The sequence below is a fragment of the Engystomops pustulosus genome, chromosome 4, assembly GCF_040894005.1.
Source record: "Engystomops pustulosus chromosome 4, aEngPut4.maternal, whole genome shotgun sequence".
In the NCBI taxonomy this organism is placed as follows: domain Eukaryota; kingdom Metazoa; phylum Chordata; class Amphibia; order Anura; family Leptodactylidae; genus Engystomops; species Engystomops pustulosus.
The window spans coordinates 58,427,431-58,499,519 of NC_092414.1; the positions used below are offsets into that span (position 1 = coordinate 58,427,431).

At 42.4% G+C, this 72,089-nt stretch overlaps 1 long non-coding RNA gene across 1 annotated transcript; it reads left to right on the forward strand.

Moving 5' to 3' along the window:
- The first annotated feature begins 34,227 nt into the window (after positions 1 to 34,227).
- Positions 34,228 to 51,662, forward strand: LOC140126480 (uncharacterized). Its single transcript, XR_011854846.1, has 3 exons — positions 34,228 to 34,365; positions 42,720 to 42,860; positions 43,570 to 51,662. It is a non-coding gene; the product is annotated as an uncharacterized lncRNA (long non-coding RNA).
- Positions 51,663 to 72,089: the final 20,427 nt, after the last annotated feature.

Consider the following 72,089-nt stretch of genomic DNA (forward strand, 5'->3'; position numbering starts at 1 on the left):
CAGTTCAAACTGAGCATCAGTATGGGGAAAAAAAGGTGATTTGAGAGCCTTTGAACGTGGCATGGTTGTTGGTGCCAGAAGGGCTGGTCTGAGTATTTCAGAAACTGCTGATCTACTGGGATTTTTACGCACAACCATCTCTAGGGTTTACAGAGATTGGTCCGAAAAAGAAAAAACATCCAGTGAGCGGCAGTTCTGTGGGCGAAAATGCCTTGTTGATGCCAGAGGTCAGAGGAGAATGGGCAGACTGGTTCGAGCTGATAGAAAGGCAACAGTGACTCAAATCGCCACCCGTTACAACCAAGGTAGGCAGAAGAGCATCTCTGAATGCACAGTACATCGAACTTTGAGGCAGATGGGCTACAGCAGCAGAAGACCACACCGGGTGCCACTCCTTTCAGCTAAGAACAGGAAACTGAGGCTACAATTTTCACAAGCTCATCGAAATTGGACAGTAGAAGATTGGAAAAACGTTGCCTGGTCTGATGAGTCTCGATTTCTGCTGCGACATTCGGATGGTAGGGTCAGAATTTGGCGTCAACAACATGAAAGCATGGATCCATCCTGCCTTGTATCAACGGTTCGGGCTGGTGGTGGTGGTGTCATGGTGTGGGGAATATTTTCTTGGCACTCTTTGGGCTCCTTGGTACCAATTGAGCATCATTGCAACGCCACAGCCTACCTGAGTATTGTTGCTGACCATGTCCATCCCTTTATGACCACAATGTACCCAACATCTGATGGCTACTTTCAGCAGGATAATGCGCCATGTCATAAAGCTGGAATCATCTCAGACTGGTTTCTTGAACATGACAATGAGTTCACTGTACTCAAATGGCCTCCACAGTCACCAGATCTCAATCCAATAGAGCATCTTTGGGATGTGGTGGAATGGGAGATTCGCATCATGGATGTGCGATTATTGCGATTATTAATTCTTTATAAAAATTACATTGTAAAATTCATATTTAAAAAATTGGAGAAATAAAAACCCCTGTAGTGCATAGACTGCATTTAGGCACAACTGGGAAGGGACAATAGCAATAGCTTGTAGTTAATCATTCTCAATGATAGATACATACATACATGCATACATGCTCATCAAAAAAGGAAATAAACATCCTAAACAAACATGACAAGCATAAGCAAAGTGCTAGAGATGGGTGCATAGGAGTGGAGATCCACGGATGTGCACCAATTCTTGCCACAGTGAGAGAGGGAGACAAAAAGCGAGAGATTCAAGCGTATTTTTTTTGGGAGAAGAGCTGTATAAGGAAGAATGGTTCTCACCTTTTCCAGAAGGAAATCAAGCAGATAATGGGTAAGTGCAGAAGAGAGAAGCTGCTGCCGGAGGGGTTCCTGGTCCGGACATCTAGCAAAATGATGGACTTGGCAATCGATGCGAAGATCCACGAGGTACTCAAAGTACTGTCCCGCTCTTGGAGGCGCTGCTTCTTGCAATGAGTGAATATGTACACTCGGGTGGATGTAAAGCTATTTTATTTAGAAACACTACGCGTTTCGGCTCCGGGCCGGAGCCTTCATCAGGTGAGATATTTACATGAAATATCTCACCTGATGAAGACTCCGGCCCGGAGCCGAAACGCGTAGTGTTTCTAAATAAAATAGCTTTACATCCACTTCCTGACGGAAGCCTCTCCTCAGTGCAAGACATAGGAGAGCTGCATACAGTGTGCAAAACACATGAAGGAATCCCAGACTATGAGAACTAAGATTCTCTGGTCTGATGAGATGAGTAATTAACTTTTTGGTGTTAATATTAAGCAGTATGTGTGGAGAAAACCAGGCACTGCTCATCACCTTTTTGCTATATATCTAATACTTTTTGTGATCTGTTTGTCTACATAGTGCTGTGCTATTATTTATCTGGTATTTATAGTTATGCTATTTATTTTTATTTGTATTGTAGGGAAAGGGGGTGATATTTTAGATTTTTCTTTTTAAATTACTGCTGTATTGCATATATTGCCATTTTTCTGCCTTTGTAGAGGCCCATAACAGATTTCTCCTCAAAGCATTAACACTTCTGTGCCTTGATATTACATTAATTATCAAAGGGATAAATATAATGCTAGTTATCCTAAAATGTTCTGTGATTGTCTGCTAAATCAACATGCCTCTTAATCATCTATAATAACCACATCCTTGTCTCCAGTGATGTACAGTTTATGCGTCAAGGCTCATGTAGTGGTAACATCAATTCCAGATAGTGGTATTTGAGCCTTTTTGTTATCAATGTCTGGTGTACATTTTTCGTAGTCTAATGATAATATGATATGTAAGGCAGCTATGTGACATCAGAGACGGGACAAATTTTGAAGGTTAGTTGATGCCTACTGAAGATAGAATGTACAAACTATATTTTCTTTGTCTACTGTACTACAGCCACTAACCACTAAGAGTCTTGTAAAATATCATCTACAATCTATGTGTACTAGAAGCAACATTTAAAACTTGCAACTATAGGAGCAGTGTAGCATCTAACTAATTTTGTAAAAGGTTTCTTAGATGCAGAAAATTGGAAGCAAAAATGTTAAATGCATCTAAATACATTTCCATCTATGGAATAGACATTGACTTGTTACCTAATGTATATAGGTGTACTTCCAAAAAGGCAGAGAATTGCTATATTCAGAAGTTAAAGGGGTAGTCTCATCTGGGCATTCACATTCAGTTTCACTAATCTTCCATTTATAAACATTTCTTCAATTGGATGTTATTAAAAAAAATGTTCCTGTGTGAAGATAATTTCTCATAAATGTATTATGCTGTCCCTTAGAAACGAGATAGCTTCTTCGGTTACGACCACGTCACACTCTGGCAGCGGTGGCCAGACATGAACTATTGACTCCTGCCGGACCTCCTGGATTCAGCAACCATTACCACAGGACGGCTGTGGGTCATACAGTAAATCCCAGACATTTCAAATACAAACACCCTTTGTGTCTTTGTGCAATCTCTCCAGCAGAGGTGGCCGTATCCGAGGAAGCCATCTTGTTTCTAAGGGACCACATAACTACATTTATGAAAAATTATCTTCACACAGGAACATTTTTTTTAATAACATCTAATTGAAGAAATGTTTATACATGGAAGATTTATCAAACTGAATGTAAATGCCCAGACGAGAATACCCCTTTAAGTTACATTTAGTGAGCAGCTTCTGTGCCCAACATGATCATACAATGGCGGATTATCATATGGCCATTATGGGCCATCAGACTAGATGACAGAGATGCAAACACTTAATAAAAGTTATCCAATGTGCTTTATCTACCACATATATGACACCATTCATAAAATGCAACTCTTTCTGCAAAAACAATCCCTAAAAACAGTGACAGTTGATTCCACAGCTCTCCAATGCTGCTACCTAATATTGTATGCAGCTCTGTAAGGTCAAAATTGATGGTATACCCCATTTTAATTGGAAAAGTTCCTCTACACAACTCCCACCAGTGAATATTACCTATTAAGGCAACCTGGCAGTAAAATCATGGTAACCTAACTATGAATCGCATTTAGAGACACGTTCTTCATTACAGTTAAAGGATCAATGAAAAAGGCCGTAACAATTTAAAAACTTAAAGTGGTTTGGGGTTTGGGTTGTGGGCTTGCTTTTATTGCGTTTCTTTTAGTGTAGTTTCTTAAGCTTTGTCAGCCATGTTGTATTATTTTAGAAAATTATTAAAATATTTTTTATTCCATTCTATTCCAGGCTTTGCCATCCCCGGATGATTTTAATCCCCTTGTCACGTACAGCAAATGGCTGTATTAAACTAATAAGCCAACTTGGCACGTCACCGCTTGATTGCTGTGTCAAGGAAAGGACTGGGAAATGGAGAGCAGAGATGAATGAGGAGTTATAACTCATCATTATACTCATCTCATTACCACAGAATCAGGAACACAATAAAGCTGGGTGTCAATAGGTGCCCCATGTAGTGCCCAACTGCAGAGTACAGTAGCCATTCAATACACGTAGGTCAGTAATGCAATCTATGCACGCACTTCAGTAATCTAGTTTCCATTGACTATATTCATCTGTGATGTAATGTTTGGACACACAACCATTCTGTCAGAAAATGCCCAGACCGATCTTCCAAATCTTCTAGTCAACGACATGCCTGGCAAATATTATAGGTCTTCTGTGGGTTTTGTGCCCTTCTTTACAAAATGACATAAGACTGCCTCCCAATAACGAAGACTACTCTCCAACCACTGGTGTTCTGTTCATGTCTATTGTCCTGTTTGGACATATTTCTGGAGTAACAATAATACAGTAAGTTCTTATGAAAAAACAATAAGTTGTTCCATGGAAAATTGTTTCTAGGGAAAGTTAAACTTTAGTAAACTAGTGTTGTAGACTTCACACCTTATCAGATGCTCTGTATACTTTTGATATAATCTGATGAGATAGTCCTGACTAACAAATGGTAGCAGGATATACGTATAGCATATTTTCAGAATTGACTATTTTGGGGATAAATCCCATTTTGAATGAAATTTTACATATTTAGCATCAAAAACCCCCTATGTATCAACCCATTTTCAAATCTGCACCCCTCAAGCTATCAGAAACAGCTTTTAGGAAGATTGTTAACCCCTTGAAATGGAAAAAATGGAGGTGAAATTTAGAATGGTCAAATTGTGTCGGTTATACCTTCATTTAGCCCTAAAATGTATACATTTCCAAAAGATAAAAAGATAAAACCCACCATATAATTTGTTTTGCAATTTCTCCAGAGTGCAGGGACTCCCCACATGTGGCCGTTACTTGTTTTAAGATCGAACAGCGAGGCGCAGAAGGGAAGGAGCGCCCTGCAGCTGCCAGGATATTATTATTCTCATTGGCCCCTTTTTTTTTGCGTGATGAGATGCTTTTTCCAGTGTTACCATTTTGGGGTTGGTATCCCCTACTTTTTTTTGAGGGCAGGAGTAAAAAATAATCAATTATGTACTGGATTTTTTACTTTTTTTTTTTTCGTGTTCACTGTTTAGCCCAATAATCATGTTATCTTTATTCTATGGGTCCATACGATTACGGGGATACCATACGTGAATATTTTTTCTTACGTTTTACTAAATTTGCCAAATAAAACCCTAATGTGGGAAAAATCTATCATTTTTATTTTTATTTTTATTTTTTTGGCTATGGAGCTGGTTGATGGCTTGTTTTTTGCAGGACATGTTGTACTTTGCACCAGTATCATTCAGTACATAAGTTTTTTGAACACTTTTTATTGCATTTTTGTGGGATTTAATAGTTTACAATAGTTAGCAATCATAATTTTTGGCGGGTTTTTAACAGTATTTTTTTCGGCGTTCATCTGCGGGTTCAATAATTATTTAGTTTTATTCTACAGATTGTTACAGACGCGGTGATACTATATATGTGGGGTTTGTGTTATGATTTAGACTTTTTTAGCGTTATATGTCTCTTTATATGTTATGGGCCTTACGGCCATTTTTAGTGATTTATTACTTAATTTTTTTATTGAAAAACTTTTTTTTTTAACTTTTTTACTACTTCCACCATGGGACATGAACAAGCAATCATTTGATTGCTTGTTCATGGTAATACTCTGCAATACTTATGTATTGCAGGGTATTCGCAGTGTCAGCCTATGCACTTGTATAGTCTGGCACTGTGCCTGAAAGATGACGTCACATTCGCCATCTTTCAGGCACTGCCTTCAGGCATCTGTGGGGTCCCGATCGGACCCCAGTGATGCCACAGCAACGATCGGTGCCCCCCGAAGACGGTTCAGAGAGAGTGATCGTGGGGGAAAGACCCCCGGAAGGCATGTTAGATGCTGCGGTCGTGCTGACCGCGGCACTTAACGGGTTAAACACCCGCGATCGGAGCCCACTCAGAATGTCTTCTGGATTTATGTCACATCATCGCTACTCTTTACTGTATTTAACTTGTTCTCTGATATGGAACAATTAACAATTATCTAAGAGGGAATTCTATATAATTCACACAATCAAATCCATTTTCATCCTTTACTTTCCAAATATATTACTCACCGTAAGGGCTTATTCACACAACCATTGGGGCAACGTATATTAGGCCACAAATTTGTGGCCTGATATATGTCCTCTATAGATGGCTATGGTGCCCGCACTCGGTAAACTGAGCACGAGCGTTCCAAACCGTGGCCGCAAAAAAGATAGAGCATTCTCTATCTTCAGTCATGCGTGCGGCTGTGCGGAATTATTTTCTAACATTAGGGGAGGAGTCAGCCCTCCTCCTCTCCAGTTTGCCAGCCGGCGTCCGTACGTCCGTGTGAATCTAAGCTTCTTATGTGTCCTTATCTAAAAGCAAGATCATTATAATGTAAGTGACAGGTTTTTTTTTTAGGGGCGCCATGTGTAGTTTTGCTGCATAGCGCTGAAGACATTTGGGTGTGAATTTAGCACAAATAAACCATGGCCAGAAGAAATCGTAAAGATGTCTTTTTCCAGATCGTCATTGACTGACTACTAGTGTGTGAGGTAGCATCATCGAGCGCGGGGTAGCATTTCAAATTTTCGTCTCAGGCTGCAAAAAAGCTAGAAACGTCCCTCTCTGTACAGATCTGACCAGTAGCTGCAGACCACATGGGGGAAGTAGACGGCAGGAAGTAGAGATTCTTAGTCTTAACGTCTTCTCCCACCCCCAACATTTCTTATCCTGAACTGCCAACTTAGCTGTGTACCATGAAGGATGTACACTGTACAGTGTGCAGCATAATGGAGCACATGTACTTACCCGTCCGGAGGAGTTCACAGAAAGTGCATTGTTCCGATGATAATGCACTGTGCCGTAATTCACTAAGATTGTGTGCCCAATATCCTGCATGTGTCGCTTCCCCGCTCAGGTCCGACTGAGTTCTCCATCTTCTTCCTGGTGCATATAAGTGCTTGGGCTTGTGACACAATTTGAAAGTTAAATCCCATGCTCAGTCTAAATCAGTCGGATCGTCCGACGGCCCGTCCCCAATTTCTGTCGCATGAAAGCCGGTGCAGCCCTGTTAAGTATCAGCCGCCAAAAACCTGAAAACATCGGGAAATCTGACGAAAGTGTGTCCGGGGATCCTTAGTAAATGAACCCCAATATGTATACAATAGTACACCTCTTACATTCTTTATTGTGGCAGGTTGGTTGCGGTGCCTTTTAACATTGCGGCTACTCCTGTGGTTACGCCCCCTGACCTTATATTTATTTCTTTTTGGGGGGATATGGGGGATGGGTTTCTGATTGTTTTAGCTCATTTAATGAGAATATTAACAAATTAAATGCATTTAATAAAAACATTTAATAAAATATGTTAAAAAAAGTTTGCCTCTGGTACTGTGTACTAAGCTTGGTTCTTTTCTTTCTCTCTCTGTGTCTGACTGCTGGGAAACCCACTATAATGGAGATATATTACACAATTCACATTCTGTTTTGAAATTCATTTTTAATCTTTGTCAAAATGTGGAACAATATACAGATAAATAACAAAACATACAAATAAATAAATAACCATTCACATGAAATGATGTAATATGTCACAGCATGTAGATAAAACACTATTCACATTTATTAATCATACTCAGAGTTAAAATTACTGTTGTATTCAAAGCCTACCAAACTTAAAGTGTACCTCTTGTAATGTATTGGTCTTTACTTACTCAGACCTCATGCACGCAACCGCCATGCTGCAAAGGCCATGAACTAGAGCCAAACCTCCCAGGAGTGGGTGCAGCTGGAAACTTAACAGGTCATTGATTTACATTGCCCATTACCTGCTAAACCATTCATGGCTTTGGCTTAAGAAAAGCAATAAACTTCTATCTGGTGGATTTATTAAGATCAGTGTTTTTAAGAAGTTATGATAAAATAATTCATTACACTAGGAATCTTACATACTCTGGCTTTACACTTCCAAAACAAGGAACATTTTTTAATAATGTTATAATAAATAATAATTAAATGGTTCCCTTTTCATAAAATTAACAAATAAATATTTAGAAATAAATAAAAAAAATGACAAATTAAAAGGTGGGTCACTGTTTTTTCAGTGTTCTAAAAAATCCATTTCCAGGGCACATCGACATTGTAAAAGAAATGTCTTTGTTGTCTGTAGCAACCAGTCCTTGCATTTTTTTATATAGTTGAGTGCTCTTGATTAAAAGAAGGAATGTGATTGGTAGTTTTTAATTCTTTTAGTTTTTATAAATCTGCCCCCCTTTCTTGCACTGACTCAATTTAAAGATTAGTGTGAACAGAGATTGTGCCTCCAATTTTACCCACAAAAAATTGGCTTGCTTCATGATTTACTGTGTAGCTAATCTCTATACATAGGACATTTTGAGGACAGTGCGGTGTTGTAGCTCCATAGTAATACACTGCATGGGTCTCCATGTGATACTCTGCAGCATTCAAAATGTTACTATTAGGTATCTCAAAGGCAACATTCTAGAGAAGATTATTATTGTCAGTGGTCCATGAGCCAGCTTAGCCTTGTCCATTTTTATTGCTGTTTCTGTGGGGTAAAAAAACCCACATTTTTTAGGAAGAAACAAGTAACGATTGCATTCTTAGAACAGCATGGAGAAAAGATTCCAATTTACGTCTGAAGGATTCTCCCTGCGGGTTTGGAGGGTAAATGCAAGGTGTGTTGGGAATCTGTGAAACAAAAGAGAAAACATTTGTTTTAATTTGTTTTTACATTTATTTTTATAGCTGCTCAAATAAAAGGAATACTTAGAGGGGTATTCTCATTTGAGTGTTTAAATTTAATTGAATTCATCTGCCATATGTAAACAGTTCAATTGGATGTTATTAAAAAAAATGTTCCTGTGTGAAGATAATTTCTCATAAATGTAGTCATATGGTCCCTTAGAAACGAGATTGCTTCCTTGGTTGCGACCACCTCACATTTTGGCATCAATGGCCAGATATGTGCTACTGGGTCCTGCCTGACCACCTGGTTTCAGCAATCATTGCCACAGGACGGCTGTGAGACATTCAGTAACTCCTGGACATTTCATATACAAAGGCTTTTTGTTTCTTTGTGCAATTCCTCCAGCAGAGGTGGCCATATCCGAGGACACAGTCTTGTTTCTAAGGGACTATATGACTACATTTATGAGAAAGGTACATTTTTTTTTAATAACATCCAATTGAAGAAATGTATATGTATGACAGATTAGTTTAACTGATTGTTAATGTCCAGACGAGACTACCCCTTTACACTATGTAACAAGTCAATCGCACTTCTGTAAAATCAACCTATCCGGTTATGAATCAACACTGATTGTGAATCAAATAATGGAGCAGACAGCAGGCAGAAAAGATAGGCTGATAGCAAGACATCACTAAAAACACCATTGTACATGTGTTTACTCAAACTGTCAGGAAAAGACTGAGAACAGGTTCACACTGAGCACATGTGAGAGAGTCTGGAAACACAGTGGAGAACCTTCTGCTGCCTGCAACATCCTCCAACATGACCGGTTTGGCAGTGGTCATTGGAGGGCCACACAATCTGATCAACCTACCAGTAATTCTTTGGAATGTGGGAGGAAACCGGAGGACCCGGAGGAAACCCACACAAACACAGAGAGAACATACAAACTTTTTGCAGATGTTAACCAGCGCTGCAAGGCTGTAGTGCTAACCACTGCGGCACCATGCTGCCCATAAATCTCCCTATCATCCATCTCCTACAAAATTCTCCCATACTTTCCCATATTACAGATTGTTTTACCATACTAAATGGAGTCTCTTGCTGAGTGTGAATGGCCATAAAATAGTTTTATTTTGGGGCCCCACTTTTAGTTTTGCCCGGGGCCCCACTTTTAGTTTTGCCCAGGGCCCCACTTTGTCTAGAACCGGCCCTGCCAGTAGGTACCAGAATGAGACACTCAGACCCATTTGCAATTGCACATGCAATTGTAGTGGCCCATGGTTTCATTCTATTGCATGACAGTTCTAGGCCTCATTTAGCCTTTCCTGCATGATTAAGAGAATGGTGCTATAGAGTATCCCTGCTCCTTCCTCAGACCTGAATTTTGGCGCAATTCTGCACCTGGTCCAGGGCAGATGCAAAGGAATTTTTTTTTCATCGACCCGATTTTAACATGTAAATTGGAATTATTTCACATGCTTTAACTGTTTAACATTTTGTCACAATTTTTTTTTTATTGGTTACTTTTAAGGGTGAGGTCACACGTAGCAGTTTAACTGTGTTTTTAATGCATTTTGAAACCTATTACAACAGCTGAGGGGAGGTGTTTTGCCTTATTTCATTACTGTTAACATTTGCATTAACAAACGCAATATAAACGCCACGTTTAACGCATGTGTTAACATTGTATTTACTATGCGTTTTGTAAATTCAAATGTTAACAGTAATGTAATTAGGAAAATCCACTCTCCTCAGCTGCTGTAATAGGTTTCAAAATGCATTAAAAAGTTTAATTCATTGAGATGTTGGATGTGGTATTTTAGTGTTTTAATTTGCGTACAGTGCTAGCTTAGGGTCTTTCTTAATCTTTAAACTAATTTTGCATAACTCATTAAACCAGTTTTTGGTTTTGAGGAATATTACTGTTTCTGGTCATTATGTGACTTATTCTCTATATGTATTAATTATATTCTGAAGTTTGTGGTTCTCTCTCAGCTGGTGGATTGAGATCTAGCTGCTGGGAATTCCTACACTCCCTCCGAGAAGTATAAAGTTCTATGTAATCTCACATCACACTGAAAGGCTGATTGCGAGGGAGGATTACAAGAGCCGATGTCAGTGGACAATGCAGCACTTTTATGATCTCCTGGCATATCCGTTTTAGTATAGAATTGTATTCTTTAATGGGGACCTGTCACCCTACTAAAGTAAGCAGCTCCTAGCTCTAGTTCATATGTAGCAGTGTTACACTGCTAGCTTTACTGGAATCCTCCAATAAAGCTAGCAAACACTGCACTACCTTACCCACAGAACTCCGGACCAAGCTCACAGTGGTCCGGCGTATACATGAGGGGGTGGTCCGAGGCGCTGCTTCCTCCCCAAACAGCTCCTCCCCTTTATAGGCCGGCGGTGACTACCTGGCTTCATGCTGCAGTCACCACCTCCTAATCCCGCCCCCTCATGAATATGCCAGACTGCTGTGAGCTCGGTCCGCCATTCCTATTGTAAGCCGCTGCAGTGTCTGCTAGCTTTATCAGAGGGTTTCTGCTACATCTTAGGTAGCGTTAGGAGTTGCTCACTTAAGTGCATTTTTTACAGTTTTAATAAAAGAACCTCCAGAATTGTTATTACTGGTATTGTAAGTTGTCCACCTAACCCATGTTAATACTAGATGATAAAATTTAGTGACCACTTGATTGTAGGTGGAGGAAAGTAAACAGAGTTCTATTTTTTTTGCATATCTCTCATCAACCCACACAAAGGAAGTTCAAATGACATCAGTATAATGTATCCAGCCATAGAATGCTAACCACAATGCTGGAGCCTGTCTTTCATATAGGGGAACAGATAACACAAGGCAGAAACATGTTCCACTGTCATTTAAACAATTACTGTAAAAGACTTCATCTTCTGCCCACATCTCTCTTTCCATAGTCATTGGCGTTTTGGCCTCTGTTGATGTATATCTTTTTTAACAACCTTTTATTTTCACTGTAATGCTCAATAACACAGCAGAACAACTAGCAACAAAATCCAGTGTGTTATATATCACAATAACTTTATCCACTGCATTACAATATTACTGTATTACCTGGCAGTTATGCGGTAAACATACCAGTCCTTTATAAAGCCAACATTCATGTCTGTTCATGTTTGCCTGTAGATAAAAATATAGAATGAAGATTCAGCATTTGGCAGCTCATACAGCACATCTGCTATGATAAGAAGATTACAGAATGCTGCTCTGAGACCCCTCAGCGGAAACCAAACCTACATCTTCTATAATGATATATAGTTAGAATATGAACATACTGGAGATTGGTGAATAAAAATGTTATACTATGCGGCCAAAAGTACTGTAGATTATCACCATCATCTGCCTATTAAATGTACTGAATATATCTGATTCTGAAAATATGCATGTTTATAATGAGTTTTCCCTGTCATAGGCTATAATAACCTTCACTCCATTATAGTGTATCTTTGGGAATTCGTGCCCCTTCTAGCAGAGTATTTAGAAGTTTTGGAACTGATTTTCCTCCACCAAATTTTACAGTACTATAGATCCTAGAAAATTGCTTCTGGCGACCAAGGTTCAACTATCAGTCAACTATCAGAATTTTGAGTGATGCAACAGAGGAGATTGCATACTCATTCTTTAAGACCTCATTCACTGAAACATGTGCAAAAATGGGCAGCAGACCCGTTTTTGAGCCAGACAGAGAAGGGTGTGGTTAATGCTGCTCCTCCCTCCCCTCTCTATAGGGGACTGAGCGGACATGCCACATAAACAGGTAATGTTTTGAAATTTTGTTCTTAATTGAATGGTGCACTCAAAGGTTGAAGAAAACTAGATTTTTTATAGTAGGTTAGGTTTTGAAACATTACTAACGTATCCTTTACAGTTTTGACACGTCAGGATATCTTTATATGAAGACAGCATTAAAAAAAAACCTGTCTGATGTTCAAAATAGCGTTATGCCTATCTCTAGCACAACCATAGACGGTGAGCACACTTTTAGCGCTTCCTCCCTGTCCTCTATCTTGCCACTGTTTACAACATAAACAGGTAGGAATAGGATCAGCATGGCCGCATGGCTTGGTATAGTTATACTATGTGACCACATTGTAATGAATGGGTTAACCCGAAGTAGCTTCGGGTCTCTGTGAGACGCGAAGCTACCATGGCGACGGATCGCCGCTCCCCGATGAAGTCACGGGGAGCGATGATCCTCAGAAAGATGGCAGCACCCAAGCGCCGTCATCTTTTTGAAGCCGTTGGCACCTTTGACGGCACCGATCGCGGGTGTTACCGGTAAGCCTTACCGGCTATGGAGAGGGCTCGGCCCGCGAGCCCTCTCCATGCACTGGGACCCGACATGTGACGTACTATTACGTCACATGTCGGTAAGGGGTTAAGGAATTAACCCCTTAAGGACGCAGCCATTAAATAGCTTAAGGCTCAGCCCCATTTTTTGTATTCTGACTTGCTTCCCTTTTTATGGTTATAACTTTTGAACACTGTTACTTATCAAAGCGATTCTGAGACTGTTTTTTTCCCCACATGTTGTACTTCATTTTGTTGGTAAATTTTGGCTGATAAGTTTTGTGTTTATTTACAAAAAAAAAGAAAAAATGATGAATTTTTTGAAATTCGAAGTCATTGCATTTTCAGGCAGATAGATTTACCACCTAAATAAGTTGTAGAATTACATTTCCCATATGTCTACTTTACATTTTGATTTTGATTTTCAGAATTAACTATTTTGGGAATAAATACAGTTTTGAATTAAATTGGACATATTTAGCATCAACCCCCCCTCCCCCTATGTATCAACTCATTTTCAAATCTGCACCCCTCAAACTATCAGAAACAGTTTTTAGGAAGATTGTTAACCCCTTTAGATCTTCATATTAATTGAATCAAAATGGAGGTGAAATTTAGAATAGTCAAATCTTGTCGGTTATACGTTCATTTAGATAAAAAGAGAAAACCCACCATACAATTCTTCTACAATTTCTCCTGAGTGCAGTGACCCCCCACATGTGGCCGTTGCTTGTTTTATGGGGGCACAGTGAGGCGCAGAATGGAAGGAGTGCCTTGCAGGATTTTAGTTTCCTCATTGGCCCCTTTTGTAGGCTATAAAATTTTCGTTTTTTTGTTATTGGGGCCATGTGACGGCTTTTTTTTGCGAGATGAGATGCTTTTTCCAGTGTTACATTTTGGGGTTAGCATCCCCCATTGTTGAAAATTTAGGAACTTTTTTTTGAGGGCAGGAGTAGAAAAGAATCAATTGTGTACTAGATTTTTTTCTTTCCCCATGTTCACCGTTTAGCCTAATAATCATGTTATCTTTATTCTATGGCTCGATACGATTATGGGGATACCATACATGAATATTTTTTCTTACGTTTTACTAAATTTGTCAAATAAAACCCTAATGTGGGGGGAAATCTATAATTTTTGCATCACCGTCTTCCAAGTGGCATAACATTTTTACTTTTTTGGCTACGGAGCTGGTTGATGGCTTGTTTTTTGCAGGAGATGTTGTACTTTGCACCAGTATCATTCTGGAGTACATATGTTTTTTTGATGACTTTTTATTGCAATTTTAGTGGGATTGAATAGGTAAAAATCATAATTTTTGGAGGGTTTATAACAGTTTTTTTTAACGGCGTTCATCATGCGGGTTCAATAATGACTTACTTTTATTCTACGGGTTGTTACGGATGTGGTGATACTATATATGTGGGGTTTGTGTTATGATTTAGACTTTTTTTTGCGTTATATGTCTCTTTATATGTTTTGGGGCTTATGGGCATTTTTATTGATTTCCAATAAATTTTTTTTGAATAACATTTTTTCTTCATGATAATATCCTGCAATACTAATCTAGTGGCATCAGCCATCTTCTTTGGTGTAGTATGTTGGGGAAGCAGCATCTCAGCTAGGGAGAGAAGCAGACTGGACAAACTGATTAGGAAAGCCAGCTCTGTCCTGGGGGGTCCTCTTGACACAGTGCAGGTGGTAGCTGAGAGGAGGACACTGTGTAAGTTGAAGTCTATTCTGGAGAATAGCTCCCATCCCTTGCATGAGACTGTGGTGGCATTGGGGAGCACATTAAGTGACCGACTGCTTCACCCCAAATGTGAGAGGGAGCGTTATCGTAAGTCATTCCTCCCCGCTGCCATCAGACTGTTCAACAAACAAGGCCCAAACAGAAGTAACCTGCGACCCCCACCTAACCAGTCCCTGCAGGTCCCATCCAGAGACTGAACATCAAACTGCCGATCATTGCTTGTCTCTTTCTTTGGCTCTTTATCCCTCTTTTTTTCTTTTTGTTCATTTATCCCTAATATTATTGTTGTCGTTGTTTGTACTTCACTCTCTGTACCCTCTGCTGCTGTAATGCTGTGAATTTCCCCACTGTGGGACTAATAAAGGATTATCTTATCTTATCTTATTGCAGGGTATTAGCAGTGTCAGCCTATACACTTGCATAGGCTGGCACTCTGCCAGTAAGATGACGTCACAGACGCCATCTTACTGGCAGTTCTTGCAGGTAACTCTGGGGTCCAGATGGGACGCCAGAATTGCTATAGCAACGATCGGCTCCCCCCGAAAGTGACTGACCGCGGCATTTAACGAGTTAAGCACCCACGAACGGAGCCCACTCCGATTGTGGGTGTTACAGCCGGCCCCCGTGTTTCCCGATGCCGGTTCGGCTCAGATCTTGAGCTGCACCAGCATTGGCTCAGTGCCCGATAAATCGGACGCTGAGCGTTAAGGGGTTAATAATGAGGTAGGCTGTTCACAATCTTTTGGCCATATCCTGTTGATGTGTCCTAAATAGCTGACAATGTATTTTGCTAAATAACCAACTCTAAGTTAGAATTTAGAGTCATTTAAGAATATTGGGTATTTAATGTGTGTTTTCCAGTTCCATATTTATAATATAGTTTTATCTCCTATTCTGGTGCTAAAATACATTTTATATATTGTAGAAAATACTTACATTTATGCTGCAATTCAATTGCTTCTCAAAATCTGCTTTGAAGATACCCAAATTGCAGTTGACCTTTAAGAAGAAAATATATAACAGCTTTACATAAAAATATATAATGTGTAAATTGTTGCAATTTGTGCAAATGTATCATGTTTCACAATGTACATCTTTAACAGTAATACTTCTTATGCTTCCAATTCTTCACTTTCTACCCTATCTGCCAACCAGAATAAAATTTGATTACCATTGGTGGAGTACCTCAGCTTGACAGAGTAATCAGCTCCACCTTCCCAATAACTTTTGAAGTAGAAAAAATGGTGCAAAAATGTAAACACTTTTGTACTACCCCATAAATAAATAGGGTATAAGTAAGGGGATGTTATATTTTTTAACCAATTTCTTCTCCACTGGAAATATTAGTTGAAAACTGTGGCTGCTTTAAGAGAAAAACTATAGCTGCGTTCAGAAATCAGAACAATTGATAACATCAAATAGAACATAAAAACTTACAGATTTGATATCGGTTTTATTTACTGCATGAGTATGCCATGTGGAAACCTAAATAACACAGACAAATTTCTATTAGAATCTGTAGAATGTTATGTGTTATGTGAAAAAAATAGACAAACTTATAAATAATATAAAAACTGCTAAAGAACCACAGAAATAGATCTATAAAAATAATACTAATTTCAATGATATTTCAAATGTAACACATGATTAAAGCATTAATGAGTACTAATAATATACAAAGTTGAAAATTTACCTTGCTTGAGTGTAGATCATGAATAAGTGTCCTAATTGCCCCTTTACACGGTAATTTTGGGCATGGACTTGAGTGATGAGGCGCAGAATTTGCTCCCATGCAATAGAAAAAGAGCAATATGATTGTAAATAAAGTCATGGTCGATGGAAGTACACTCTCCTTCTCACTTGCTTTAGTACCTAAGCTCTGCTGTCAGCTTTATATACATGGTAACTAAATGTGTGATATTTGGAAAATATGACTGCATTCTGATGGGATTACTCTCCATGCTGGATCCACCAGAGCTACAGTAAAAGGGACTTTCTAAAACTTCATGGTTTGGTGTTGGTGGAAATTTTAGGAGTTAGTCATTTGGTTAATGCATTTCTAAGATGATATTGTCACACTTACTGACCACATTCTCAGTTTAGACAAATCTGATAAAAAAAAGAGTTGGTGGGGTGTGAATTCAGAGGAAGTTAACTGCAACTTAAATTTAGAAAAATACTCTATTACTTACATCAACCATGTAATGGCATTAGCCGTGTATACAATCCTTCCAGTCTGGAAGTGAGAACTTAATAAATGTTAGATAATCGAAACTCGTAATCGTAAATGGCCATGAACCTCCATGGAACGCATTCTCTGAATATATTCAGCGTTATTCAGTGTCCATACATGAGTTTACATTGCATATTCCATACAGTAACTAAGCTAAACTGTGCTGTATATCAGTGGTCTGCACCCAAGCCCACCACTTTAAAACCCATTACAAAGCACTGGTGTAAATATGAATCTAGAGTTTTAGAAAAAGCCCATTAGGAAAACCACAATAAATATGGCACATTACTGGGCCAGCCTCATGCCAGGAAATGTAATCTATGCCAGCTAAGAGGTGGAAAACATTAATTAAAGGGAACACACCACCACGGATCTACCTATAAAGGTAGATCGGGTGGTAGCTGCATCTGTAGAACATGAGGATAGCCCTTTTAAAGGGAACCTACCACCACAAATCTACCTATAAAGGTAGATCGGGTGGTAGGTGGATCAATGGGATGTGAGGATAGCCCTTTTAAGGGCTATCCTCACGTCCCCGCACTTTTTTGTTAACTTTTATTAAACTTGTATGCAAATTTACTTATGCGGCTACTGGGGCGTGGAGTAGCCGCATCTGAGGTTACACGAGGTGGCTACTCCACGCCCCGGTAGCCTCTTTTCCCCTCCTACTCACCATCTCCGACGCGCAGCTCCGCGTAACTGCACGCCCTCGCCCGGCGATCCTGCCGACTGCGCATGCGCAGAAGAGCAGGCCCGCCCCTGTTTCGGAGCAGTGCTCTTCTGCGCATGCTACGCGGAGCTGCGCGCCGGAGATGGTGAGTAGGAGGGTAAAAGAGGCTACCGGGGCGTGGAGTAGCCGCCTTGTGTAACCTCAGATGCGGCTACTCCACGCCCCAGTAGCCGCATAAGTAAATTTGCATACAAGTTTAATAAAAGTTAACAAAAAAGAGCGGGGACGTGAGGATTAGCCCTTAAAAGGGCTATCCTCGTGTCCCATTGATCCACCTACCACCCGATCTACCTTTATAGGTAGATTTGTGGTGGTAGGTTCCTTTTAAGGGCTAATCCTCACGTCCCCTGTATCCTTTGATAACTTTTATTTCGCTAATATGTCAATTTCCTAAAGAGGCTACTGGGGTGTGGAGTAGCCGGAGCTGAGGCTACACAGTGCGGCTACCCAAATGCCCCAGTAGCCTCTTTGATCCACCTACCATATAACTTTGGTGCGCAGCTCCTCATAGCTGCGTGCTCTCGTCCACGAAACCTGCCATTTGCACATGCGCAGAACAGCAGGCCCGTGGCTGCGTGGTCACTGCTCCGAAGCCAAAGGCACTGCGCATGCACAGACAGCAGGCTTGGCGGGCGAGGGCACGCAGCTATTAGGAGCTGTGCGCCGAAATTATATGGTAGGAGGATCAAAGAGGCTACTGGGGCATGGTTTAGCCGCGCAGTGTAGCCTCAGCTCCAGCTACTCCACACCCCACGCGAAATAAAAGTTATCAAAAGATACAGCAGACGTGAGGATTAGTCATTAAAACGGCTATCTGCACTTCCTACAGATGCAGCTACCACCCGATCTACCTTTATAGGTAGATACGTGGTGGTAGGTTCCATTTAAAGACACGGTTCTTTTGAAATCTGAATAGCGTCTCTTCGTGTTGTAATAACTTTTTAACACTTTAATTTATCTAACTGATTTTCAGATTGTTTTCTTGTGACACATTGTAGTTTATAATTTTGCTGATTGGTTGGTTTTTTGGGGGGGTAAAAAATAAACAATTTAGGAAAAATTTTATTCAATTTTTTAGACAAAAAGTGATACCACAAGTTTTTTTTTGCCATTTGTCTGCTTTCTATTTCCATTTTTTTTTAAAAATGTTTGCTTATTTTTTACGAATGTTAGAAGGTTTATAGTTTTAGTAGCAAGTTCTCAAATTACGTGAATTACCACATGCACTACTTGTCATGTCCCAGGCCTTGTTTCTGTTCATTGATATGTATATGTGTTATACTGCTTTGCCTTTTGACCCTCCTGTCTTCCTGTCCTCTAGCTTCAGTATTGTAACTCCTCCCCTCTCCCTCATGTATGCAGCCATCTTTGTCAGGAAAAGTGTATATCTGAATGTCTCTGCTACCCTGGCAAATTATATCCTTTTCACACCATTGTAACCAGCATTTCTTCAAGATTTCTGCACTAAATAAAGCTGGAATCTTCCCACATGCTTCTTCGATGGAGTTGACACTGTCTGACGAGTAATTTCGGTGTAAGTACTGGTTAAAACCAAGATATAAGACTATCTACAAACACCTGCTTACAGCCAGGTTATTGAGTCAGAATAGTGAAAAGGATCATAGACTGCCAGTCCCAGCCGTGGGGACAGAGACTCAGCTACAGCTACAGTCATAGCATCCATCCCTCCTCAGAGTAATCCATCCTGTGTGTATTCCATCATTATGGCTGAGGGACACTCAGTACAGGGAGGCATGGATCCCAGTCTGCTGTCCAGTGATAAGGACAAACGCTCTGTTAAGCCTACATGGAAGGTTAGAGAGAACCTTGAAAGCCTGTAGCATGAACTTTCATCAGACATTATGAAACTGTGGAAAAATTTACAGGCACATGTCTTCACCATTTCCTTGCCTGAACATAATGTATTGCCTCTAGAGGGAGCCCTAGAGACACTGTCCACTACGCATGAGCATTACATGCTGAAATGTCAAGAATATGAAAGCATTCTGAAAAGAATCAATACACAAGATAGTCTAGAAGAACTGCAAAACTTCCAGCATCTTAATGCTGAACGAGACGGCTTAATATATGAAACTTTGTCAAAAACAAGGGCAAGAATTGTGCAACTTCAAGAGACAACATCTTGTACTTCTGAGTCCACAAGACGTTCTAAACGCACGTCTAGGTCAACGCTCAGTGAGCAGCTTATAAAGGCGCGTGCAGAAGCCGAGGCGACTAAGGTTCAGGCCGCCTTTGCACAAAAGAAAGCTGAAATGGAAGCAGAGGCAGCGCAGAGGAAAGCTGAAATGGAAGCAGAGGCCGCGCAAAGGAAAGCTGAAATGGAAGCTCTTCAGAAACAATGTGAGCATGCTGTAGCCATCGCAAAGGTGAAGGTCCTGGAAGAAGCAGCCAGTGGGAGTGAAAGAGACAGTGTTGCCTTGAGCGGAATGGATGCAGAGGATCCTCTCAAGCGTACTAGAGACTATGTGTTAAGCCAAAGCAGTGAACCCCAGATTGCTATTACCGTCCCTGACAAAGCAGATATGTCTTCACAGCGACAACACATAATTCCTCCTGCAATATCCCAAAATCAAGGTCAGTACAACACTCTGCCTGTTCATCATCCTGATTCTTCACTCTACATAAATCACCACGGCCCTACACCCCAGCACGCTCAACAAGCTAAAACGCCAAACCCTAACAATGGCCTAGCATCATACCAAGCTTCAGCTAATCCTATGGACAGTAAGCCACCTCCTGGGCTAAACGCCTATGCAGCCTCATTTACACCCGTGTTTCTTAGCCAGAACGCCGAGAACAACGTGACCAACATTACTCAGCCAGCATTTCCTTGTCCAAGCTCAGAGCGAACAGACATGTCAGAGTTTGCAAGATACATGTTACGCCGTGAACTTACTAAGACCGGACTCACAAGGTTTGATGACCAACCTGAGAACTACAGAGGCTGGAAATGTGCCTTCAAATCTGCAATTAGTGACCTCGGCATCACTGCTGCTGAAGAGCTAGATCTGTTGATCCGATGGCTAGGCCCACAGTCCACAGAACGTATTAAGAGACTCAGGTCTGTTCACATTGGTAATCCTGCAGCAGGTCTTACAGCTGCCTGGGAGAGACTAGAGCGAACCTATGGCAGTCCTGAAGCAATTGAGAGTGCTCTCTTCAAACGGTTGCAAAGTTTCCCAAGGCTATCTGGCAAGGACAACCAAAAATTTCAAGAGCTTAGTGACCTACTTTCAGAGCTCCAACTAGCCAAGACAGACCCTCACCTACCTGGTCTCAGCTACCTGGATACTTCTCGTGGGGTAAACCAAATAGTTGCCAAACTGCCACCTAACATCCAAGAAAAATGGGCTACAGTTGGGTCAAGATACAAAAGAGAGAATGAAGTCTGTTTTCCTCCATTTGACTACTTCTGTCAGTTTGTCAGCAACATTGCAGAGTCCAAGAATGACCCAAGCTTTTTCTACGGTGAGTCCAGCGGCCTCAGTTCACCACCTTCTAAATATGACAGCCCACACTCCGAGTACAGAAAACACAGAGGTCCAGTGTCAGTAAAAAAGATTGATGTTCTTCCCACTACCTCATCAGCTTCTGAGGAGCTCAGCTGTAAGATCAACCAAGGTGAAAAGATTGAGAACCCCAATCGCCTATGCCCTATTCATAAGAAGCCGCATCCTCTCAAGAAGTGTATTGGCTTCAGAAAGAAGCCACTTCAAGAGCGCAAGGAGCTGCTAAAGAAGTTTGGAATATGTTTTCGATGTTGTGCTTCCACTGAACATGTTGCTAAGGACTGTAAATCCACTATAAAGTGCATAGAATGTGACAGCAAGAACCACGTACAAGCTCTTCACCCCTCTCAGTCCAGCCCTACACCATCTACAGATCTCCCTCCTCCGGCAAAGCATGGCGGGGAGAACACAGATCAAGCAGCAAGGCCAATCACAGTATCCTCTTCATGTACAGAAGTCTGCGGAGAAGATCTTTGTGACAAGTCCTGCGCAAGGATATGCCTGGTCAAGGTGTACCCAAATGGTCAGCCAGAAAAGACTTTAAAGGTGTATGCCATCCTGGACGACCAGAGCAACCGATCACTTGCAAGGTCAGAACTTTTTGATCTGTTTAACCTAAAGGGGGATGCTTACCTTGGGCACTTGTAGTGGCATTACAGAGGTTTCAGGGAGAAGAGCCAGTGGACTTGTGGTAGCTTCTCTAATGGGAAATCTAGAGGTACCTTTGCCCACACTTGTTGAATGCAACCAGATACCATCAAACAGACAGGAGATCCCTACACCAGAAGCTGCTCTCCATCATCCTCATCTAAGGACCATAGCCAGTGAAATACCAGCTCTGGACAAAAATGCAGAGATCCTGCTTTTGCTGGGAAGGGACATTCTCAGAGTGCACAAAATACGTCAGCAAATCAATGGTCCACATGATGCACCATTTGCCCAGCGCCTTGACCTAGGCTGGGTCATTATAGGCAACGTCTGCATTGACCGAATGAAAAGGCCTACCAAGATATCCTCATTTAAGACTCATATATTGCCAAATGGTCGCAGCACTTATTTTCAGCCATTACCATGTCATTACCAGGTGAAAGAAAAGATGAGTAACTGTAAGGGGCAGCATGATCAGCAAGATGACATGAACATTTGCCTTCCATGGGATGATAGCCTTGGATCTACAGTCTTTAACACCACAAGTGATGACAATAAGTTGGCACCTGCTAGAGAAGATAAAGAATTTCTCAAAGTAATGGATAAGGAATTTACTCAAAATGATTCCAACAGCTGGGTAGCACCTTTACCCTTCCGTACTCCAAGAACAAAACTACCAAACAATCTGCAGCAAGCAGCCTCAAGATTTTCATCTTTAAAGCGTACCTTAAAGAGAAAGCCAGAGATGGAAAAACACTTTGTAGACTTTATGCAGAAGGTGTTTGATAGAGATCATGCAGAACCTGCACCGCCACTAAAGGAAGGAGAAGAATGTTGGTACCTGCCATCATTTGGTGTGTATCACCCTCGGAAACCAGACCAAATCAGAGTGGTGTTTGATTCTAGCGCACAGTTTGAGAGAGTGTCTCTCAACAATATGCTCCTCACTGGTCCTAACCTCAACAACAGTCTTCTAGGGGTCCTAATGCGCTTCAGACAAGAACCTGTTGCAATAATGGCTGACATTCAACAGATGTTCCATTGCTTCATTGTTAAAGAAGACAACAGAAACTATCTTCGGTTTCTTTGGCACAAGGACAACGACGTCAACAAGGAAGTCATAGATTATCGAATGAAGGTGCATGTCTTCGGCAACAGCCCATCTCCTGCTGTAGCCATCTATGGACTGAGAAGGACAGCTCAACAAGGTGAGAAGGAGTATGGTTCTGATGCTCGTCAGTTTGTTGAGAGGAATTTCTATGTTGATGATGGTCTTAAGTCTTTACCCACAAGTGAAGAGGCAGTTGATCTTCTTACCAGAACACAAGAGATGCTGTCTGCAGCAAATCTCAGACTTCACAAGATCATCTCCACTAACCATGAGGTAATGAAAGCCTTTCCCTCAGAAGATCATGCCATCAACTTGAAGAGTCTTGATCTTGGTTCTGACGCTCCTCCTGTGCGCAACCTAGGGTTGCTCTGGAACATTGAACAAGATACTTTTACTTTCCAAGTGTCTGCTTGTGATAAACCCTTCACCAAGCGAGGAGTTTTATCTGTTGTGAACAGTATTTACGATCCTCTTGGGTTCATTGCGCCCATCACCATCCAAGGCAAGGTACTGCTAAGACAGCTTACCACTGAAAATACGGACTGGGACTCTCCGCTACCTATTGAGAAACAACTAAGGTGGGAAAAATGGAAAAGGTCTCTGGAAGTGTTAGAGCAACTCCAAGTTCCACGTTGTTATTCAACCACCCCCTTTTCAACAGCCATCAGAAGGGAAGTCCACATCTTCTCTGATGCATCAGTGGAAGCCATAGCTGCAGTAGCCTATCTGAAGACCACAGGAGCCAGCAATGAGACACATTGCGGATTTGTCTTAGGTAAGGCAAAACTTACTCCAAAACCCGCACACTCTGTACCGAGACTTGAGCTTTGCGCAGCCGTGCTAGCAGTTGAAATTGCTGAAGTAATACGAGACGAAATAGACATTTCAATTGATTCGTTTACATTTTACACTGATAGCAAAGTCGTGCTCGGTTATATACATAACCAGACTAAACAGTTTTACATGTACGTCAGCAACCGAGTAGAACGCATCAGGAGTTTTTCTATGCCTGAACAGTGGCAGTATATCTCCACGGAACTTAACCCTGCTGATCGAGGAACAAGACCTGCACCAATTGCACGTCTTTTAGATCACATGTGGTTATCTCCTCCAAAGTTTCTGTGTGAGGAAACTTGTCTGACTCCATCCAATGATGTCTTTGAACTAATTGATCCTGAGTCTGATAAGGAAATCAGGCCCACAGTCTCCACGTTGTACACTTCTGTAACTTCAAAGGTCAAGCTGAAGTCACATCGCTTCGAGCGTTTCTCAACTTGGTCATCCATTGTGCGAGCTATTGCCAGATTGGTTCACATCTCTCGCTGCTTTGCTAAGGACACACCATCACAGTGTCATGGGTGGCATATGTGTAAGGAACACCCTACTGCTTCAGACCTTGAACATGCGGAACAAGTCATCATCTGTTGTGTTCAACAAGAAGTGTATCGTCAGGAGATAAATTTTATCTCAAAAAACATCAGTTTGTCCAAGAGTAGTGCACTCTACAAACTCAATCCAGTGCTCGATCACCACCAGCTACTGAGAGTGGGCGGCCGGATAGAGAGATCTGACCTGCTTAACAAGGAACAAAATCCTATCATAATACCAGGTGGACATTATATTGCTACATTGCTGATCAGACACCATCATGAGCTAGTACAGCACCAAGGCAGGCAGTTTACTGAAGGTGTCATCAGGTCAGCTGGTTTCTGGATTGTGGTCATGAAGAGATGTATTTCCTCTGTACTCCACAAATGTGTTAAGTGTCACAAGTTAAGAGGAAGACAGCAACAGCAGCAAATGGCAAACCTACCAGCAGACCGTCTAAGTACTGATCCACCATTTACTTATGTTGGGGTCGATGTCTTTGGTCCATGGCCAGTAGTTACTCGTAGAACCCGTGGTGGAGCTGCAAATAGCAAACGATGGGCAGTACTGCTTACTTGTCTCAGCATTCGAGCAGTACACATTGAAGTAATTGAATGCATGGATGCCTCTTGCTTCATCAATGCCCTTAGAAGATTCTTCTCCATTCGTGGACCTGTCAAACAGTTGAGGTCCGACTGCGGTTCCAACTTTGTGGGAGCTTGCAAGGAACTACAATTGGAAAGCTTCTTGATCAACAATAGATGTACTTGGGTGTTTAACCCTCCACATTCATCCCATATGGGAGGATCCTGGGAACGCATGATTGGAATTGCACGCAGGATACTTGAATCAATGCTAATGGACAGCAAGTCTTCCTTGCTTACTCATGAGACATTGGTCACTTTTCTTGCTGAAGTATCAGCCATAATCAATGCAAGGCCTTTAGTTCCAGTTTCCTCAGACCCTGATTCTCCAATCATTCTTACTCCTGCAACACTTCTTACTCAGAAGATCGGAACTGCTGATATTCCTCCAGGCACCTTTGACCACAGTGACATCTACAGACGCCAGTGGAAACAGGTCCAACATCTGTCTAATGTGTTTTGGCATAGGTGGAAGAGAGAGTATCTACATATGCTTCAAAGCCGTCAAAAGTGGCAGACTTCAAAACCTAACCTCCAGGAAGGTGATCTTGTTCTATTAAAGGATAAAGAAGCCCATCGTAATGAGTGGCCCATGGGTCTCATCACTAAAGTTATGCCTAGCGACGATGGAAAGATTCGCAAAGTGGAAGTCAAGGTAACAAAGGGAGGTTCCGCAAAGGTTTTCTTCCATCCTATCCATGAGCTAGTGCTTCTGCTACCAAAAGAAGAAGCTACATGAGTGACTTGGATACCCACTTAGCTTATGGCGGGGAGCATACCGCCATAGACTATGATATCACCTGTGGATTACAGTGTGGGTTGGTGGAAGTTTTGCTGATTGCGTCTTCCCCAATCCGAAGATGGGTTTACTTGAACTTCTTCACAGTTTCGCATAAGGATTACAAATCTTTAACCTCAAGATTTGGACTTATTGTTATTTTTTGCATGTTGTTTTTTCTCTTGATTACAGGTTTTAAGAACAACCTATGGACTCATACGACATTCTTTCAATGTTGGTATATTATGAAATCTTAAGATTTCAGACGGGGAGTGTCATGTCCCAGGCCTTGTTTCTGTTCATTGACATGTATATGTGTTATACTGCTTTGCCTTTTGACCCTCCTGTCTTCCTGTCCTCTAGCTTCAGTATTGTAACTCCTCCCCTCTCCCTCATGTATGCAGCCATCTTTGTCAGGAAAAGTGTATATCTGAATGTCTCTGCTACCCAGGCAAATTATATCCTTTTCACACCATTGTAACCATCATTTCTTCAAGATTTCTGCACTAAATAAAGCTGGAATCTTCCCACATGCTTCTTCGATGGAGTTGACACTGTCTGACGAGTAATTTCGGTGTAAGTACTGGTTAAAACCAAGATATAAGACTATCTACAAACACCTGCTTACAGCCAGGTTATTGAGTCAGAATACTACTCACTCCTCCACACATGGCATACACTACTACATCCTCCACACACAGCGTGCACTACTACATCCTCCACACACCAAATGCACTAATACATCCTCCACACACCGCGTGCACTACTACATCCTCCACACACCGTGTGCACTACTACATCCTCCACACACCAAATGCACTAATACATCCTCCACACACCGCGTGCACTACTACATCCTCCACACACCGTGTGCACTACTACATCCTCCACACACCGAGTGCACTAATACATCCTCCCCACACTGCGTGCACTACTACATCCTTCACACACCGAGTGCACTAATACATCCTCCACACACCTCATTTATTACAATGTTCTGATATCACATTCTAATGAAAGGGATAACACGAAGCAGCCTCGGGTCTTCAGCAGACCCGAGGCTGTCATGTCGACGCATCGCCGCTCCCAGATGACGTCACGGGGAGCCAAGAACTGTGGCAAGATGGCGGTGCCCATCCCGCCAGATTGGCGGTAAAACACTGACTGTGCTTGGATTAATATGTCATTGATGTGTCATCCCATATGAGTTGCACCTGAGCAGCTTCTTTATTATAGACACCACCTTGTCCTACCAGTAGTGTGAGCATCGGCAAAAGTGACCAAAACAACAGCCAAAAAGGATAACAGAGAACTGATTTATGGTCACCACCTACAGAACCACTCCTTTATAGGGGTTATCTTGTTTAGTGCCTATCATTTCTAGATGTTGTCTATTCAATTTGCACAACAACAGCAAAAATTGATTCACAATATTGTTGATTCATAACTGGAAGGTTAATTTCACAGAAGTGTGATTGACTTGGTGCTTTGATATTGTGTTGGTTTAGTGTTCGCTTTATTTTTTGAGCAGTGTATATATGTATACATATATATTCCACATTTTATGTTAAATGAACTAGCATATAGAGAACAGGGCTCCAATCAAATCAGTGAACACATCTGAATTGCTATTTGTTATACCCGTCAATAATACCACTTTAACTTTTTTATCTAAATATACACAATCCCCTGTGATTATTGTATTTGGGTGCTCTTCTTGACCCTTTAAGGGTTAGATTAAATATTTCTGGCTACAGTCATCTACAAGGAGAGCAGCAACAGACAAAGCAAGGCTTTTCTACCACAAAGAAAAGCCCTGGAGAGATGGTAAACTCTTTCATAGAAACAGAGCAGAGTTGTAGTTAAGGGTTAAGCATAGGTTGGTTTTAAGTGGGCCGCCAGTCGTGGTATACCAATTAGGACAACCACATAAAAATATCAAGGTGAAGGCTGGACTACTTATGGTTAATAGGAAGCACAGGGAGTTAAAGAAAAAATATACCACTGGTTTATAGCTGTATGCACTTTAAAAGGGGTTTGCCCATGAAAATTTCAAATTTCAATTCCCTAGTAATGTTTACACAACAAAGATTATTCTAACCCCGTACAATTTTATTAATTTTTATTGCTCTTTTAGCTCTTATAACTCAGTGATGGTCATTGTATCATTGTTGGTGGGGACTTTCTAACCAGACACATTGGGGGTCATTTACTAAAGGCCCGATTCGCGTTTTCCCGACGTGTTACCCGAATATTTCCGATTTGCGGCGATTGTACCTGAATTGCCCCGGGATTTTGGCGCACGCGATCGGATTGTGGCGCATCGGCGCTGGCATGCAAGCGACGGAAATCGGGGGGCGTGGCCGAACGAAAACCCGACGGATTCGGAAAAACCGCCGCATTTAATAACCGAAAATGTGTCGCTTGGGAAGCGCTTACCTTCACCTGGTCCAGCTCGGTGTATTCCGGCGCATTCCGATGCTTTTCAGCGCAGCAGCGCCACCTGGTGGACGGTGGAGGAACTACCTTCATAAATCCCGTCCAGACCCGAATCCTGTTCAGAGAACGCGCCGCTGGATCGCGAATGGGCCGGGTAAGTAAATCTGCCCCATTATGATCCCTCTGGTGCTATGAGGTGCTGTGTGTTAACAATGTGCTTAGATTATCAGGGTACAGGTTTATATACACTTACATTTACCTTCTGAACATTGTACTAGTATCTAACACATAGAAAGAGAGATTAGACAGATGAGAGATGATGAGATCCATAAGATGCATACAACACACAATTAGATTCTCAGCTCTGCCACATTTCAGCAATAACATATCTGCTGTATGCATCCCACCCGCTCCCCTGGATAAAGACCTGCCTGTAACATGTAGCTTTACTCTCCGCATGCTGCTGTTTGCCGGCAGGAAGTCTCTATGTCTGTGTATGAACTTGTCTTGGAATTCAATGCTTGAGACACAGAGGAGCCCAGTACATCCCCTCTGCCTGCCAATCTGTCCTGCCTGACCCTAAACTCAGAAGATTAACGATTGGATCCCGGGGCAACCAAAATTGTATACACGAGGATTGATCAGGTTAGAATTATTTCTGTGAAATACTATATTTTTGTCAATAACAGTGAATTAGAGAATATATTATTTTGTTATTTTAATATTTAATGTAACATCCTGAGTAGATTTAAGAATCTTGTCTTTGTGGGTATATCCCTTTAATGTTGCATGATGTCTCCCAGCAGGGTGAATTCAGCTATAAGTTTATTAAGATCTGTGCTCCTGTGGTTTGTTTAAAAATAATTTTAATCTTTAAATCAAGCGCAAGTGCTCAAGGCTCAAGTGCTCAAGGCTCATGACCAGAGCCCTTCCTGTTTCCAATTCTGGCTCTTACATAACCCACACTTCTCCCCATCCTCCCTGTTCCTCCTCTGCACTCTCCATCCTCTCGCTGTTTGCTGAAAACCTTAGCACAGGCCCTACATACTCTGTTCTGTGGCAAGATTGAAGGGGGGGGGGGGAGGCGTACAGAGGGAGTAGGGAGGAGAACTAAACTACAGGAGCATGACTCCTACTAAAACTACATCTGTATTCATCCTGCTGGGAGTTACCGAGCACCAATAAGAGTGAATACAACTATAAAACAGTAGTATATTTCCTTTGAACATTTAACTTTACATGTACTTCATCTTAAGAATATATAAATTCTTCACATTCATAACAGAAAAAGTGGGTCCAATGAGATTAGATAAACTTCAGGAAGTATGTTAAAATGTTTGTGACCATCACCTGCCTCTTGCTAAAAGGTGCATCTCAAAATTAGAAGGCCATGTGACCAGTCTATTAGAGCGCCCTTTACAGAGCAGCACTTGTGTCCCTGATTATCAAATTGTTTAGATTAACAAATTGTTATTAAAGGTTTAGCATTTTATATAAGAACATACATCAAAAAATTAATACTCCCCCCTTCCTCAAACCGAGATCACGTCATGGAAAATAAATGCGATACAAAATGTCACATCAGTCTAAATCATGGGCACCATCACTGCTGTGGGTTATATGACCAGTCCATCAGATGGTTGAACAGGGCAGTGATCATAGATGCTATTCTGTAAAAGACTTCCTTTCAACATGAGTGACAATGACCCCGAGATGCTGCACTCAGCACCACAGTTCAGAAGAGACTTTCAGCCAGGCGAGGGAGGTGAGGTAGAAGTCTCTTTGCTATGGGAAAATCTGCCTGTGCAAGCATCTGCTTCTATGGAGGGAAGTAGGACTGATAGAAGACTATTTCATTCCTCCTCTGTTCTCCAAGAGATGGGTCATCTCCATGCAGGACGGCTTACAATAGCAGGAGGCAGGATTACTACAACTATCTACTGAGTACATTAAATATCTCACAATACTGCATACAGCCAGTGCCCATCATGATGGTCACACAGCCACAAGCCTTCTACATAACGCTGTCTGCAACTTTGTATGGTCAAAACTACAGGTAAACTCATTTATAGGGAGTGGCCATCTATTTATTGTCGGACTGTGCACCTTCTTCTAGGCTGAAACGGCTTGCACAGGTATTTAAGAAGTGTCGCACGCCACCCTTTTGTGGCGCAGCTCCGCTGGCTTCCATGCTACACAGATCAGGGGTCGTGCCGTCGGTCCAACTGATTCAGACTGAGTGCTGTATTTAACTTGCAAATTGTGTCGCACGCCCTATGTTAAAGGTGCACCACAAAAAAGATGGTGAACCGCCGCACATTATACACCGAAAATAGCTCTTTTTAGTGCTATTTCCAAATTTCTAAGTAAATGTGCCCCATTGTGTCTGATCTTCCTCCAATTGCAGAGAGAAGGGGGAAAAATAACTGGAGATTTTGTGTTTCATTGTGACAATTCTTAGTTCCTGTACCTAATACTCTTCTCCCCTTGAGTGAGGGAGTCAAGAGTAATAACTATGGAAAGTATATTGGCTTTAGCAGAAGAATATGCATTATTATTAAAAAATATATAATTAATTCAGCTTATACAAACTTAATACTTAGAACAACGGCAGCTATGGTGACATCACAGATACCTGAGTGTAAAGTAGTAAATCTGAACCAAATACAATATAACGTAATACTTTTCTCCTTTCCTCTCTTCCATTGCTTGTGCACTACCCCTGCCAACATATAGGCAAGGTAGTAGTTGCAAATAGCGATCTCTCCATGTCAGGATCTCTCTGGTGAGTCTGCTTGGAAAGGCAACAGTTAATTTGGTGTAAGTATTTATCCAATTATGTGGCTGTATTGTAAACTGGAATGTGATTGGAGACATGCTACCACCTGACCAGGGGGAGTATAAAAGCCCTGTGCAGTGGGAGCACATGGTCTAACCGTAGATACTAATCCCAGGACCTGAGTCAGGAGACTCTAACCCAGAGCTGCAGCTTCCACAATTTGGACACAGCTCCACCTCAACTATCCCAGCCTGCATCTACTAACAGGCTGGTGCACCATATCAGCGGACCACTCTCCATGACCACTCCAGTAACCAGAATCTAATGTTAATCGTGTTTGGGCCGTTGCCTGTTGTTTGGAGTTCAATAAAGAACTGTTGATTTGCATAACGTTGCCTCCGTCTGATCCCTGGATACGGCTGCTTACCACCACAGGCTCCTTCAATCCATTACCCAGAGACTCATCCTACAGATGCTCAGGGATTGCCCCAAGGAGAAACCAGTACATCAGCCTCTCCCTCCATATTTCTTGCACACACCACCTGCTGGAGACCTGCCAGGTTGTAGGTCAGCCCTCCGGTCCCCATACCAAGCACAGTGACATCAGCGTACCCTAGGCCAGAATAGCCAGCCACTCTGGTATGCTGGGCCCGGCTGCCTCCAGGCCCCAAGAAAAAGCTAGGCCCCGGTGGGAGATGTTGCACTTGGTTCTTGGTTTGTAAGCAGTGGCTGCAGAGGCAGGGCCAATAATAGCCTTTTTGCTTTCTGAGGCAAACTTAAAATTGTGTCTCTAAAATGTATTGTGTCCTCTAAATCAGTGGTCACCAACCTTTTTTGCACCAGTGACCAGTTACATATGAGCAGTGCAGTAGCAGTGGAGGGGGTTACGGGCCCCTGTATGCTGAAACATATGCTATAATTATAACATTCAGAACGTAAATTACTAAATGGAACCATAATGCAGAATCAGTGGGAGCATTGAGTTTGTTTTCCTGCATTGCTGCGGACACACACTGTTATGGGGGATTTGTTGCACACACCCGCTGTTATGAGGAGTATGTGGCAGACACACACTGGTATGAGGGATTTGTGACGGACACACACTGTTATTAGGGGTCTGTGGCAGACACACACTTTTATGGGGGATTTTTGGCAGACACACTGTTATGAGACAAAAGCAGGTGAGAGGAGGTGGAAGTATTGTTAAAGGTGCTATACTCATTGGATCACATGACCAATACAGCGGAACACGCTGATTCAGTAAATATATTAAGAAACTGGGGGGGGGGGCAGTAACCTTCCCCTGCTTTTACAGTAAAGGGAGAGTGGTTACTGTAGTACAGGTTGCCATGTATCACTGTCAATCACAGACAGTGATACATAGCACCTGAATTGCCATGGTTGGCTGTGGGGGAAGAGGTCACTAGGTCAGGTTGCTATGTACCGCTGGCTATCACTGACAGCAATACATAGCACCAGTACCCCCAGTGCCAGATGTTCTCGGCACTTCTACAAAAGGGATAGGTCACTGCTGTCTATAACAATAGACCTAAATAGAGATCCCCTGTGATGGCATTGGGGAGCACCTTCAGTGATGACTGTGCAACATTCCCTTCCGGGGCCTAACCTTTTCCTTGGGGCCTGGAGGCAGCCAGGGCCCAGAATAGCGAAGTAGCTGGCGGTTGCAGCCTAGGCATGCTGTGGTCATGGTACTTGGTATGGGGACTGGAGGGCTGTGTTTCTGAACTTTTCATGCCACATGAGTTTACTGCAAAGGGAACCACTGAGGCTCTGCCGCCCAGCGGCCTACTGAAACCTGGAGCCGACCCTGGGTAAAGACACAGATAAATTTGAAAGCTCATCAGTAGGCCACTCAAACTAAATTGCCACTTTTATGTCATTTTGCAACTTATAATAAAAAGTTCTTTCAGTCCCCAAAAAGGTAGCAAGGGAAATGTCTGCATGTTGCGGAAAAATTAAACCTTACACATGTCCATTCACAAATATGAAAAAAGTTATTGATGTCAGAATATGGCGAAACAACAAAATTTATTTTCTACAGATTACTATAATTTTAAAAGGAGAGGTATCATTTGGTATCATTTTCATCAATTTTTCAGTATTTGGAATTATATTCCAGCTTCCCAGTACACAGCATGAAATATTAAATACTGTCAAATACTGACAAGCAGGACACAAGCCCTCATACAGCGCTATACATGGAAAGATAAAAGAGTTATCACTTTTTTTCTCAAGGAGGTGAACCCAAAATGGAAAAAGGCTATAGTCACTTGTGGCTATAAGTATCCTGAGGCAGCCGAAACAGCTGAATAGTTTGGGCTCCAGGTGTTCTTCAGGGACAATAAACCCTATATATATTTCTATAGAATTTTCAATCATTAGAGATGTTATTGTAACATTTGGCAGCAACATACATGATTAAAAAATTGGAGAAAACATCAAAGAATCATCTAAAGGTGAGGAAATGTGAAACACAATGAAAATTTATCTAAAAAAGCAGCAAATACTTAACAGTTTTCAGCAGTCTCACACACTAACACCACTATAAATGTCACTGATGACATCTTGTGGCAAACTAAGAACATACACATGCAATGAAAACACTAAATACATCCCATTCCAAGTTTCATAACTGCCGATATATAAATGTGTGTATAGCATCATAAACTGTGCTGTATGGCTGATAAACCAGGGACACTTACTCATAGATCCAGGCACAGTGACTGTGGTAATCTTCTTATATTTGTTATAAGAGCCTACAAGCTCTGTTTCCTAAATACAGGACACTAGCGACTGCAAGTGTTCTCTTAATCAACCTTCTACAAGGGAAAGGAGCGATCATATAATCGCATTTCAGATACAAAGGATCACACTCATTTTATTCACATATTCATTTTTTACATATTTTAGTTCTTTATTTCTGTGGTTTTATCAAATACGAATTTAAAAAAAGAGAGTTTTATGTGTTAGATCAAGTTTTTTTATTGTGGACACTAGCATAATATGAGTTCTCTAGCTAAGGGAAATCAAGATGACTATTTTGCCACACAGCTCAAAGATACAGGTGCTTATTGCTAATAAGTAATGGTAAACATCTGGAGGTAGGAGTAGGCGGAGAGTTCCAGTCGTAGTGGTGAGAAGGAAGCCTTACCCTGAGAAAGAGAGAGTTGTAGCTCTTGAAAACAACATTTGGTGCAAGCTGTATTGTCCTATCCCTCTACCTGTACCTATATTGATGTCACTGGTACTTCCGCACTACAGCAAGCTAAAGCCACCGGCTGTGGCTTTACTGCATTCATCTTCTTTCTTTCTCTAATTGGGTAAGATACACTTTTTAAAGTATTGTAGCATCTTTACTCGCCTGGCAAGGGGGGATCATCGAGTAGTCTAGTGTTCCATAGGCACGGACCTCAAAAGCCACAGGTTAGTTATACATGTATCTCAGTGTACTACAGGCAGTCCCCGGGTTACATACAAGATAGGGTCTGTAGGTTTGTTCTTAAGTTGAATTTGTATGTAAGTCGGAACTGTATATTTTATCATTGTAATCCCAGCCAGAACTTTTTTGGTCTCTGTGACAATTGGATTTTAAAAATGTTGGGTTGTCATAAGAATCAATATTAACACTAAAGCTTCATTACAGACACCTGTGATAACTGTTACAGCTGTTTATTGTAGCCTAGGACTAAACTACAATAAATTACCAATATCCAGTGGTATGTAAGTCGAGTGTTCTTAAGTAGGGGACCACCTGTATATATCCAATACTATCTATGAAGTTTGACATATAGAAGTCAGCACAGGTATTACTTTAAACTGTAAATAAACATCTAGTTTATTTTAATTGCTATAAAGCTCTTAAAGGGTTAACGACTTTCTAGAAGGTGTTTCTAATCGTTTGAGGTGTGCAGATTTGAAAATAGTGGTTTATAATATTATATATTTCAAAGTTCTTTGAAAGCGGTGTAATGTCATAATAAAAAAAATAAGAAATGCAAACCATATGAACCATTCATAACCAACATGAAGAACAATGGCACAGATTTACCTACCCGGTCCATTTGCGATCCAGCGGCGCGATCCCTGTCGAGGATTCGGGTCTTCCGGCGAGTCACTAAGGTAGTGTGCCCGATGTCCACCAGGTGTCGCTGCTGTGCTGAAGTCCGCCGGGGTTCACTGGAGTTTACCGTCCTATCTTGGGTACAGGTAAGTGCGTGTCAAGCGACACATTTTTTTCTTTTAAATTCCACTATTTTTCCGAATCCGTCAGGTTTTCCGACGGCCACGCCCAGCGATTTCCGTCGCGTGTATGCTGGCGCCGAAGTGCCACAATCCGATTGCGTGCGCCAAAAACCCGGGGCAATTTGGCGCAAATTGGAAAAATTCGGGAAACCTGACAAAAAAAGCGATTCGGGCCCTTAGTAAATGACCCCCAATGTGTCACAAAAAAAACTTTCTAAAATCACTTTTGTAAGTTAAAGTCTTCAAAAGTTATAACCATATAAAGTGACACAAGTCTGATTACAAAAAAGGTGCTGAGCCTTAGGCTGGTGCCACACGCAACGCTTTGTCTGCATCTGAAAGCGCAAACGCATGCAAAGACGCACCCACCGGGGTGGGCCGCGGCCCGATCGCATCGGCGTATGGAAACGCCTGCGATCGGTAACGAGCCGTCGGTGTTTTGAATTAAATTAACGCAAAACACCGGCGCCTCATTCCCGATCGCAGGTGTTCCATAGAAACGCCGAGGCGATCTGCCCGTCAGTACGGCCATTGGGCACTGAGAGGGCAGGAGTGAGCAGCCCTCATCCCTCCGCCGCACGTGTGCTACGCCGGGGTCCTAAGCAAGGCGTAGCACACGTTAGTGTAAAAACAGCCTAAATTATATAAACTACATTTTTACCAATGTAAGTAAGTTAGCCCAATTCAGTCAGCAAAGATGATCAAATCTACACTCACCGGCCACTTTATTAGGTACACCTGTCCAACTGCTCGTTAACACTTAATTTCTAATCAGCCAATCAAATGGCAGCAACTCAGTGCATTTAGGCATGTAGACATGGTCAAGACAATCTCCTGCAGTTCAAACCGAGCATCAGTATGGGGAAGAAAGGTGATTTGAGTGCCTTTGAACGTGGCATGGTTGTTGGTACCAGAAGGGCTGGTCTGAGTATTTCAGAAACTGCTGATCTACTGGGATTTTCATGCACAACCATCTCTAGGGTTTACAGAGAATGGTCCGAAAAAGAAAAACATCCAGTGAGCGGCAGTTCTGTGGGCGGAAATGCCTTGTTGATGCCAGAGGTCAGAGGAGAATGGGCAGACTGGTTCGAGCTGATAGAAAGGCAACAGTGACTCAAATCACCACCCGTTACAACCAAGGTAGGCAGAAGAGCATCTCTGAACGCACAGTACGTCGAACTTTGAGGCAGATGGGCTACAGCAGCAGAAGACCACACCGGGTGCCACTCCTTTCAGCTAAGAACAGGAAACTGAGGCTAAAATTTGCACAAGCTCATCGAAATTGGACAGTAGAAGATTGGAAAAACGTTGCCTGGTCTGATGAGTCTCGATTTCTGCTGCGACATTCGGATGGTAGGATCAGAATTTGGCATCAACAACATGAAAGCATGGATCCATCCTGCCTTGTATCAACGGTTCATGGTGTGGGGAATATTTTCTTGGTACTCTTTGGGCCCCTTAGTACCAATTGAGCATCGTTGCAACGCCACAGCCTACCTGAGTATTGTTGCTGACCATGTCCATCCCTTTATGACCACAATGTACCCAACATCTGATGGCTACTTTCAGCAGGATAATGCGCCATGTCATAAAGCTGGAATCATCTCAGACTGGTTTCTTGAACATGACAATGAGTTCACTGTACTCAAATGGCCTCCACAGTCACCAGATCTCAATCCAATAGAGCATCTTTGGGATGTGGTGGAACGGGAGGTTCGCATCATGGATGTGCAGCCGACAAATCTGCGGCAACTGTGTGATGCCATCATGTCAATATGGAACAAAATCTCTGAGGAATGCTTCCAGCACCTTCTTGAATCTATGCCACGAAGAATTGAGGCAGTTCTGAAGGCAAAAGGGGGTCCAACCCGTTACTGGCATGGTGTACCTAATAAAGTGGCCGGTGAGTGTATATCTAAGTATATAAAATAGTAACTTATCGATACCTCAAAAATAAGTATTAAAAGCTAAGAGGATATAGAATCCCAAAATAAAGCCTGTAACTTATTTATGACTCAGACACATTGAGCTGCTGAGATCCCTGGGGAGTGTTTCGCAAGCTGCTTTCTCAGGAGGACTCAAAGTGTCCTATCTAGTCTCTGTCGCATAGATCCCAATTTTTGTAGGATATAAAGAGGGACAAAAGATGTGGCGCACTTAGCGTGCCTTGAAATTTTTTTTTCTTCGAACCACACCTCTTGCTCCACCCCCACTCCACCAACAGACAGTATAATTTCTTTTTAATACAATAATATATTTTAATAATTAATAATGTAATAGTTTAAGTAATTTTAGTGCCTTAATTCCCCTCACATTGTGTTCCTTCAGTTCCCTGTCACTTCTGATATTGTGCCCTCTGATCTCCCTCATTTGATATCAAAGGCCCCCCAGCAGCACCCCCTCATATTGTGCCCCCTCAACAACTCACCCACTTATTGTACCCACCCTTACTGTGCCGCCCAGCAGCTCACCATCTTATTGTGTCCACCCCCAGTAGCTCCCCATGTTACTGTACAGCTCAGGATTGCATGATATCATTACCTACCAAAGCTACGTACAGCAGGACCGGAGGAACAGTGATAGTGCAGGAACCATTCACAGTTTCACTGTAAAGAACAGTCTATACTTACACATGCATGGCTTAATCGGTATTATCAGTGTAATAAGCTCTGTCGGTGTCCGGAGCTGATTTCCCTGCATATCCCACCCACCAGGTGAAAACGTGACTGTTTCGCTGTATCCGGGACAGTTGGGAGGTATGCAGTGTTGACAGTGTTGACAAGTGGAAGGGATGTACAGTGAAAGAGCACTTCATGGATTTTAAGGCCTTATTTTTACTAGAATCCTTTGTGAGCAACGTTTCATACAATACTTTTACTTTTTGTAATATTAATGTGAAAGGAAACAAAAATAAAAGAAAAATTTCAGGAAATATTGAAAATAGAATTATTTCTACTATTTCCGACTGTTGGCCACTAGAGGGAGCATCATTTGTGTCAAGGGAAACATATCATATAATAATTGGTACAGAACATTTAGTGCCCACTGTGTAATAATCCCTATTGTGCCCCCCCCCCCCCCAAACTTATATCGCCTCCTAACCTGGTATATAAGCTAAGGAGGCCCACTTTCCTGAAGCTCCTGCAGTGTGCCAGGGCGTGGAAGAATGAGAGGGATAGAGGAGAGGGCGTTGCTCTTCTGGAGGCCACTGTAGAGGTTTTAAGGGGGGGCGGGGGCTGCACCAATGAATGTGAGCATCAGTGGTCTGCGCCTGTAATTCTCCAATTGCTGCCTGGCAAGATGGACCAGACAACAAGGAGACAAAGAGGGAGGCTGTGGCACATTAACTCTTTTACTTGTACAGTCCAGTTACATATAGGTCTTAACACTGGCAGCTTTGAATTAGTTACTGTGTTTGTGTGTGGAAAGAGAGTAGGTTCTGAAACCCCTGTTTATCACTACACAGGGTCATACTGGGGTACTGAGGTACAGTGATATTGATTTTGGGTGCCCACCAAAAACCACCTGGGATAAGGGAATTTCTAAGCACTGTCAGGGAGCAGTGAAACAAACACTCATTTTACGTAGGGCATCCTAGAAAGGATACGCGACTGCGTGATGACATGACGTGTCCCTGCATCCAGGGCCCATGTGACGTGTCCCGGAAAGGTTTCTGGCCGCATCAAATACTTTTGCAGCCACTAGCAAAACGGATGAAGGCCCTGCCATAGTGTCAGGTGGGCCAGTCCGACGCTGTCACTACGGGTGGGTGATAGTGGCCTCTGTGATCCTGACTTTCCTAATGGTGCTTAAGTCTTTCCTTCAAGAATCCTGCTTAACCCCTTAACGACTTGGCCTTTTTTAGTTTTATCACTTCCATTTTTCACTCCCCACCTTCAAAAAACTATAACTTTTTTATTTTTCCACATAAAGAGCTCTGTTATGGCTTATTTTCTGTGTAACAAATTGCACTTCGTAGTGACTGTATTTAATATTCCATGGCGCGTACTGGGAAGCAGGAGAAAAATTCCAAATGCAGTGAAAATGGTGAAAAAACACATTTGCAACGTGTTCTTGTGGGCTTGGATTTTACAGCTTTCACTGTGTGCCCCAAATGACATGTCTACTTTATTCTTTGGGTTGCTACGATTACGTAAATACCAAATTTGTATAGGTTTTATAATGTTTTCATACATTTAAAAAAATTTAAAACCTCCTGTACAAAAATTTTTTTTTGGATTTTGCCATCTTCTGGCAACAATAACTTTTTCATACTTTGGTGTACGGAGCTGTGGGTAGTGTCATTTTTTGCAACTTTTGATGGCATTTTCATTGCTATCAATTTTAGGACTGTGCGACCTTTTGATCACTTTTTATTCATTTTTTATATTATCCAAAATGGCAAAAAAATTTCATTTTTGACTTTGGATGCTATTTTCCGTTACGGGGTTAAACGCAGTGAAAAACCGTTATTATATTTTGAAAGATTGGACATTTTCGGACGCGGCGATACCTAATTTGTTTAGGATTCTTACTGTTTATTAATATTAATATCAGTTCTAGGGAAAGGGGGGTGATTAGAATTTTTAGGTTTTTTTATTATAATTTTTTTTTTAACTTTTTTTTACTTTTACTTTTACTATTTTTCAGACTCCCTAGGGTACTTTAACCCTAGGTTGTCTGATCAATCCTACCATATACTGCCATACTGCAATATGGCAGTATATGGGGATTTTACTCCTCATTCATTACAATGTGCTGATAGCACATTGTAATGAATGGGTTAAAACGAGACAGCTTTGGGCCTTTGTGAGACCCGAAGCTGTCATGGCAACAGATCACCGCTTCCCGTGACGTCATTGGGGAGTGGCGATCCGCGGCAAGATGGCGGCGCCCGTGCGGCGCCATCTTTTTGAAGCCACCGGCAGCATTGCCGGCGGCTATCGCCGTGAAAGCACCCGCGATCGGTGCTAGCACCGATCGCGGGTGTTACCGGTAAGCCTTTGCTGCAATATGCAGCAAAGACTTACCGGCTATGGAGAGGGCTCGGCCCGCGAGCCCTCTCCATGCACCGGGACCCGTACTAGTACGGCGCGCGTCGGGAAGGGGTTAAAGGAAATTTACCATAAGGAATCTACCATCTGAAGTACATCTGATAGTAGATTCGTCCTGCCTGCCTCTGCCCTGGTCTGTAATTTAATAATCCTGGAACATAACCTAACTGGTTAAAAAACTATTTTCCTAAACCTGATAATTAACAGGTTTAAAAATAGATGGGACTCTTGTTGATGAACAAAACAGCCTTTTGGTGTTGGAACCTCAACAGAATATTAAATATCTAGGGTTACAGATATGAGCCCATAATGAAAAATCAAAAATGGATAGAATTGGGTTACTGAAGATGGTTATATTACCCCAATTATTATATGTTCTGTGTGCCTCCCCAGTTTGGATAGAGGATAAGCTCTTCCGATTGATAGAGAGGTAAAGTCACAATCTCACGAAGGGATATTTTTTACAACTCTGTCATTCACTGGTCAGAAGTATATCGTAATATTGCACGTTCCTCTCTAAATATGAATCTTTGTTTTACACCTGCACAAATATGCAAGATGGGACACACTTGTGTCTTTCCTAAATGTAATGAAGGGCAAGCCGATTTTGAGCATATGAGTTGGTGGTGCCCAGCTCTTAAAAGTTTTTGGTGTGAGGTACATGCTTCGATAGTCGATTTTTTGGGTGTTGAGTGTCCGTGCTCTATTGAGGTTCTATTTATAAACGACTCCATGAATGAGGAGATACATAAAATGTCGAAAACACAAAAGATATTAATTTGTAAGCTATCATTGGTTGCAAAAGTATTGATTGCAAGGGCTTGGATGAAATCGGTATTATTAGGCAATGGATAGCACTGGTGGAAAAAAAATCAAGAGCTATGAAAAAATTTATTATGAGAAAATAGGATCTTATGAAATGTGGGAAAAATGTGGGGGATGGGTTAGATTATTGGAGAAGAAGGTTTTTGGTTTTTTTCACCCTCGTTGGCAGAGTGGGTATTTGTTTTTTTTTGGGTTCTGTACATGAGGATGCTTAAGATAGACAATAAATAAACAGGAGTTACATATGAGTGGTGGGACGGATTATAAATAAAGGGAAATAAAAGATGAAGTAGATAATGGAAAATAATATGTGCAACACAGTATTTATGTTAGTGGAACATGCTTATTACTGTCTACTGTACTTTACATATGCTATCTTAAATGTGTAATTATTGTTTGTGTACTACGATGGAAAGAAATAAAAATATATAAAAAGAAAAAAACTATTTTCCGTAAAAATTTAAATTAACTACTGGGGCGTGTACTAGCCTGTTCGTGTAATTGGAGCTAAGGCTACACCATAACCCAGTAGCCTCTGTAAGTTAATTTACATATTACTAAATAAAGTTTTCTTAGAAGTTAGGTTAGGTTCCAGGATTATTAAAATACAGATTAGGGCAGAGGCAGGCAGGAGGAATCTACTATCAGATCTACTTCTGAAAGTAAAATCCTCATGGTAGGTTTCCTTTAAAGGAGTATTTCGGGTATATGTACGTCTGAAACAAAAACCCATAATATTATAAATAAATGAATATATCAAAACTCAATGTCATTAGTCACAAAATGAAGCTTAAACAGTTTGATTTTATGATTCACAAAATTTAATGGCCTCTCTAAAGTATGTAAAGTTATCATCCAGATGGCCGCCACTGGAAACTATGAGTCCCATGATCCTTTAGTTCTCAGTAACCCCTCCTCCCTCTTATACTCTGCTCCTAGTGAAGATGTAACAGATTGTCCTTCTCTGTTACCATAGTAATGATGTGTAATGGCCATCACTGCACATTACCTCACCGAGATGACGTCTCACCACAACACTGGCCATACTGGCTGCCCTGCAACCAATCGACTACAGCCAAACATAGTGATGATCACATGACCTGCCCAGGCAGGTGCAGGAAACGTGATGTGGACATGTGACCAGCGGTCATCTTCCGTCCTGTGTCTGCTCCACGCAGAGGAAATTAATGGACTGATTAAAGGGCCAGTAGCATGTCAACAGCATTTTCTGCTAAGGGGAGCAGAATTTTAAATAATAACTTATTACATATTAGCTTATATTTTAAGTACCCATTTGTATGTGAATTATGCTGATTGCTGGAATACCCCTTTAAGTATCTAGGCAAAAGCTACTACTTGTTGTTACTAGAATAACCCAAAGGTTCTTATACACCTTCCTCTTTGAACCACAAAAAGATATGGTGCAGATGGTTTACTCTGCGGCCCTATATCCTCATGTCCACTTGCTTAGGGTTCCTGGATTGAAGATTCTCACTAACAGTAGAAGTACTGTGAAAAATACATCCAGTGAATGCTCTCACACTCTCTTTCAGGTATCTTTTGTCTGATGTTCAGCTTGCCTTTCTCCCCCTTGGTGTTTTTTCCCCTTGTCTGCAGCAGACAGACATGTCTGGCCAAAACCAATTTTAACCTGCCTACCAACTGAACAACCACTCGTCCTCATCCTGTTACAGGTAAGGTTTGTGGGTGTGGCCCAAATTAGCATGCCTGAATCAGAACCCAAAAAATCTTCCAGCAGAGCTTTTTTGTTCTAATTGCGCACCACTGGCTTGGGTCTGCGATCCGTGCATCTGAATGAGGTTGTTCTGATTGGTGAGCTGAACCAATTCTTTCTACATAAAATTAACATGCTCCACCTACTTTCCAGCAGGTTCTAGGAAAAACTTTAAAAGTAATAAATCTTTATTTTTGTATGTTTCACGAACTGCAATAGTGACACCTGTAGTAGGAATTGCTTTAGTTCCTACTACAGACTGCAGATGTCACTATTGCAGTTTGTGAAACATCTAAAATTCCACTTGAGAACATGTGGCATCCGAGGCCAAACCAAAGGAATTGTGCTCTGTTACATTGCACTCCCACTTACTATGGAGGTAGAAGAAAATAACATTGAGTAGAAAAAGAACATGGATGTGGAGGTGGTGGAGGCTATACTGAAGGAGATGCACATCAAAATTGATAGTAAGAAGGAATAAGTGAAAGAGAGTAATATTAAGAAGAAAGGCAGGTCGTAAAACAGGGAGATGAGGAGTAAGAAATAACTTTAAAGTTAAGAAAAGTGATGTATTGTAAAATACTATTATAATAGAAAGAAGAATATAGAACTACTACCCCCACCCAAAAAAAAAATTTAAATTAAAAAATGTATCTTTACTCTTTTAGAATGAGGAAGTAAAAGAAACCTAAGGAGGAAAAACATCTGGCGGTGAAGGTTGGAAGAGATTAAGATCAAAAAGGAAAAGTGTATGCAGGAGGATAAAAAGAAGCAGATTGTTAAAGATATTACACTGGACTCAGACGCCATCTTACGTATTGTCGGACATTTTAAAGATTCAGCATTATTTCACATAACTTTGTGTAGTGATAACTAAGTTTGGGTGTGCCCGTCAGCACACAAAGACTTAGTGCTCACTAGCACCACCTAGAGGAAGGTATCCAGGCAAACACCTGGAAAGTTTCAGTATTTGCATGTAACCAATAGTATTAGACTCCTTTGTGTGCTTACATCCAATAGTGTTACATTTCCTGGGTGAGAACACCCAATTATAGTTGCTGCTTTCCTAATTACACGCCTTATGTAAAGTGCCTTATGGTTTTCTATAAATGTCGGTCCCTCAATAAACTTATCAGTCTTGTTTGCTAACTTCCTGCAAGGACAGGTCTTGTCTTTCCTTCAAGTTAGTCAAATTCCAGCGCTGGACACAGACTCATTTAATTTGAAAGTCACCTTACAATGATTAGGGGTTTGAGCCCCAGATATAAATCTATAAGAATTGGCGTTTCCTGGGTGGCCATACTTTTATGGACATCTAACCATCGAGGTGACCTCCGCAAGAGTCCAGGTGGCCAGTGACCAGAACTGACAATGAGCGCTGGTCGGGGTAAGTCAAGTCTATTTTTGTCTGCCTTAACTGTAGTTCTGGCTGAAAGGGACTGGGTAAGGTCATCTCCTTCTGTGATATTATGTACTTTGCCTAAATGTCCATATATAATAGTATGTTCACTTTAATTGTGATAAAGGATCTCTTGTAAGGTGATTGACTGACAGAGACTGGACGTGACTATGTATGTTGTAGAAAAAGGTCTGCAGTGCCCTCTTGTGAATTGTTGATGTAGTTCAGAAAGTTTGTGATGGTGTTGAGATTTTTGTCCATGTAAGCGCGGATAGAATCTGGAAGTTTGCAGAGACAAATTCTGGCCAAATTTACGTATCGTTCCTTCGGGATTGATGCGGCCCCGCGATGCGGAAAGGACAGTAGAGGCAGGAAGGACACTGACGGGAATTTTACAGTTGAGCGTTATCTCCTTGATTTCTGAAATATTGTGTGAAGGTCTCTAATTTGTACTTACTGATAGGTAGCGGGGTAGTCTGGAGCTGTATGTACGGAGGATATCTATAGCCCTTGAACAAAATCAGGTATTCCTTAGATTCCACAAAATGGGTAGTAAGACTGTAGCTGGACACTGCAGACCTAAAAAGGCAACTGACATAGTGTAACACAGGAAAGGTAAAGAGTGGGTAAAAGGAAGTTATGAGGTATTGAAGTTTTTGTGTATGTTAGATGATCCCCTGAGTGTGCAAAGGTAGGAGACAGCACTTGATGAAAATGGTGGCTGGCTCAAAGACAAAAAGTGGCACACCCAGGCAGAAGGTTGTTTTGATGTAAGTAGAGAGTTAATGACAAAGGAAAGTGGATGGGGTTGATTACTGGAGACTTAGACCAGTGACTACGGACGGACCAGGACAGAGTGACAGGAATCCTAGAGAGTGCTCATTAAAAAAAAAAAAAGAAAAGAAAAATCTTTTGGAATGCAGACCAGCACCCTCTTCGACTCCACCCCCGTATCTGGAGGTTAGAGAAGATGACACGCCCTACCATTTTTCAGTGGCGGCCATCTTAAGACAGTATATTTCCTTCAAGTCCCTGAAAGTTAATTGCCTATGATTCTACACTGTAGGCAGCTATAATGGCTGGTTGTAGGATAGCAGCTGAGTCACCCTTGAGGCGTCCTGGCGGACGTTTGAAATAAAATGCCGGCAGGTGAATATTTTCACCAATTTCAAACATTTGCTAAGGGTCTTGAGTGTGCAACACTGTTTGTTTATTTTATTTTAAAACTTATTTGATCTTGACAATTGCAGAAAAATTACTAGAAAAAGTGTTGCAATGTCTCTGGTACCTGCTTTCTGGAGTTGAAAGAGTTAATCGGGATGGAGATCTGTGGGCAGCTGTGCAGCTGGGCTTTGCTTTGTCTTATCTATGTCTGTGAGAAGTGGCCTTGAAGCACACAGAAAGCATCTGTGTTGAGTGGGGGAGACAGAGCTGACAATCTAAAAGACATTACTGAAGTGACTTCCCACACTCTAGGAAACGTAGACGGCCCCAACAGGGCGGGACAAGGGGGGTGGTAATGGACAAGGATGTCAGCAAGAACAGTCCCCCTCTTCTGAAAGCCCCCCCAAATAGAGTTAGTGCCTTTCATTGTAGTACTCTTCCCTGTTGGCAAATGTTTTCCTCTCTGTGCCCCTACATGAAGATTTCCAGTACCTATTTGCCTTTACCAGTGTAGTATTCCAGTATATCTGATGTAGACTCCCACAAGGGGGGTAAAACTCCCCCAGCCAGTACTCCATACTACACGGCCCTACAGGGAGTAGACTGGCAGACTAGCCCCTTACTGGATGTTCTCCTTTTCAATATGCGGAGGACCTACTGTTTTTGTTTGCCAGGATGCATTTATTGACCTTATGTGTTTTCTGTTCCAGAAGGGTTACAAGGTTTCCAGAGATAAGCTCCAGTACTGCCAGGAGAAGGTGGTCTTCCTAGGCTTCTGCTTCTCAGCCACAGGCAGACACCTGACAGAGGAAAGAAAGCTGGCAGTCCAGAATATGCCCCTGTCCTGAGGCCCTAAGCCTCTTCACATGTTTCTAGGACTGGCCAGCTCCTGCAGCCTGGGATAAGGTCGGCCTCGAGCCTGATGTTGCCCCTTGATAATTGAATTGCCTCTTCTCCATTTGCCCTTAGTCAGGAGGCAATTGATGCATTCTATAGCCTTAAGCTGACAAATTCTGTGTGCACCGGCCCTAGGCACATCCCACTGGATCAAACTTTTGTTTTATTTTGCACTGAGTATCTAGGTCACGCCACAGGTGTCGAGTCCAGGAACGTCGTGGCCTCCCCAGTGGCCCACTATTAGGCCCGGTTAGACTCAGTCGTGAGGGGAGCCCCTCATGTGTCAGTAGCTGAAGCAGCAAGGCCAGTGAGTTGATCCTAGATCACTCAGTTACAGTGCAAATGCCATATACCTTGCACAGTGTCCTCACCCAAGTACAGCCCAAGCATCTGAGCAAAGGCCAGACAGCTCAGACTCCAGTGTGCACTCCTGATGCCCCAGGACACACTGATAAGGTGCACAGCTCTGAATCCTTCATTCTATCACCAGTCTTCCAGGATTCAGAGAGGGGGGGAGAGAAGGGTGATTAACCCAGATGTTGAGTTTTCTCATAGATGACTCCAGGTCTGCAGGAGAAGACAGACGGTTCTACACTGGATATACAGTGGTCAGTGGCGCACATGAGGTAGTACAAGCAGAACCACTCCCTCCACACAGGTCAGCGCAGGAGGTGAAGTGACGGCACTCAGGGAAGCGCTACAGCTGGTGAAAGGTAAAAGGGCAAACATCTATACTCAAGGTATAGTTCTGGGGTCTAAACACGACTATGAACCCATTTGGAAGGCTAGAGATTTCCTCACCTCTGCAGGGGCCCCCTTTAAGCATGGCACGCTGGTTAAAGAGTTCATGGATGCTCTCTTACTTCCAAAAGAGGTGGGGATAGTAAAACTAAAAGCACACACAATTTGGTAACTCCACAAGCCAAGGGCAAGTATGTGGCTGACGGGATGGCGAAGGCAGCTGCACAGATGGAGCCCATAGACTGTCCTGAGGTGTCAGCGGTGAGTTCTGAGCTAAAAGTTTGATCCACAGGAGTTCCAGTCCCTGGTGGCCCGAGAGTCATCAGAAGTGAAGGGAGTGTGGAGGAAAGCTGGAGCCCAGATGCCTATGGGACCTGGATGCTGGGAGAGAGGGTGTGCCTGCCCAGAGCCCTGCACCCGACAGTAAGTCAAGTAGCCTACGGACACATACACATCCAAAATGGCCATGCTAGTGCTCATAAACCATAAGTGGTTTGTCTCGGGCATTACTACCCCTGTCACTAGACTAGTGAAAGCCTGTATAGTCTGTGCCCGCCACAACCCGGGTAAGGTGGTAAAGACCCCATGGAAGGTGACACCCAAGCCGCTGTATCCCTTCCAAAGACTGCAGATGGATTTTATCCAGCTACCAAAAGTGGCACGTAGGAGTACGTGCCTGTGTGCATTGATCTCTTTCCAGGGTGGCCAGAAGCTTCTCCCATGACCAAGGCTACTGCCAGAGCTGCAGCCAAGAAGTTGGTGAGTGAGATTTTTCTGCAGGTTTGGACTTCCAGAGACCATAGAGTCCGGTCGCAGAACCCACTTCACTGGACAGGTAAAAACCTAAAGCCTTGTCCCTCCTGGGTGTAGAAGAGGCCCTGCACACCCCTTACCCTTCCCAAGTTAGTTGTGGGTTTGAGAGACTAAATGGCACTCTTAAGTTAGAGATCCATGAGGCCATGGAAGCAGGGAAACCATGGCGCGAGTGCTTTCCCGCTGCCCACCATTCAGTTAGGACCACCCCCAACAGAAAGATGGGATTGTTCCCCCTTTGAAGTATTTTTTGGCTGTGCACCCAGACTAGACCCCTACTAGGAAACCAAGTGGAATATGCCATACAGTTGAGCCAGGCCTTTGAAAAGGTCCGCAAAAGTGTTTCTGATTACTTTTTCAGATCCAGACAGAGACCTCAGGATGCACAACCTGAAGCCTGGAGACTACATGGTGGTAAAGAGACACCAGAGAGACAGTATGGAGCCTCGCAACGACGGTCCTTTCCAAGTCCTGCTGATCAGTGCCACGTCTGTGAAGCTAGAGGGAAGTAAGCACGCTTCCCACACTTACTGTTGCAAACTTACTTATTCTTCTTGCTAGCTGGTCTCTTCCGACTGTCCAAACATTACTATCACTGTATCTATAGGGCTGACCAGGATGCCCCCAGGGTAGGAGACTTTACCTACGGTTGGTGCAACAAGACAATGACCTTCTTTAGCACTGACAGCACAGGTAGCCCTGTATTAGCAGTGTCTGATGTGTACTGGATTTGTGGGGATAGGAGAGTTAGGTCAGGCCTAGAGGCTGGGAAGGTGAGTGTACGGTGATAAGATTTGTGCATTCCTTCCTCGTGATCCCCAGGGATAAGTTTGATCAGACACATAAGAAAAGGTGGAGAATCCCAAAGGATTCTGAAGGTCTGAGAGAGAAGCACCTAGATGACAACGTTTATATAGATACAGTGGGAGCACCAAGGGGGGTTCCAGAGGAGTACAAGGCCCACAATCAGATATGGGCAGGTCTAGAGTCCATTATTCCCCAGAGAGCTATAAGTAAAGATGTTGGTTGGGTTAACTGGTTGTATTATAATCAACAGAGATTTGTGATTATATCGGAGATGCTTCCCAGAACCGCATGGCTTTGGACATGATCCTTGCTGAGAAGGGAGGAGTCTGTAAGATGGTGGGAGTGGCTTGTTGCATATACATCCCGGATGACATCGACCCCTATGGATCCATTACCCATGCTCGAGAAAATTTTGAAGGACTGTCCAGGGAACTCAAGAGAAACTCTGGGGTGGACACTTTGTCCTTCACTTTGTAGTTGGGGGATTGGAAGGGTTTCCTTTAAGTGGGGGTGATATTGGGGATTGTGATTTTGCTCTCGTCACTTATTGTGTGTTGTGTGGTCCCCCTCATCAAGTCCACCATGTCCCAGATGGCCGTCCAGGTGGTAAGAACCATGACAGGAGAAGTGCCGGTGTGGAGGATACCGTCTTGTTGAAGAACCAGCCTGTTAATAGACCCATAAACTATGGAAACACAATTATGTAATATGAGGGTGCAGGCCTGTAACCCCCGAGTGACTGACCTCCAGGGGATCTGGTGAAGAGTTAACAAGTCCAGCAGGTAAGGGTTTAGCCTACCTGTGGGTACCTGGAGTTTGAGGAGGTCACTCTGGACAACAGTTACAGGCCATGCAAAGCTCAAAAGGGGGGAAATGTTAAAGATATTACACTGGACTCAGACGCCATCTTACGTATTGTCGGACATTTTAAAGATTCAGCATTATTTCACATAACTTTGTGTAGTGATAACTAAGTTTGGGTGTGCCCGTCAGCACACAAAGACTTAGTCCTCACTAGCACCACCTAGAGCAGTGATTTTCAACCTTTTTTGAGCCGCGGCACACTTTTCATACTTAGAAAATCCTGGGGCACACCACCAACCAAAATAGCACAAAATGACACTAAAACAGTCATATTATACATATAGTTAATAATATAGATTCTAAATTTATCTACTCGGTGTGAAACCTGGGCCTGTTTCGATAAACTCAAAAGGGATATCCTGGCAGGAATGGTGGAAAGACACACACAAAGCTCTTCCTCAACAGTTCTCAGTTTCTCCCTGTTTTTAGTATATGGTGCTGATTATTATGTGGCTCATATACTGCAAAATAAAGGGGTACAATGAGAAGTACTATGGCCATGAGGTCAGAGTACAAGTGCCAGCTCATATACTCAGCATATGAGCTGGTACTTGTAGTACTCCAGCCTCATGACTATAGTATTTCTCATTTTACATTTCTCATTGTTATATGCAGTATACTGCAGGAGTACTAAAAGTACCAGCTCATATGCTGAGTATTCTGCCAACAGTTCATATACTCAGGCAAAAGCTCATATAGTCAGCATTATTGGTGGGCATTACCTTAGCGGTGGGCAAATGCGAGAGTCTCTCCGCTCTCAGAATGATGCGCCGGCCTCGGTGACATCATTTTGTCGCGCAAGGTTCAAAGCTTGTGCATGTTTTATTGTACACGTCTCCTACATTGTGACTGCGCATCGCTGCGCATTGCCGGGAAACAAAACACAGGGGGCACCATAGTTTGGGGAACTTTCCCCGCGGCACACCTGACCATGTGTCGCGGCACACTAGTGTGCCACGGCACACTGGTTGAAAATCACTGACCTAGAGGAAGGTATCCAGGCAAACACCTGGGAAGTTTCAGTATTTGCATGTAACCAATAGTATTAGACTCCTTTGTGTGCTTACATCCAATAGTGTTACATTTCCTGGGTGAGAACACCCAATTATAGTTGCTGCTTTCCTAATTACACGCCTTATGTAAAGTGCCTTATGGTTTTCTATAAATGTCGGTCCCTCAATAAACTTATCAGTCTTGTTTGCTAACTTCCTGCAAGGACAGGTCTTGTCTTTCCTTCAAGTTAGTCAAATTCCAGCGCTGGACACAGACTCATTTAATTTGAAAGTCACCTTACAATGATTAGGGGTTTGAGCCCCAGATATAAATCTATAAGACAGATGAAGCAGATGAAAGGAATACTGTATAAAAGTGGTGGCAAACCTTTGGCACGGGTGCCAGAGGTGGCATTCAAAGCAATCTCTGTGGGTACTCAGACCTTATCACCCAACACAGAGCTTGAAAGACAAGTTGAGTGACTCCAGGCCTCCTTCAGTAGTTCTGGGTAGCCCAGGATGTTCCACATTCAGCGCTATTTAAAGCAACACTACCTGGGATTTCAGAAGGATCAAGCTGGTGTGGACAGGACTGGATCATCATAAGACAGTGATGGCGAACCTATGGTACAGGTGCCAGAGGTGGCGCTCAGAGCCCTTTCTGTGGGCACCCGGGCCATTGCCCCAGCAAACCAGACAGGACACAAAGAATCTTCCTGCAAGTCCAAGCAACTTAAAAGATGCTGCTTTCAGTCATATTTAAAGTGATACTTTGCTACTTGGAACTGTAGGAAGAGGGAGAATGAGTAGACAGGGCAAATTATCTTTGGAGGACCTCCTGCTGGCCCCACAATTCCATCTTTCTACTGTGTTGCTGTCATCAGGAGGCCAATATGATTGAAAGTTTTTTAGGAACAGGGAGCAATAAGTTACTGCTTTAATTTTTGGTTGGCACCTTGCGATAAATAAGGGGGGTTTTGGGTTGCAGTTTGGGCACTTGGCCACTAAAAGGTTCGTCATCACTGTCATAGGAGCTCCTGCCCTACAATTCCTTCTGTTCATGGGGGCCCTCGAGGGAAGCTACAATCAGGGCCGGTGCCAGCACTGGGCATACCTGGGCAAGTGCCAGGGCCCAGACCTGCTGGGGTGGGGGGCAACATAAGGCTGTACATAAGGAATCCATGGGGGTGAGGGGAGCTGTATCTAATGAATCCATAGTGTGTGAGGGGGGCTTATATAAAATTACCGTGAAGTGGCTGTTTGGTATGATAAACAAGGGAATATTTTAAGAAACCGTTTAAGTTTCTGAATTTTTATTGCCACCACGTGAGTTCACTGCAAAGGGGCCCACTGAGGCTCTGTCACCAAGGGGCCTATTGAAACCTGGGGCTTACCCTGGCTACAATCATAATCAGAATTTCTCCTAGAGACACCAGTACAATTGAAAGCTGTGGCAGAGGAGTGAGCAATTGTAAAATATTAATATAATCAAAATTACTTTAGCATAGGGTGAGACCATATGATTAAACGTCTATGATATTGTGTTATTCTTAAAGGTATTCATGTAGGATAAACATTCATTCAAGATGAACAAATATAAATTCATGATAGTATTATGTATTATTGTATTATTGTATGTATTATTATTGTATCAGTAGTAGAATGTAGGTTTATGTATAATATATAGATATGCTTTATATTGGGAATTATAGACATAATGAATGAGATAGTTGGGGATATTCCATTGTACATAAAGGCAGATGGTGTATGGTCAGTTGCCTTTGGTAAAATGCAAATTCCTTTATTGTTGTGAACTATTGTCATTTATCTTGGCTTGTCATGGTACATTATGGTCTCAGAGTTCCCATGGAGTACTGGTATCTGCCAGACGAGGCAACCTTTATACTAGCACATCTACATGTTAATAGCATATGTATATATATAAGTTAATTAGTTAAGTTTACATATTTATGAACTAGAATGAGATCATCTATGGTCCTCAGATGGTATATGGACTAACATGAACCAATAGGGATTGGCAATATTCATTTGGGAAATGTTAGTTTGAGTATAAAAAGTTACCATACTAGTGACTAAGTGGGAGACTGTGTGTGAGAGAGGGTTAGTAGGAGAGAGACATCATTGGACACCACCATCCGTCTTTTGTCTCTTTGTCTCCACTCAAAACAAAGACTCTTCACTCTCAAAAGCTTTGCTCCACACCAAGTCTTTTTTAATTTCATCTTTATTTTATTTTCTGTAACTTTATTTTTATTTATACTTTTCATCTGAATTGTATATTGTTACTTTATTTTTATTGAAGTCCATTAAATGCTTTTTACTTTACATCTGGAACGAAGGATCGCTTCTGATTTTTTGAAACATTGCTCATCATCGTGGTTCCTAATTCTCAAATTAGGAATTGCAAGAAATATCTATTTATATTGATATTTAACAGCAATAAGTTGTTGATTAAATTGCCTTGTCGCACTTTTTGATAAATAAGTGGATTTTTGGGTGTAGTTTGGGCACTTGGACTTTAAAAGGTTCAGTATCAGGGCCGGCGCCAGCACCCGGCATACCTGGGCAAGTGCCGGGGCCGACTGGTGCTGGCAGGGCCCACTTAAGGCGGGGGAGGTGTGTGACAGGGATATAATAATGATGCAGAGAGCGGTTACTCTCTGCATCATCAGTGTCTGTGTTGCAGCTGTGCACCGCACTCCTGTACGAGCCACGGCCGTGCCTCCCAATGTGTGATTTATTGAGCACTCCCGTGCCTCCAGCCACCAGGGCTTTTCAGGTCGGCCTCAGCGTTATCAGCGTTCAGAGGAGCAGCTATTCAGACAGAAACAGACAGGAAGCAAAGTCCATTCCTGTTTGATGTATGGTGACCCTGTGACCTAGCTGAGGAGGAGAGCATGGTAGGAATCAGGCCCTGTGTGTGCAATTAACCCTTTCAGTCTTGACTCTGACAGAGTCAGTTATGTTTTTTTATGCCCACTTTCTGCCCCCTGCAATGTTACCTGGGTGCCACCTGTTCCACCACTCCCTTCCTCTTGACCTCCCATCTCTTTCCCATATACAACCACCTAACTATTTTTGCCAGGTCACCTTGCTTCCAAACTATGTCCCTGCTGCCTGCCATTCTATCAATGCTTCCTTACATTAACCCTGACGGTGCGTTTACACAAGGCCCACATTTATTAAAGTGTTTGTTCCAGTTTTCTGTCTGACTTTGCACTGAAAAGAACATGGAAACTGCTTGTACATGTATTTATGAAGTGTCTGCGACAGTATTGTGTCACGGCAGCTGTGTCCGCTGTACCGCAAAATCCTGCACAAAACAGGGCGTTCTGATGCAGAGTTGGACCGTGCTCCATATTTATTACTGCGTCTTGACCGAATTATGTCAAAGGTGCATAAAAAAAGTTGTTGACACTTCCCGAGCAGTGCAGGGGACGTCAGATTCATGAAGAACGTGCCCCAGTTTTGATGAATCTGCCGCACTTGTGAGGAAACTGCACATAGTACAGGCTGCACTACTTTTGATAAATGTGGCCCACAGTGTTTGGACGTATGGGTAAGAACGCATGTGTTTTTCATGTTACCATTTGTTTGGATGCTTTCAAATCGTATTCTTTCATTGTTAGAAATGTATGCAAATGTGAAAGTGTTAACACAGCTGTTTACGTGTCCAGCAATGAAGAAAAAAGCTTTCAAAGTAGCCAAACACACGATAACATGTAAAACACATAGTGGGTTTAGGAGAGGGGGCAAAAGCGGGGCCATAGGGCACGTTATCTGCCACAAAATTTGGGAGCTATAGCAAAGGGGCCCACTGAGGTTCTGTTGCCCAGGGGCCTGCTCAAACCTAGAGCCGGCCCTGTTCACTATCACTGCTGTATAAGGTGCTGGTGCAGATAAAAATAGCCAAAAGGTGGTTGTGCAGGTGAATCTCTTACAACTGTTAGAGAAAAAGCATAAAGGAAACCTATTGTCTCTATCGGTCAGCAGCCTGATGCTGTCCTATATTTATTTAAAGCGTTTCTCCACTACTTTAGTTATAAAATACATTTTTAGATTTAAATGAGGCAGAAACGCTTGTGGAGGTGTAACACACACTTCTTATCTGCCTACCTGCTCCTTTCATATTCTCCCCTCCCACAACTTGCTGAAATCTTGCAGGCTCAGCAATACAGTGTCCATTTTAGGACACGGTCAGAAGTCAGAGTCATAGGTCATACAATGGCACATTTGATACCTGACACAGACACCTGAGTCTGTGTCCCCCTGTATACTCAGCCTCCTTTCAAAATACACAGTCTCCCCCTGTATACACAGCCTCCCCCCAGTATACACAGCCTCCCCCCAGTATACACAGCCTCCCTCCAGTATACACATCCTCCCCTGTATGTACACCCTCCCCCAGTATACACAGTTGCCCCCTGTACACAAAACCACACCCTGTATAAGCAGCCTCCGCCAGTATACACAGCCTCCCTCCAATATACACAGCCTCCCCCTGTTGCTCTTGGAGGACATTCTGGTACCATTCTTTATTCATGGATGTGTTTTTAGGCAAGACTGTGAGAGAGATGATTCCCTTGGCTGAGAAGCCGCCCCACACATGAATGGTTGCAGGATGCTTTACAGGTGGCATGAGACAAGACTGGTGGTATCGCTCACCTTGTCTTCTCCGAACAAGCTGTTTTCCAGATGTTCCAAACTATCGTAAAGGGGATTTATCAGAGAAAATGACTTTACCCCAGTCCTCAGCAGTCCACTCCCTGTACCTTTTGCAGAATATCAGTCTGTCCCTGATGTTTTTTTCTGGAGTGAAGTGGCTTCTTTGCTGCCCTCCTTGACACCAGGCCTTGCTCCAAGAGTCTCCGCAGTCTCACAGTGCGTGCAGATGCACTCACACCTGCCTGCTGCCATTCCTGAGCAAGCTCTGCACTGCTGGGAGCCCGATCCCGAAGCTGAAACACTTTTAAGAGATGCAAGCAGGGTGACCTGGCAAATTTATTTAATTGGTTGTATGTGTGGAAAGAGCAGGTGGAACAGGGGGCAGACAGTTAAAATGGCAAGGGGCAGAAAGTGGGCAATATTTTAGACTCTGGGAGGGAGAAAGTGATTGGCAGACATCAGAAGGCTGTAGTTACACAATCCCATTTATAGTACCCTGCATGGATAGACTAGAAAAGTAAGAAGGAAGACAGTGGCATGAAAAACGTAACTGATTCTGCCAGAGGCTAGACGGCAAAGGGTTAACTGAACACAGCAGCTTGACTCCTACCATGCTGTTCTCCGGAGCCTCCTCACACAGGGTCACCATACATCACACTGGGGACAGAGGTGACAAGTTCAGTACACGTTGCTTCCTGCCTCTGTCCAGCCTGAAGAGATGTTCCTCCCGTGCATCTGATAACACTGTGACCTGACCCCGAACAGTGCTGGTGGCTGGGAGATTTGCCAGAGAGAACGCTTTCTGCATCATTATCATATCCCCAGGACACACCTCCCCCAGTCTCCAGGGGGTCTTGCCAGCACCAGAGGGCCCCGGCGTTTGCAGGTGCTGGCGCAGACCCTGATTCCAGCACTTGACCCCCAGTATATAGCCAGCCAGCATATGCCCCCAAGTATATAGCCAGCCAGCATATGCCCCTGAGTATAAAGCTGGGCAATGCCACCCCCAGTATACAGCCTGCCAGCTTAGCATATGCCTCACAGTATATAGCCAGCCAGCATATGCCCCCCAGTATATAGACAGCCAGCATATGCCCCTCAGTATAAAGCTGGCCTATGCAACCCCCAGTATACAGCCTGCCAGCATAGCATATGCCCCCCAGTATGTAGCCGCCCCCCTGTTCCCAGTATATATCTATAATACTCACCTTACGATGCCCCCCACAGGTCTTCTTCTTCATTACTGTTGGTAGCCGGTCACTGGTCCTTGCGCGCTGGCTGTGTACACACTATGATGTCAGCTGCTTGCTCATGCTGGGACGTGTCAGCTGCTGACATCATAGTGTGGTCACATCAGCCAGCACGCAAGGATCTGTGAATAGCCGCCGACAGTAGTGAAGAGGAGGACCTGCGGGGAGTGTCAGAAAGGTGAGTATTACATTTTATTTTTTTTATAGACTCCAGTATAAGCTAAGTTTAGTGTTTTCAGCACATTTTTAGTGCTGAAAAATTTGGCTTTTTATGGGTTTCATGGGCAAAGTTGGAAAAACATAAAAATAATAAACCCCTTTTCGAAGGCCTTTTTCCGTTTCTGTATTTTGCTCCCCAATTTCTAGACGATGGCATTTTGTATTCCTCATCATGCACTGGAAAGCTTGAAAAAATTACAAATGCTGTGAAATTGACAAAAAAAATCTAAGACCAAAGAAAAACAGAACTTATTTGTGCCATTTCTCGCGGGCTTTACTTTTACGACTTTTGCTGTATGCTCCAAGAGATACCAAATTTATATAGGTTTAATGTTTTAATGGATTTTTTAAAAAATTGGTGTATAGGCCTGTGTTAGGTGCCATTTTTTGTGGGACGTGTGGATGTTTTAATTTCTACCATTTTTGGTACTGCATGACCTTTTGATCGCTTTTTATTGTAATTTTATTCAGTGTGTTGTGAAATGGCAATATAGTGGCATTTATTTATTGAGTTGTCTTTAACAGATATATGTTGCTCAAGTGTTAATATTCAGTACCATGGTAATAGTATTAAAAGGAAGCAGTATCAGACTGGGGTATCTGTGGCCCACCAGTGAAATTGATTTTGGGTTCCCACCTAGTACTACATAGAAATATTCTGTGATAAGGGAATTTCTAATCACTAGCGTGGGCAGTGAAATGAAGGATAAGCTAAGCCTGGTTGCAGAATTTTCTGGCAGATGTGTTCAGCTCTGGGAAGCAGATCCCCCTCAATGCGCCCCTACAAAATACCACTGTTACTTACAGTATAATGTATAGTATACAGGCAGCCAGCCCCCTGTAGTATACAGCCAGCCAGTCCCCCTGTAGTATACAGCCAGCCCCCTGTAGTATACAGCCAGCCCCCTGCAGTGTATAGCCTGCCAGTCCCCCTGTAGTGTATAGCCTGCCAGCCCCCTGTAGTGAATAGCCTACCGGCCCCCTGTAGTGTATAGCCTGCCAGCCCTTGTAATATATATCCAGCCAGCCCCCTGTAGTATATAGCCAGCCAGCCCCCTGTAGAATATAGCCAGCCAGCCCCCTGTCGTATATAGCCAGCCCCCTGTAGTATATAGCATGCTGGCTGTTGTAGTATATAGCCTGCCATCCCCTGTAGCATATAGCCTGCCAGCCCCCTGTAATATATAGCCAGCCCCCTGTAGTATATAGCCTGCCAGCCCCTCAATAGAAAAAACAGTGCGACGTGTGCCGGAATACACCCGGCCACTTTGCACTGACAGTTTTGGCTGCAGTTATAGTGCTGCATTGAGTACTATTACAGCCACTGCCAGGGGTCTCCGATGGATCCGGAGGGAGGCCCCTGTCATAGTGCCAGGTGTCGGAGCCCATCGGGGAATTCCCCCCCAGCGGGTCAAACCAACCCTGAAAGGAAGAATGATTCAGACTGAGCGCAGGCCCCTGGTGGAGGGATGTTGCACATGGAGCCCACATTTCTATTGCCATTTAAGATATTGGCTCTGTTTACCATATTCCATACGCGGCTACCACCAGAGTCAGGTGTCAGGGTAAAGACAGGAGTCTAGCGGTTAAAGCACAGTTTATGTCATGGTGGTGGTCAGCTCACGTGGGATGAGCACAAATGGTCACTGTGGGCCACGGTATATGGAGATTTCTCACTAAAGATGCTACAATTCCTCTGAGCTTCTTCTATTGGGGGTCCCAGGCTGGTGTTAGTTGAGACAGCCCATGATGTTATAGTGTGGGATGGATCAAGCACAGGGACGCAGGGGTCAATTGCTACAACCAGGAACTCACATTTATTGAAGCTTGGTCGCTCATCTTCCACACAGGGAAGGCACATCTTAGTAGTAGGAAATCTTATAAAGTCCTGGAAGGAAAGTTTCCACCCTCACCCTTGATGTTGGAGCAGGTACATCTCAGCAGCTTGTAAACCAGTTTCTCAAAAAAGGCTACTTAGCCACTCAGGTACCAAGGGAATCCAGCTGAGCCCCAAGCCAATCTGTCAGCCACTGGTGGAGGGATGTTGCTTATGGAGCCCACATTTCTATTGCCATTTAAGATATTGGGGCACATTTTCTAAGGATCACGTTTTTCCGCCGGGTTTTCTGAATTTTACCGTTTTGCGCCGAATTGCCCCGGGTTTTTGGCACACGCGATCGGATTGTGTCACATCAGTGCCGGCTTGCATGCAGCAAAAACCAGGGGGCGTGGCCATCGGAAAACCCGACGGATTCGGAAAAATCGCGCTATTTAAAAAAAAAGTGATTCTTGACAACCACATGCCCAGGAATAGGATGGTGAACTCCGGTGGACCTCGGCGCAGCAGCGACACCTGGTGGACATGGGGCACACGACTTTAGCGAGTCGCCGGAAGACCGAAATCTTCGTCGGAGAACGTGCCGCTGGATCGCGACAGGACCGGGTAAGTAAATGTGCCGCATTGTCTTTGTTTACCATTTGGGGCTGAAGAGATATGCTTCAGATCAGTGGAGCAGTGCTTAGCAGCACTCCGGCCAAAGGTCTAGGACCACACTATTCCTCCCACTGGTTACTCTACATGGATTGACGATAGCCATATGGTTTTGCCCTGACTTCCACACAGGGGGACTCCCTGGATGGGTACCCTTATTGTATTACTTATCTGTACTATTATTTGTTCCTTGATCTCTGATTAGGTGCTCTTTTTTTGAGAGCGTCTGCATTTGTGTACCAGTGTTTTCTAGGACTGTACTGCATGGCTGTTATCATTTGTACCAACTTGATGTTTGTGTCCACATTACTTGTTGACTTGTGGCCGTTTGTGGGTCTTTGTGACTGGTTCTGATCCACTTGTGTCTTATGTGTATTTTTACACTTTTTAAATGTTTTTATAAATTTCTGATGTGTGACATCTTTTTGTGTGTTTAGCAATAACTGTGAAATAAAACTTATCTATTCAGCAGGTCTCCAGCAGATGATGTGTGCAGGAAATATGGAGGGAGAGGCGGATGTACTGATTCTCCCTGAGGCAACCCCTGAGGTGTCTGGAAGATAGGTCCCTGGGTAATGGATGGGGAGCCCTTGGTGGTAAACAGCCGTATCCAGGGATCAGATGGAGGCAACGTTGTGCAAATTAACTCACGGTTCTTTATTGAACAACAGGTAGCAGGCAATGGGCCTAAACGGTCAACAGCAGGTTCTGGTGCTGGAGTGGTTGTGAAGACTGGTCCTCAGGGATAGTGCACCAGACTGGTAGTAGATGCAGGCTGGGATAATTGAGATTGAGCTGTGTCCAAGCTGTAGAAGCTGCAGCTCTGAATTAGAGTCTCCTGACTCGGGTCCAGGGATTGGGTTATGTGTCAGTACTCTGGCAGACTCTAAAGAGACCTGTGTCCCTACTGTCCAAGGTTTGCATACTTCCCCTGGTCAGGTGGTAACACCTCTCCAATCACATTCCAGTTTACAATACAGCCATATAATTGGATAACATCTTACACTCATTTAACTATTGCCTGTTCAGACAGAGGTTACAGCTGCAATTACATAATGACTAGATACTTACGAGAGGGTTCATGACTCCCTCCAACAGCTCCTAACCTGGAGAGGGCTTTATTCGCAACTACCAGCCTTTCTATGTATTGGCAAGGGTGTTGCAGTTTACATTAATTGGAGTACAAAACATGGTTCTCCATGCATCATCAGTGAAAAAAAAGTAAAGTGTTTATTTGCAGACCTTTAGACCCATTGTCATTAGTGAAAAATATGGGACAGGCTCTAAAATGTTTTCTACAGACCACAGATCTATTGGAAAAACTGAAATGTAAAAAAGCACATAGAAATGAATGGTAAGAGATTAGTGAAAATCAAAAATTTCATCCTGTTAAAACAAAACGAATATGTGAATAAGCCTTTAGAAAAAGCAAAAGCAAAAGTTAAAAAGGTTAAAAATTAAAAGTTTCATTGTCCAATTAAAACAAGGCGACTCCCCACTTTAAATTAAATAATTTTATTTTAAATGTTAAAATATTTTAAATGACAATATTCAATAAATAACTATAACTTAGATATAAATAAATATATTATATTAAAATATCAGAGCTTTGGTGCTCTGATATCAAATTATAGAATCCATTTAATTCATTATAATAAACTTTTTATATTACTAGATCAACAGTTCCACAGGTCATTTAAAAAACAAGTCATAATAAATAAAATAAATGATAGATGTCTGTAGTAATGTTGGTAAAGTTCACTGAAAAAATTCTTCAGACATGAAAAGATATCGTTCTTTAAAGATATTTGTAAACAATGACACCGGATGAAATCTGCCTTTTTAGAGGATCCAGATTTATCTTCCCATACGATGGTTCGTAATTATTTGCAAATATTATTTCTAGTAAGTGACGTCAGGAACATTTTCAGTTTTTCAAAAAACTTTTCAGAAGTACATATTTCATGTCTACATTCTCCCTGAAATGAGAAAACAGATTTGTTATGCAAACTTCATCACTGATAAAATATATGTAATTGAGCATCACTATTTTCATCAGGCTGACACATTTCAGAAAAAAAGAGAAGAAACATGCAGAAAAAGTACATTTTCTTTAATCCACCTCTGCAAAAAAAAGTATTATCATAAGATAATCACAAAGTGCAAGGACCCCAATAGTCCCATAAAATATAAGCCTTTATATGGGTTTACTGTCCAAAAGTTATAACACATTAATATATATATGTATATTCATTATAACCATTTACTAAAGTGGTAGCTATTACAGAATTAAGGTTGTGTGCTATTTAGACCACAGGGTGAATGGCTGAAAATTGAAAACAAAAGAATTATTGTTTTCTTTTAAATATAACCTACACCAAATTTGCTATGTGCTATGTACCTGAAATTTAATGCCATTCAATTTACGTGCTCTATAAAACGCTGGATTACATTCATTTTCTTGATGACATTTCTCTTTAAGCCTAAACAAGATTTAGGGGATGGCCAGGCATTATGGCAACTTTTTTCAGTCAAATGCCTGGCCAAACTCAGCAGCACCTTATGTTTTCCAGGACAGATAAGGAGATACTGTCAGACTTGTGACATCTTTGGCAAGCTACATGTGTTTGCTGGATCATGTATCCATAAAGGGGTTGGCCACTTTAATTCAAGTTTTCTGTAATGTGTGTGGGGCAAGATATTAGGTAATTTACTAATCTATTCATAGTTGTGCACCACTGGCTTGAAATTTTAAGTAAAGGCCATTGTTCAGTAATTTCTTACCTCATCAGCTGTAATTTCTGACCATAAAATGGTGAACCATGTGATCCTAACTTTCCATGACAAACCACCCTTCAAGGACCTTAACCCCTAGGCGCACCAGGACGTTATAGTACGTCCCCGGGGCTAGATGCTTAGCGCACGGGGACGTTCTATAACGTCCTGCTTCTGGCACCGGCTCACGAACGGAGCCGGTACCAGAAGCAGCGGCTGTCAGCTGTCTAGTACAGCTGACAGCCTGCGCTAACACCCGCGATCGGAGCCGGCTCCGATCGCGGGTGTTAACCCCTTACACGCCGCGGTCAAACATGACCGCGGCGTGTAAGGGTGTTTGCACTGTGGATCGGATCCCCCGTGCCGCTTACCGGGGGATCCGATCCACTTCTGGGCAGCTCCGAGGACTGGCATGTGCCCCGGAGCTGCCCGGTCTCCATGGCAGCCAGACCCCTTCCGGGTCTGACTGTAAACTGTCTGAGCATGCGCAAGCTTGCTCAGACAGTTTACACTGCTCTACAATAAAATAGTATTGTAGAGCAGTGTATTGAACTTAAACCAGTGATCAGAGCATCACTGGTTCAAGTTCAAGTATGTATAAGTAAAAATATGCAAAAACACTTAACACTACACATTATAATAAATAAAAAATAAATACATAAAATATAAGCCCCTAAAATGTCACTTTCCCATAAAAACACTTAATAAAGTATAAAAAACACAAAAACACAAAAACCCCCGCATATTTGGTATTGCCGCGTCCGTAACCATCTGTATAATAAAACAGAATCGTTACTGGACCCGCACGATACACGCCGTAGAAAAAAAACGCAAAAACGTTCCCGAAAAAAGATAATTTTTAATTAATACCCTATAAAAAAATGCTCTAAAAAGTAATTTAAAAAATGTTATGCACTCCAAAATAAGCCCACTAACTCTTCTCGCAAAAAATAAGCCCCTAACCAGATTTGTCAGCCGAAAAATAAAAAAGTTATGCATATGAAAAGATGGTGATGCTAAAATGAACAAGATTTTCTCCAAATTGGTTTTTATTCAGTACAATTGAATAAAATACACAAAAACCCCACATATTTGGTATCCCTGCGTCCGTAACAATCTGTATAATAAAACAGAATTGTTATTAGATCCGCAAAGTGAACCCCGTAAAAAACAAAACAAAAAAAAGCTCCAGAAAAAAGATCATTTTCAATTAATACCCTATAAAAATGCTCTAAAAAGGAATTTAAAAAATGTTATGCACTCTAAAATAAGACCACTAAAAAGAACAATCCTTCTCGCAAAAAATAAGCCCTTAAACAGATTTGTGAGGCGAAAAATAAAAAAGTTATGCATATGAAAGACGGTGATGCTAAAATTAACAACATTTTTGCCAAATTACTTTTTATGCAGTAAAAATGGGAAAAAAATAAAAAATCTATATAAATGAGGTCTTTTTGTAATCGTGGCGACCCATAGAATAAAAATAATATACTATTTTTATGGTATGGTAAACAGCCAAAAAAAAAACCCATAAAAATCTTCCTGAAAAGTGATGATTTTCATTTCCTCCACCAACAAAGAGTTAATAAAATCTCACCAATTAGCCTATAGATTCTCCCAAATTACGTACCAGAAAAGTGCATCTCATGTGGCAAAAGAAATAAGCCCCTATAGGTCCACAATAAAAAAAAGAAAAAAATTATAGCCTGTACAATGTGACATAGCAAATCTGCTCTGGATGGCGCCTCCTTCCCTTCTATGCCCGGCCGTGCGCCCATACAGCAGGTTACCACCACATATCGGGTATCCGTGTACTCGGGAGAGATTGGGTAACAAACTTTGTGGAGCCTTTATTCATTTAATCCATTGTAAATGTTTAATTTTCCACCCAAAATGGGTGTATTGTGAAAAAATATTACAATTTGCAGACTGCACCTCCATTTTGTTTTAACCCCTATAAAACACCTAAAGGGTTAACAAACTTCTTAAAAGTGGTTTTTCATACATTGAGTGGTGTAGTTTCCACAATGGGGTAATTTATGAGTCTTGCTATTATTTAGGCCTCTCAGTGTCAATTAGAAGTTGAGCAGGTCCATCTAAATACGGGTTTTGGTGATTTTACAAAAAATGTGAAAAATGATACCTAAATTCTGAGCCTCAGAACATTCTAGTAAAATATGTGGAATCTTAAAAAACCATGCCAGCATAAAGCAGACACTTGGGAAATGTAAGTTATGAACTTATTTGGGAGCTATGACTATCTGCATCAAAAGTAGAGAATTTAGAACGTTGAAAATAAAGAATTTTTCCAAATTTTTGCCAAATTTTGTTTTTTTTCATAACTAAACACAAAAGATTTCATCCAAATTTTTAAACTAATTTGAAGTACAATGTGTCACGAGAAAACAATCTCAAAATCCCCTGGATATCTCATAGCGTTCCAAAACTATAACCACTTATAGTGACACAGGTCAGATTTGAAGAATGGGGCCGCGTCCTTAAGGCCAAAAGAGGCTGCGTCCCGTAGGGGTTAAGCTTGTATTCATGAACACTGTCATAAGCTCCTGGTCGGGTGATCAAACTTTGACAGTAAGAGATCACATGAACCTCCACCTGCGGCCATTTTACAGAAAGGAATGACAGTATTCATCAGAGGACCTGTTAAATTTAAAAAAAATCTGTTCAGGTCTGGGATCTGGGCCTGAGAACACCAGAAACACCTATTGGTGAGGGGTTAAAGGTAGAGCTGCACATGAACCTGGTGCAAAACTTCTAATGAAGTTCGGGTCTGGAGGAAATGGTACAAACTATGAACCTGAATTTTCAGGATTGGACTAAATGGCAGCTGATGAGGTAGAAGACATTTCTAAACAAGGGATATTAATTAGCATTTCAAGAAAGCAGTGCAGAACTTTTACTAGATGGATACCGGTCAGATACATAATATCTTACAGAAAAAAATTAAGTAAAGTTGCCAACCCCTTTAAGATTTGGAGTACTTCATAAATAATAATAATGCTTTTATAATTCTCACATGATGAAACTCACCTTATGCTTTGTTGAGTTCATTGTCCTTAGGATTGCTGTAAGTTTTTGTATGTCTGATGTTTTATTCTGCAGCTGAGATAGTCCTTCATAGTAAACCTTTACACATTCAAAGCTCTAAAAAGAAGGAAAATAAAAAGCGTTTTATTGTTTTGTGACAACTGAGATAGCTCCAATTCATGAGCCAGGACTATATCACATTGTGAGAGTTGCAGTAGTTGTATATTGGTTGACATTATAGATGAATGAATCAATTTGTGGATTCAGTATGAATCTGGAGATTTTCAGGCACAAAATCAAACCTGAATGTTTTCTGATTCGCTTGTAATAAAACTTGTATTTATGATAATAATAAATGTTTAAGAGATCCTTTAAATTGTCCATTGATTTCAATGAATTATTGTTGGTTTCATTTATTGTTTGCACCACTTCCTTTGTAATCGTTTTAGTGAAAACTGAAAATTAATTAGTTGACCGAAACAAGAAATTACCTTTTTATAAAAGAGCTATGTTTTTGAGTTATATATCAATTTTCAAGTTAAAGCAACAACAATTCGGACCCAAATTGCATCTATTGATTACAAAAAGGTAATTTTGCACTTCTATAAACCAATCTGATTGTCTTAGAAACATCATCATCAACCTGTGTGCCTCCAAGCTGTATGTAACAAAAAGAATTATCATTGCTGTGAAAATGTTATTCCGGTTTTTAGCATGTGATTTGTTTGATTAAAGAAGGCATTATACATGTTAAAACTACTGTTAAAACAATTTTAAAAAAGCATCTCTAGAGAAAGGAATGATCCATGATATTTAGTTTTATGCCCCTATCTCCTCAATGTGTTGTGATGTAGTTTTATATCTTCAGCATGACATCAACATACAGAGGCATGTAGCCATGTAAATTTACCCTCGGGCAATTGGTTATAATAAACACTGTCACACTGCATTTGGCCAGTATTATATCTATATAATACTGTATATAATATTGTATCAATACACAAACAAGAAGATGGTTCTATTAATACAGCAAACAACTTTTTATGACTCGGGTAGGTTCGGGTAATAACTTGCCAATATCTGTAATGGGGCAATATACTCTTGAGCACTACCAATTAGTATGTGAGGTCCATTGACTATTTAGAGTGCTATGTGCAATTTTCCATCTTTATAAGCAGAATAGGAAAATTGGAGAGCTGATTTGTCCATTCCCTTGGAGATTTATCACGCATCCAATCAACCCCAAACAATAAAATATTTGTTTGCAATAAAATATAGTTTTACTTACTTTATAAGATTCATCCGTTGGAGTTGAAAGTTCAAATTTCTAAACCATAAAACAGAAATAAATTTTGTTAGGTTAAAAAGCAACTTATAACCTACCGGAACAACAACAGAAACTAAATGAAATTTTACCTTTAGTGAAGCATCTGAAAAATTTTTTCTTGATAAGATAAATGATCCTTCCTGAACAAGCAAGCATGACACAGGTTTGGAATAGGCTTTAAAGGCACTAAGTGCCAGTACAATGAGACAAAGTGAGATCTTCATCATTAGAATGTTGTTATTGCTGTATGTGACTTTCAGGCTTTATTGTCGGTCATTTTAAATGATTTTGCATAAGGAAATACCATAAATGGCATCTAAGATAAAGTGTAAATATGTTTCCACTACTTAGAAATGGGTAGCATTACTTAATGACACAGTATTATGTAAAACAAAAATTTTAATCTTCCTAAATTCCATTATTATTAATGCAGTTTACGAAGGAGGAAAACCACAAATGCTTATCCGTGTGTGACTCTGTTTAGATTATTATAGATAATGGTTAGTTGGTGTCTGCAATTCATACACTCTGATTATTGTGTGTTTTACACAGATTAGTATCAACTGGTGATTTTTCACATTTACCCTGTCCATATTGTGGTGTCATTTGGAGTGTTTACATACGTAGTTTACATTTTTAATAAGATGGGAATAAAACCTAAAACCATATAACTTGGATCCACAGGAAAGTGTAATGCTGCTTTTAGGGAATGGACAGTAAGATGGTAAAGTAGGACATACAAGGAGATTAAGTCATGTAGCAAAATCCTACCTTATTACCCATCCTTTCATCAAATGGTAGATGACAACTGGCTGATGTTCCCTTCCTGCACCAAAGTACAAAAGATATAGACAAAAAAACCACAAAACAAATACAGGAGAATAGATGTACAAATATGGGTCAAACCCAAGAGGACAAAAGACAAATGGACGCTCATAATACAGGCATAGGTCAAAAAATCCAAAATATGGAAGTCAAGAAAACACTAGTAAGCGCCAAGGATGACTTATAGCAGGCACTGGGAAGAGGGCAGACAATCCTTTTTATGAGAGATCAGAGAGAGTGATTGGACCTTTCCCCTAACATCCAGACAGGAGAGGAATGTGAATGGAGGAGCCATTTATTCATCTCATCTAGTTAAATTGTGTGAAGCCCAGAACAATGTCAGCGATGAAATAAGGCAGTGTTCAGACTGGTGCAAACTAAGTACAAAATAATATCCAGAAACACTTCTTCTGATGTACTGTAGAGGCAAAGGATGGCGCTGAAGCCAAAAGAACAACAATGGAGAGAAAGTGTACACTATATTCTAATGATAGAAATCTGAATAATCTCTTGGATTAGCATCCCATTTCTAAGTACTTAAAACACATATGCTGTGAAGTGTTTTTCAGACAAGACTTTGAGGCTCTTATTAAACGGATCTTGTATCTGGTGGCGCGGGATCGCATTTTCACCTGGTTTCCCGATGATTTCCATTTTGTGCCGAATTGCCCCGGGATTTTGGTGCACACCATCAGATTTTGGCGCATCGGCGCCAGCTTGCACGCGACAGAAACCGGACAATGTGCGGGATTTAACATTTAGAATTGTGTCACAAGACACGCACTTACAAGCACCAGGAAGAAGCAGGTGAACTCCGGCGGACCTCTGCACAGAAGCAACAGATGCAGGAACTCGGGTGCACGATCTTAGTGAATCACGGCAGACCCGAATCCTCATCGGACAACGCACCACGGGATCGCGACACGACCGGGTAAGTAAATCTGCCCCAGTCTTCTGAATCCGCTTATCAGATGGGATGCCTATGAGGTCACACAGACATTCACAGGATAACACTGCTTAGCAGTAGTTTACCTCTCTGAAGGTATGGGAACATATTTAGAGCAACAAGGAGCAAAAGTTTAATATGAAAAAGCACAGGTCTTACAGGTTACAAACTGTAATAAAAGCAGAATAGTCTGTAAAATTAAAGGTTTAAAATAAAAAAGAACTAACGTTTTACCAATTGGATTGCTAACAGATCCAAGTAGGAGAACTGATGAAATTCTGGACACTTATACAAAGCTAAGTTGCATCTTCTTAGTAAGACCCCGAGTGAATCCTTGTATGCTCTTTTAAAACTCTTCCTAACCAACCCCTTTTTATATCGTTAAAGGCTACAGGTGCGCTGTTCTATAGAAACAATTCCTATATACCAGTGGTGGCGAACCTATGGCACGGGTGCCTGAGGTATTTATGTGGGCACTCAGACCATCACCCCAGGACAGAGTTTTCCAAATAGGACCAAATCCACCAAATCTTCCTGAAGTCCCAGGCAACTTAAGAGATGCCGCTATTTTAAAGCGACACTTCATTGGCTGTTTGGAACTGCGGGAAAAGTGAGAAGGTGTGGTCAGAACTGCATTATCTTTGGAGGTCCTCGTGCTGGACCAACCATTCTTCCTCTACAGAGCGACCCGGGAGAGAAGCTACAACGAGACTCTGAATTTGCCCTCCTTCTTTCAACTGTATTGGTGACCTCAGGGGGTCGATATGATTGAAACATGTGGATGAACAGATAACAATAAGTTACTGCCTAAAATGACAAATGTTGGCACTTCCCGGTAAATATGTGGATTTTGGTTGTAGTTTGGACACTCGGTCTCCAAAAGGTTCTCCATCACTGCTATATACTGTATGTCATACATTCTCTCAGACAGGCCCGGCGCCAGCACCCGGCCAACCCGGGCAAGTGCCGGGGCCCCGGGGTACTGGAGGGGCCCACTCGGGCCCCCGGATCAATTAATCACCATCGGTACAATTGATCACCATCTGGATCGATCACTTTTCTGCCTCTATGCTTCGCTGGTTGGGAGCACAGCATAGAGGCAGAATCTAAAACTCACCCACGATGCGGCGCTCCGCAGGGTATGCGACGGCTCTGAAGCCGGCGCACAAGATGACGTCATCGGATCACTTGTGCCGGCTTCAGAGCCGGCGCGTACAGGAGGCCCAGGCTGAAGACAGCTGCAGGCGCTGCTCTGGGGGAACCAGAAAAGGTGAATTCTTTTTTCTTTCCCGGAGGGAAATCAGTGTGTCCGCGGGGGGAGGGGGGTCAGTGTGTCGGTGGGGGGTCAGTGTGTCAGCGGGGGGGGGGGCTTAGTGTGTCAGCAGGGGTGGTCAGTGTGTCCACAGGGGGAGGGGGGGGTCCAATGTGTCTGCAGGGGGAGGAGGGGGTCATTGTCTCAGCAGGGGGGGTTCAGTGTGTCCGCAGGGGAGGGGGGGGGGTTCAGTGTGTCCACAGGGGAGGGGGGGGGGTTCAGTGTGTCCGCAGGGGAGGGGGGGTTCAGTGTGTCCGCAGGGGGGGGAATCAGTGTGTCCCCGGGGTCAGTGTGTCCGCAGGGGGAGGTTGGTGGGGTCAGTGTGCCCGGAGGGGAAGGGGGGTGGTCAGTGTGTCCGCAGGTGGAAGGGGGGTAGTCAGTGTGTCCGCAGGGGGAGGGGGCGCAGAGTGGCCACTGGAGGGCGGCCCACGGAGGGGCCCACTAAAAGCTGGAGCCGGCCCTGCTCTCAGGGGTCCCCTAGGGAGAAGATTTGCCCAGTAACTTCACCCGTTTAAGTTTAAGGGGACTTTATTATCATATCACTTTCTTTAGTGTTTGCACTTGACTCATCAACCTTGCTCTTACATTCAATTGACTAGGTGAATATGGGATTTGGAACTCACCCACCAAGGTATGGTACTTTTTCATGGTTTTAGCTTGTATACCTTCTCTTTTCCCTTTATACAAATAAATTGGGTTTTGTAAATTTTGTTGTCTACCATATTTGTTGCCATAATTGTTTATCTTATTGTAAGTCCCTACACAGTCCAACCACAGAGAGAGAGAGATGAAGAGGGCTAACCATTGGTTTAGTTTTAAAGATACCCTTGTGGGTGGAGGGGTAGGGGCAACTATTTGTACAAACTCCTGGGAACAGCAATGCACGGAAACTGCTCTCAATGGAATGAGGACAGATGCTGGATATTTGTATCTATGGAGTATGCAATTAAGGGCTTTGTTAAAACCCGTAAGAGCCCCAGCAAGTGTGGTAGCGGAATTTGTTCTGTCAATATCTATCCACCACCAGGCGTATACCAGCTGGGAAGCCAAATAGTACAGACACGTATCCGGCGCTGCAAACCCTCTCATCTCCCTCATCACCTGCATCAGAATCAACTAAATCGAGGAGAGCCACCCTGCCAATAAAACGCTTGGAGAACATTTTAATCTGCTTAAATAAACCTTTCGGGAGCAGGACTGAGCAGACATGGAAAAGATAAAAGAACTTGGGATGAAATATCATCTTGAAGACATTAATTCCTCTATACAAAGATAGATACACACCACCAATACACAGAGGCAATAGTAAAGGCAGAGCCCCAAAGTGTGTAATGCAATATGACAAACCTACAAAAATTATCACTGGCTACCTGAACAACCTCAATGGGAAGAGCAGTGGTAATTAGTATGGAAACCCCCCTAGCATAAACGGAGTACTAGGAGTGATACCCGCTTGTTATCCAGACCCGCTTTAAGGAAAACATCTTCTGTCTCGTTAGGTGAGTCTCCTAGATGCATATTATATGTTCATAAAAGAGTCTAAAATTAAGGCTTGTTTAAATTTAGAATGGAGACCCCAAACATTCTAGCTTAAAATTTTTAGTGGAGCCATATTATCGTAAGGGGAATGGGAATAGAGAGGGTACCAGTGAAGGATAGCAGAGGAGCCCCACCCACCCATTCATCCACACACTAATACCAGACACAGAGGACATGCAAAACAGATAAAAAGACTTAAACCTCCTGTCTAACCCACAAACAGTGAAGACCTATACCCTTAAAGTGAATCTGTCACCAGACGTCTGAACTTCAGTGGAGATAGATTCTAATAGGCACTGCTAGGTACAATCCATACATGTAATAATCATACCTTACTCACCTTACCTTTGAGCACTAAAGTTTACCTGGTTCCCTGCCAACGGGTCACGGGGGATGCCTCAATTGAAATAGCAATGTTTGTTTGGCAATTAGCATAAAGCTCTATTCATCCCCCACTCGTCAATATTTATATGAATTTTGTGGGGATGGGGCACTGACTGGCGTATGAATTTTGTGTGTGGGGGGGGGCATGGCTTGCATATGAATTGTGGGGAAGGGGCACTGGATGAAATATGAATTTTCTGGGGTGGCTGTGGCTGGCATGTGAATTGTAGGAGGGCACAGGCTGGCATATGACATTGTAGGGGGAGATGAGGCATATGCCTACCACTATCCCATTCCCTCCTCCACAAAATTAATATACCAGCCAGTGCCCCATCCCCCAAAAGAATTCATATCAAAGCATCTGCCCCCCACAATTCATATGCCAGTCAGTGCCCCAATGCCCCCACAAAATTCATGGGCAAGCCACTGCCCCTTTATACACCCCCCCCCCCAAAATCATTTGGCCAGCCAGTGCCCCCCACCCACAATTCATATGCCAACCAGTGCCATACCCCCTACCCCCCACAATTCATATGCCCACCAGTGCCCCCCCCCCCCCCCACGGAATTCAAATACCAGCCACTGTTCCCCCACAATTCATTTTGTAAGCCAGTGACTCATTCCCATTCCGGGCATCACCTCCCCTATTATTCATATCCCAAACAATGTCCCATCCCAAGCCCCCTACAATTCATATGCCAGCCAGTTCAAC